At 39.1% G+C, this 72089-nt stretch overlaps 4 protein-coding genes and 1 long non-coding RNA gene across 6 annotated transcripts; 2 read left to right on the top strand and 3 right to left on the bottom strand.

The window, feature by feature from the left end:
- The first annotated feature begins 415 nt into the window (after positions 1-415).
- On the top strand, positions 416-17806 carry prkcha (protein kinase C, eta, a). The gene is made up of 14 exons (XM_059566031.1): positions 416-1281; positions 5255-5318; positions 5949-6102; positions 6670-6704; positions 6809-6891; positions 7142-7271; positions 7383-7516; positions 7800-7940; positions 8445-8618; positions 11803-11957; positions 12786-12924; positions 15212-15400; positions 16855-17001; positions 17107-17806. Exons 1-14 carry the CDS (start codon positions 931-933, stop codon positions 17350-17352), a joined length of 2142 nt encoding a protein of 713 aa, XP_059422014.1. The 5' UTR covers positions 416-930; the 3' UTR covers positions 17353-17806.
- Positions 17807-25483: 7677 nt separating this feature from the next.
- hif1aa (hypoxia inducible factor 1 subunit alpha a) lies at positions 25484-39591 on the top strand. The gene is made up of 15 exons (XM_059566030.1): positions 25484-25706; positions 32618-32808; positions 32892-33037; positions 33648-33732; positions 33816-33928; positions 34045-34244; positions 35233-35339; positions 35431-35578; positions 35692-35945; positions 36366-36562; positions 36662-36766; positions 36898-37130; positions 37293-37396; positions 38361-38468; positions 38556-39591. The coding sequence occupies exons 1-15, from the start codon at positions 25678-25680 to the stop codon at positions 38717-38719; spliced, it is 2184 nt and encodes a 727-aa protein (XP_059422013.1). The 5' UTR covers positions 25484-25677; the 3' UTR covers positions 38720-39591.
- A 3269-nt stretch (positions 39592-42860) lies between these two features.
- LOC132156536 (uncharacterized) lies at positions 42861-44416 on the bottom strand. Its single transcript, XR_009437459.1, has 3 exons — positions 44354-44416; positions 44159-44229; positions 42861-44087 (listed from the first exon to the last, which is right to left on the bottom strand). It is a non-coding gene; the product is annotated as an uncharacterized LOC132156536 (long non-coding RNA).
- A 2121-nt stretch (positions 44417-46537) lies between these two features.
- On the bottom strand, positions 46538-50875 carry LOC132156535 (uncharacterized). Its single transcript, XM_059565498.1, has 3 exons — positions 50728-50875; positions 50115-50185; positions 46538-47689 (listed from the first exon to the last, which is right to left on the bottom strand). The coding sequence occupies exons 2-3, from the start codon at positions 50135-50137 to the stop codon at positions 46912-46914; spliced, it is 801 nt and encodes a 266-aa protein (XP_059421481.1). The 5' UTR covers positions 50138-50185; positions 50728-50875; the 3' UTR covers positions 46538-46911.
- A 7297-nt stretch (positions 50876-58172) lies between these two features.
- On the bottom strand, positions 58173-71094 carry LOC132156945 (SERTA domain-containing protein 4-like). Of its 2 annotated transcripts, none has more exons than XM_059566028.1 (4): positions 70901-71094; positions 60467-60635; positions 60135-60262; positions 58173-59282 (listed from the first exon to the last, which is right to left on the bottom strand). In XM_059566028.1, exons 2-4 carry the CDS (start codon positions 60618-60620, stop codon positions 58578-58580), a joined length of 987 nt encoding a protein of 328 aa, XP_059422011.1. In that variant the 5' UTR covers positions 60621-60635; positions 70901-71094; the 3' UTR covers positions 58173-58577. The 2 variants fall into 2 exon arrangements, with proteins under 2 accessions (XP_059422011.1, XP_059422012.1); XM_059566029.1 differs by having other exon boundaries at positions 58173-59279; positions 70901-71070.
- Positions 71095-72089: the final 995 nt, after the last annotated feature.

The raw sequence follows: 72089 nt of genomic DNA, 5'->3' as shown, positions 1-72089 counted from the left end.
ATCTGTGTTGTATTCTGAATAAAATATTGAAATGTGAAACTTCCACATAATTGCATTCTGTTTTTATTCACAATTTGTACAGTGTCCCAACTTTTTTGGAATCGGGTTTGTAATATATTCTCTTTATATATGTATTTGTTTGTTTGCTGATTTATGTATATAGGCATTAAAAAAGCTGATTATGTTATTTATTTATTTAATGTACAGTGTATTGTAAATTTATCCAAAGTACATTTTATATTTAATTGTTTATTTATAATAACAACAAATTATAATTGCCCATTCTTTAATACTTAAAGAATTTAATAATTTTAACTAATGCATTCGTGAAACTCTTGCTTTCGAAAAAGTCTGCCGAAAGGTGGCGGTGTTTCTATGCTCTCAACCGAATTCCGTTGATGCAGACAGGTACTACAAATATTGTCCACTCTTGGCTTTGTTTAAAGAAAAATATCTGGACCGTTTCTCTGCAATTTCCTCGGCGCCCAGCCGCTCAGTTTCTCTGGTTGGAATAAAGCACTTAGAAGTTTTTACACCAAGGTTTGTCTGACACGGGTCCAAAGTTCAGCAAATATGGACGGACTGTGAAAGTGTCAATGAAAACTTTGCAAAGGCGAGATCGTAATAACGGATAAAACTGAAAGGTTTTAAGACATAACGAGAGAAAAAACTTATTATTGTGACTTGAGTCCCTTGAGGGAGACGCGTAATCAGGCGTGAACTCCTCCACTTCCCCATTCTGCCCACTCGGCTCAGTCCTTCCGCAAAGCAGGTGTTTCAAACAGCGCTTTTGTTTCAGATGCACAGGCTTTTAACTGATGTGCGTTTGTGCATTTACACTTGCCCATTTGAGTGATATAATGTCTAAAAGTCACTAAGTCAGTTAGGCTAATAGGCTTAGATTTGCTAGGCTCGAGTTTAGAGGAGACCATGAAGTTTAACGGGTATCTTAAGCTGCGCATCGGCGAAGCGGTGGACCTGAAGCCCACGACCACCTCTATGCGACACGCAGTGATGTTCAGCAAGGCCAACCAGACCATGGACCCGTACATCGTAGTGAAAGTGGACGAGTATAAGATCGGACAGACGCACACCAAGCAGAAAACAAACATGCCCACGTATAACGAGGAGTTCTCCGTTAACGTCAACAACGGCAAGCAAGTAGAGCTGGCCGTTTTTCATGACGCACCGATTGGGTACGATGACTTCGTGGCCAACTGCACCATCCAGTTTGATGATCTGATGAAGAGCACGAACAGAGAGGAGTCATTTGAAGGATGGGTGAGGAATGTTTACCATACAGCCGCTTTCCCCTCACCTAGTCACACACTGCGTCTTTCTTAAGTATTGTGAGAAATTGTTTTAGCTAATGGAGATTTGATTTGACACTTGACACTTTGAATCATATAGCCTAGGTTGAAAAGTTCTGAAATAACAAATTATGTTTGCTCTGATGGGGCAGACAGTGAGCATCTCTGGATAGAGTTGTTGTCCTATACAGAATAGAGGTGAGATGATGCTGATGTTATTATGCATCTGTATGGCATTGGAGACATTTGTGTTTGTAGAAAAGTGCATGTTGATAACAAGTCCAGAATGCAAAGCAGTATTTAGTACAGTACTTCGGTGCACACTAAAGATGAATCACATAATGAAAGACAGTGATGGACTATAAACTGTCAGCATAACTAGAATACAAAATAAAAGTTTTTGTGTTGTAATGTTATTTCAATGTCTGTAACTTTGATACAGTATTAGCATATTTGCAAATTATAAATTAAATAAGTTTCGAAATCTGATAGTTTTATTATTAGAATTAAGTAAATAAATTTACATCAGGTACAAAGAATGCCATTGTTACAATCAACCCCACTTCCAGGAAACTTGTAACGCTACTTGAAAACATGTTAAACTGTATGCATGATTTTATTATGGTTATTGAAGTTACTCATTTAAAGTAATTTTCATCCCCCAATTCCATACCGCACACTTATCAACCTACTTTTAATATGAAGCATTTTGATTGAAAACTTTTCAAACCATTGATATTGGCATTGTTAGTGCCATGCTCTACTGTTTGAGCCACATGACTGCTATGAAATTGTAAACATTTGAAAAACAATTGTATGTTAAACATAGGCCTATGCACACCGGTTTGGTTTTGAAGTTTATTAGCTTGTTCTATCACAGTTGTGGCAAATGTGGCCTGTTTGATTTTTTGCACTCTTTGTGTCTTCAGTAGAAAAGCAGATTAGAAAGTGTTACAATTCTCTTCATCTGCAGAGTAAAAAAAAAAATGTTTCTTTAAATGTATTTTATTAAAAACTAGCGTTATGAGTCATGAAAAGCTTGTGTTATTTATTCAGTTTAGTGAAAATCTGCCTATTTGGGTTGATGGTGTTCATGTACAATAGTGATTTCATCCCTGTTGTTCATTTCTAATTGGCTGAACTGGTATTACACCACTACCCTAATTTCCCCTAAACCTCACACTGTTGCTTTTGTTGTATTGTGTTGTATTCCTTTTGTCATGCTTTGTTGAATTGCATTGTGTTCTATTGTTTGTCTTGTTCTCTTGTGTTTTTTCTTTGTTTAGACTCTTTTATTTAGTGCTGTTGTGTTTTTTCCTTGTGTGTGAACGGCAGCCTGGTTATGAGGGTTGTCATCCCCACCATCATCAGTGTGGGTTCACACTTACACCCAACGGTGCAACAATGCTTACTGATCCAGAATCAGGAATTTGACTGTAGCTCTAGACACAGATCCTGATGCATGATCAGAGGTTAATGAAAGCAAGTCGGGGCTTAATGCACAGTCAATCAACAGTATGTGCACTCAGAGTTTGAGATCTCAGACTTTCCGTGGGATGGTTGCAGCTAAGACCAGCTGAAAATCTAGCTCTGCGGTTTTAGTAATCATCTGGGGTTTAAGCACCACAATTTCCATGTCTATACACAGCCTTCAGAGCTAGTTCATATCAGTGTGTTAACTTAACACTGCTAAAGGGTCACCAGGACACAGTAGTTCTTAAACAATTGATGTCAGCATTTCAGTAATCAGGCTGAACATGCACATGCCAATTGTCTTGCTTATCCTCAGCAGAAGTGGTGAAGGTCTTCTTGTAACCTTATTATTCAGCCCAAGTACTATTAGTTCTCCTTTCCCAGAATGGTTATGCACAGGGACATTATTTTTAGAGTGAACATCTTGTTTTTACCGTACGTGTCCTGAACCTTTGTTAATCTATTGAACAGTAATATGAAGATGCACTTTATTATTAGCCTTAGGGTTATTTTAGCTTCAACTTATACTGTATGTATAAGGGAAACTGCATACTTTAAATGACTATTTTTTTAACATGTAATCTCAGTTTTTTTGAGTTCAAAAACTGCAATGCACAAAATAGAATTGTTCGTAAAAAAAATAGAAAAAGGTAAGTAGTTTTAGATGGAAGTATGACATTGATTAAAATGTCATGTAAACTAAGCGTATGTAAGCATAAAATACAAATTTAATGTATGTTTGTTGCAAAAAAAAAAAAATATTTTTTTTTTAAAAATAAGTCAGGAAATGTTCAAATAAGGATTACTGTTTAAAATAAATGCTGTTCTTTTGAACTTTGGAAGAATCCTGAAAAAAATATCAGGGTTTCTATTAAAATATTAAGCAGCACAACTGATTTAAACACTAATAATAATAATATTAATGTAATAAAATAACAGTTATGTTTCTTGACTACCAAATCACGTGACACGTGACTTGAGTAGTGACTACTGGAAATTCTTTGCCATCACAGATAACATGTTGAAATAAATCAAAACATTGTATTTCCCGATATTACTGTTATTTTAATATTTCTGATTAAATAAATGCTGCATTGGTGAACGTAAGAGACTCATGAGAAACATTTTTATTTAACATTTAAAATTTTTAACATCTTCCCAGCTGAAAACTTTTAAAGGTTATTGTGCATATGATCAACTTCTGTTGGGTTCCAGATGAAATTCAGAAGACTTCTGAGATACATGGCCCCATTTTTATTCATTCTACAGCTGCAGGTCACATAACCGCTAATTAATAATACTCTGATTTCATTCACTGGGATGTGGGTGTTTTGTGCCAAATTTTCAGTTTAGGTATTTGTTTCTGTGTAGAGCCTCAGGCTTTTGGGACAGATGGTATGTGAAACCTGCAGTTCAAAACAGCACACACAAGTAAGAGTGGGTTTGTGTTTGTATGAGCTTCCCTGTATGGGAACTGCAGATGTTGTTAGTGCTGTTTTGCTAATTATCATCAGACTTGTATTTAGACCACCACCAAAATGAGTGACAGGTAGAGAGCTTTTCTGATTGGCTGATCTGGTTGGCCACTCTCTTGCTTCTACTGTTTGCATGCAATATCTCTTCCATATAGTTTAATTCTTTAACCCATGATTCTGTCGTAACACATAGAGAAGCTAACAGTGTTTAGCTTTGTATGACATGCAGGTCGACACACGCCCACAAAGTTGGTTTTCTACAGAGAGTTTACCACGGGCTCATAAACGCCCCCCTTTTACTTCTTTCTGTCTCGTTCCATTTCTGAGTTTGTCTTTCCGTTATCTCTCTTCTCTTTTTGCTCTACAGTGATCTATAGTCCAGCTCTAATATTTCACTTCTGCCTGACATCATTTACATTTTCCATGGTGTAAAAGTGTGACTGCCGAGGACGTACTAGTGGGTTTTGTGATTGCTTGTATTTGGCAGAGATGTCATTTTTAATGTGTGCATGTTTGCCTGAATATATGTATATCTTGACATACAAAAATTTCATACACAAAACTTTAAATACACAAACTGAAAATGCCATGGAACTTCAAAAGTGCTTCCTGAAAGGCCTGGTAAAATCATGTGAAATCGTGAAATCTTGAAAGGTCACAAAAGTTGTAATTTCTATTGTGAATATCATTCAATATTATCAATCTAATTATGTTCAATAGTTAAGTATTTCTTTCTCAAGAAATTACTCTTACTGTCACAAATAACTGCGAAAATTTGAATGTATTAGTATGAATTTATTCAACATTTTTATCCCATACATTTGTTGGTGTTGTTTGATCGTTTTGATCAATGTACTAATCTTCAAATGGAGAATATTATTAAAAAAATATATACAAAATGAGTATTTAAACTTTGAATTAACTTACATTGAAAATGTGAAAATAACTTTAATATTCAATGTCTAGAATAATATCTTTCTTTTGTGTGTGTTGCAGGTTGACCTTGAACCTGAGGGTAAGGTCTACATCCTGGTTAGTCTCACAGGTACATTTATAGACGGTGAGTCCCACCTCTCATTTTTATCTTTACTTTTTTGTTGTTGTTGTTCTATTTGTTTTAAATCTTTTCATGCAGAAGTTCAAATTTAATCATACATTTAAAAGCATCAAGCATCATTTGACAGTCTGTATGAAGAACACACGGCCTGTTTCATAGCCAATGATAGAGTAAAAAATTTAAATATAGAACTCTTCTTGATGAATCGCACTGTCTAAGCCACAATGGTGGAAACGCATACATGTACTAATGCACACACTCATTTCTTCCACTTGCTGTTGAGATATCTCTAACTAAATGTTAACATTCTACCAGACTTGTCGACACATGCTAAGACACAATAAGCCATCTTCAGTCACAGTTTTTTTTAGAAAGAGCTTCTGTCAGAGCATCTTATGCATGAAGTGTATGTGATGTGCGAATCGCACACCCGCTGTGCATGGGCTGTGAAGCTGGCTTCCTTTAAAGGCCTGTGGTTAGGCCTGCAGAGAATAGACTAGAAACAGGGGCTCCTAATCGGTCTCTCTTCCCCCTCACAGAGTCAGCAGAATGTTCCATGGCATTACAGGAAATACCTATGTATTGTAAGAAGATCATGAAATAATAAAACCTTTTCTGTTTTTCTGTGTTTAGATGATGCTGGCGGAAACACGCGTCCCTATAAAGAATTTAACCGAAAACGGCAGCAGGCAGTTAGAAGAAAAATCCACCAAGTAAATGGACACAAGTTCATGTCTACCTTCCTAAAGCAACCAACATTCTGCTTCCACTGCAAAGAATTTATATGGTAGTGAACGTTTGTCACATAAATGCTCACATTTTCTATAAAACTTTTTTGGTATCACTCCACTTGAAGCCTTTATGTATAATGCATTATAAAGGGCCATTAAAGGGCACATAAGTCATTGTAATACATTATATCTTGTTGTAAATACTTATAACTAAATTAAAAATGCATAGTGTAACAACAAATTGATAATTGTTATAATGATTTAACTGTAGTAACAATTATTAATTAGATTGCAAAATGCATTATAAGGTGCATTACGAGGCATAAATAATGCACCAAAACATCTATAATGCATTATATACATTTAAAGGCTTTAAGTAAAGTGTTGCCCCTTTTTTAATAACTCATTTTTGTGAGGGTTTGTGAGAAAGAACTGCATTTAGCATTGTATGAAAAACTACTTTTCTAAAAAAAAATAGTTTATTATTCTAATCAAAAATTGAGAACAATATAAATTACAGTGTAAAAGTGTTTTACATTTTGTATATAAATGCTTGAAGTGAGTGGCTGGACAACTTTGTTATATTTTAATTGTACATTAGGTTTTTTGTGTTTTTGTTCCAGGGGTGTTTTTGGAAAACAGGGCTACCAATGTCAAGGTAAGTGTACACTCTGTCTCTTTAATAATCGACATTATCCATGTTTAAATTGATTGTATTATAGGTTATAATCAGCTGTGTGTGTTTCTGCCTGTGCTTGTTAGTGTGCACCTGTGTAGTACACAAGCGATGCCATCAGTTTGTGGTTACAGTCTGTCCACGCATGAAGAAACCTGCCAAGGAACAGGTAATGAACGCAACCCTAACCCTAAAACGTTTTCGTAGTACATCTTTGTCTGTGTGTGTGTTTTCTGTGGACAATTTTAGAAATTAAGGTCATAGAATTACTGTAAACACATACAGAGACCAGTTGGTGAAGTGACTTCTGGCTGTCATAAAAACACAGATGTCATTTCTCCACCTGCTGGTCAGAAATAGAATTGCCTAAATTTTCTGCTGTGTTTTTTTATTCTATGTTCTGTTGCTTCTTTTTACAGACTACAAATCAGGGTTTCAGTATAAATGTTCCTCATAAGTTTAACATCCACAATTATAAGGTCCCTACCTTCTGTGACCACTGTGGCTCTTTGCTGTGGGGCATTGTACGGCAAGGATTGCACTGCAAAAGTACTTTTCTCTCTTTCTGTCACCCATCTTGGTCATAATTAATATATCCATCAGTTTTATTTAAACTGTTTTGTGAGGCTCATCTGGTGTGTTGTGTGTTTACATCTGTAGTTTGTAAAATGAACGTCCATATCCGCTGTAAGGGAAATGTTGCCCCAAACTGTGGAGTCAACAATGTAGAACTGGCCAATAAACTGGCAGAAATGGGCCTTCAGCCGGGAGGACTGACCAAACGCAACTCAATGGTAAATACACATGTGCAAATACACACTCAATCTTTTCAAATGTAAAATATGTGATCTGTCTGTGTGTGTAAATCTCTTTGTTTAAGTTTAATGTGCTTTATTGACATCACACATAAATTACATTTTTCTTGGTTGCATGCACTGAAAATGGGAAAAAAATCAATTTTAGTTAAGTAAACTGAGAAATTATGTGAAGAAGCACAAGACCATCAACAGAATAGTTAATACTGAAAGATAAAATGTACTGAATGAGTAAAAGTCAAAATATTGTCTCTCTTCTCAGGGTCTTTCAGGTATGGATGCTCAATCGCGTGCATTGAGTATGAGACGAGATCGAGGAAAATCTAAAAAAGAGCCAAGTCGAAAGCTGGGAATCTCAAACTTCACACTCCTGCAGGTTTTGGGAAAAGGCAGCTTCGGCAAGGTCTGTGTTTAAGAATATTCCTCTGTAAATCAGGTCCAGTATGACTGTGTAGCACAATGAATGCAGACTATTTGTTACACAAAATATTCACACAATTTCAATGTGAATGTGTTTAGGTATTACAAATGATTCCAATGTGAATTTTATATTCTTATCTAAAAGGAATTGCATTGTACAGTCACTGACCTGTTTAAAAACTATAATATGATATAATATGGCAATTATTATGTTACAGTGTTAATATTATATATAATATTATATAACTATCTGATACGTTTTTATTTGGTGTACATAAAAAATGATATGCTCTGAAAAAACAACAACAAAAGAACATTGGATTATTGCTGTGCAAGTGACTTCTAAATTGTGTGATATACCTCAAGTGCACTGTGTTGTCTCATATTAAAATATTATGCTGAAAATTTTGTGCTAGAAATTCATAGTGAATACAAATGAAATGAAAGATACTTCCCAAGTCATGCTGTTGGTGTTGTGTGTAAATAGGTGATGCTGGTCCGGTTGAATGGTTCAGATCAGGTGTTTGCAGTGAAGGTGCTGAAGAAAGACATCATACTGCAGGATGATGATGTTGAGTGCACTATGACAGAAAAACGAGTGTTATCCTTGGCTTCCACTCATCCGTACCTCACTCAGCTGTACTGTTGCTTCCAGACACCGGTGAGGAACACACACATCACAGATTAACCTAGTTTAATTTATGTATATAAAATAGGATCATTCTGTATATTCTGTTCTTTAAATGAGAGCATGTGGCCTTCACATCATCAGTAGGGGGCAGTAGAGAATTAAACACTTTATGCTTCATCAATATGTCTTCTCTGTTGCTTTCTACTTTGCATTACTTCCACGTTGAGAGAGCAGACCCAGATCAAATCAGAGGTCTGCTATAATCTGCTTGTGTCGTGTGTTTTGCTTGAAGCCTCTAGACTTGAGAGGTCAGCGCTGAATCCCTTAACGTAGCTTTTACAGTCTTATTCCTGTTTCACACTGGATGCGGAAGCAGAGCAGGAGCAGCGCATGCACATTCTGCTTTCATACTGGCAGCGTTTGTCGCACGCAGCTGATCCGCAGCTTGTGTACTGCAAATAAATACAAGTATCGTCACTTCTGTCATATTTTCCAGCGTTCTCCTCCGAACACCAATGCCATGTGTTCCATGTGCTTTGATATCCCACATGAAAAAATACTATAGTGTTTTTGAACCATACTATAGTAAAATGTATTATACTGTATATATTGTTGTATTTACAACACTTTGTTAATGAATGCTACAACATACTTGTAGTATTAACTATAGTGAACTGATAAACTGTAATAAATACTGTGGTATTCTTTAGTTTTTATTACAGTAAACTGTAGTGTATTGTAGTATAATATACCATATAGCTGTAGAAAATAGTAATTTTTTTATATTATTATTGTTGTTACATTACCACGGTGACTATAGAATTACCACAACAAATGAATTCAAGTAACTATAGTATGGTTCAAAAGTTAACAAATGCTTCTAGGTTTATTCAATTAACAGACCTTTGAAGTTTGGGCAAAAACTTGTGGAAGTGATGTTTTCTCGTGCATTTTATTTTTTCATATGGTTATTGTGAAAACGAAACACCTCACTTACGGTGCAGCAAAAATAGACTTGGCGCCAAACCGATCGGGGCACTACAGCTTCTGCTCTACTCCTGTCACGTGATGCCGTGCCACCTCTGCATGCGGTTTGAATGCTCTAATCTGTTAACATGGGCGCCATGACACCGGTTTCACACCACACACGTAAGCAGTGCATCTTTTTTTACAACACTCGATTTTCTGTTTATTTTGATAAATAATGTTAAATAAATTGCCTATACTGTCATTAAAATGTTAATATAAAAATATATTTTAAAAGACTGAAACCAAATAAAAAGTAAAGATTCTGAAAGCATTGAAGGAGATCCCATAATAAACATGGTGATTATCTCTAAGGTGGACACTCAACATAATATATGATATTTATCATCTGAATCTATCCATGTCATGTCAACAAATGGAAATGTCAGTCATTTATTAATAATCATGTTAATTACTGTGCCTTTAGCCCTAACAGTAGGTGCGCTTTTTACCCCAAATACCACACTTTTACATATTCTTCTCGTTATTTAAAAAAAAACTGTTGCTTTATCTTAAACCAAAAAAATCATTAAGAAGACCCTTTGCCTCAAAATATATTCAATAATTTTTGCGATTCACATTTGCTTCTTAAATCTACAACATTTAAAAAAAACAAAAAATATTAGAGTAAGCACAGAATCAACTACACGAAAACATATCACTGCTAGGAGTTATTGTCCAAACGTCAAAGGCTTGTTTAAAATGATTAAAACTAGAGGCATGTATTAATGTTAAGATAACTTTTTTTTTAATCATGAAAACTATATTTACAACATGTTATATACACGTGACAGAGGGAAACACGGCCGCAATATAAAGTATGCTGCCCATATCAAAGCACATGACAGACAGTCACCTGAAAAACGTCACTTGAATGAACGGTACTTGTCTGTATTTGCTGTAAACCAGCCACGGTTCAGCTCTGCATATGCACCATTTTTGCTCTGTTTGCATCTAGTGTGAATCCGGTGTGAAACCAGAGCCAACTGAAACACGCACACTGTAGCTACAGTGTTTAATTGAATTACCTTGAGTGTACGCAAGGTTTTTGAAAGAATGCACTCAAACACTGATTGCAAAATTATTTGAAGACTTAGGTTTCATGTTCTGTCCAGCAGAACAGATCTGACATGATGACCTCTCTGGATTTATTACTGCAGAGTCAATGTGATCATGGATGTGCAGGAACATCCTCAAGGTCTTGCCGATGTATGTAGTGTGTTTGTAATGAGGAAAGGAATTTATGAACCGGTTTGTCTCTGCTCCTCCGCAGCCCTGACGCACACAATCAATCTCTTAACCCCCCACACGTGAGCGACATACAAAGCACACTCATGACCCTCTGGGGCGAGGTTATGTTAGATAGCACTGCAATGTGGTGGCAAAAGTCCTGCGGTGTGTGGGACTGTTGCACAGTGAATGTGCATGTCTGTGTTTGTTAATGTGATGGATGTGGTCAGGGCTTTTTGATGATCCAAATCTTAGCTTATTCTGGTGAACAGCCACTCGCATAGACAGGAAGAAACTGTCTGAGTGATGAAAAGCAGCCATCCACAGTCAATTTAGTTTTTTTTTAATGTGACATTTAGTGGAAGATAAATTTTAAATGGAACGTACCACAGTAACAGATTGGTATGGAAAAAATTCCTCAGTCTCTGTAAATGTTTGTAAAAAACCCATAATAAATTAGTAGCAGTAAATGCACACTGTTCTTATTGTGGGCATCTTCCCCCATCTTACACAACTAAATATTTCATATTTCACAAACTGAAAATCATTGCATTTCACAAGCGCTTTCCTGTTATGTGTGCATCATGCATCATACGGTCAGTAAACCAACTGTGGGTGGTCCCTGGGTGTGCGGTCTGAGTTTAAAGCATTGCCTGTGCTGAACTCAAACAGGTACTTAGTGTTGTCAGTTCAAACTTATGATGCACTTCGTTTCAGATCACCTTCCAACCCTCACAATCCCATAATCCTGTGTTTCCTGCAGTCTTCTTCACTTGACTAAACAGTATTTATGTTTCTGCTTTGTCTGTCTCTCCCATAAATCTTCTATTGGCTGTAACATGCTTTGTCAAAAGCCTCCCTGTAAGGAGCTGTATTTCCTGATGTTGAAGGTGGTAAGCTGGTGTTTGTTGTTGTCTTTTAACGAAATCTTTATCTTAATTTCCTAATCCTTTCACAGGAGCGTCTGTTTTTTGTAATGGAGTTTGTGAATGGGGGAGATTTGATGTTTCACATTCAGAAATCCAGGAAGTTTGAGGAGAACAGAGCCAGATTCTACACAGCGGAGATCACATCTGCTCTCATATTCCTCCACAGCAAGGGAATAATATACAGGTTAGACAGACAAATGCACTCAAGCCAGAAAATAAAAGGAAATTTAATTTAAAATGAAATCTCTGGTATCATTTACTCCCCCTTGTTCTAAACACGTTTGACTTTCTTTAAATGGAACATGAAAGGTGCAGTTTAGCTGAATGTTCAAGCTGCCATTTTCCAAACTGCTGTCCTGGATCTACATCAATATTCATTCTCTTGTGATGTTGTATGAAGTAGAAAAGTCAAAGGAGTTTAGAACAGCATGAGGCTGAGCAAATGATGATAGAAATGTAGTTTCTCGGTTTAACTATTCCTGTAAGTGTGTTTTTTCTATGTTCTCTGAAGTGTTTTCCTTTCTCTTCTCTTTTTAATTGCCACTTCTCTGTCCTCTGAGCTTTATTAACACTATGAGACTGATTCTTACCTCAGCATTTCCATTATTACAAACGTTTAGCAGATAGACCTTGAAAGCTGCAGTGTAATACTGCTTTGAATTGAAAACAACACTGGCACAGAAGCAGAGAGCAAAATATGAGGTAGCTTACATCAATTCTCATAATAGAAAAATGGCAAAATATCAGCATTCATGCAGTTCATGCAATGGACTGAATATGAATGTATGACAAAGTAAAAGCATTATTTTGAATGTATTTGTGTCAGACGAAAACAATCATTTTGACATAAAGTGCCATTTGTAATTTTTCTTTTGGAAAGATTATAATGCAGGTTTTCATGCAGAAGTGTTTTACCAAGTAAATAAAAAAATTATTAACATAAATCTCTCTCTCTCTGCCATAAGGGACTGAATCTGGGCATATTATCATGTGTGTATATGTATTATTTCAGGGATTTGAAGTTGGATAATGTTCTGCTGGATAAGGATGGTCATTGTAAACTGGCAGATTTCGGCATGTGTAAGGAGGGGATGTTTGAAGGTGTTGTCACAGGAACCTTCTGTGGAACCCCAGACTACATTGCTCCAGAGGTGAATCAAACACTCCACCCATTTAGTGGTTGTCTAAAATTCACACAAAATTATGCATCACAAACTTTAAGAAGAGTCAGAAGTGTTGTGCTGTATTCACATTGTGTCAGTTGAATTTAAGCAACTTCCAGTCACATTCACTGCAATTATTAGTTTCAACACACATAACGGTCCCTGTATCTGTTGGTCATTTCATTTTCTACTTAAAAAGAAATAAAGAGCATTGAGAAACAGTTTGAAAAAATTTAGCTGGATTTTTAATATTTTTGTTCATGGGTAAAAAATGAGACTATGCTTTAATATTTGTTTTTGAATGTGTGGGCACTAATGAAATGCCCATTTTATCCCTTCTGTACTGCACCGATACGCGGCAACCACAAGCTCAGTTCATTTTTAACAGAAGAGAAGTGGCAGCAGAGCCGAATTTATTAATCCAGTGGATTCTTTGCAAGCAGAATTTACAAGATAAAAACTATTAATTTCTATTTTCATGGCTGCTGCATGTTATTGACAAAACAGAAATGAATTTATTCATAACCAATAAAATGGCATTTGAATTTTACTTTAGCCTATGTGATCTACAACTACATGGAATAAAATATGATACTACACATTTTTTGCCTACTCATTGTATAAAAAAAAAACTGTAACATGTTTTCATTACAAACAACAGCAGAATTTTTTTTTTTTTTTTTTACATAACATTTTCATGGGAAAAACCCAACCCCACATAAATTATAAATATTTAAAATAAAAATATTAAATATTCAAATATTTAAAACAAAATACTATAATAATTATTTATAATAAGTATTTACTTAAGTTTTCACCACAGTTAGTCTACTGCAATTCTTAAATCCAAATTATAGTATATACTTTGGAATTATGAACTGAATTCGCAAATTCCGTGGATGATGACTGTACAAATATAGTGTGGGTATAACAACATTTCAGATAATGAGTTCAGACGGGAAACACTGCACCTCTTGTTGGTTTCATATGAATTACATAAACATAAAATGATCTTTTTCTATTTAAATTGTTTCTTTTAAAAGTAGACATGTCGAGCTTTCTATAGACATGGTCTGTGATGCATGAGACTGGTTCATTTCTGACACATTTCAGAAAGAAGTTCAGGGAGAATGAGATGGCAGAAAGCACACCCTTATTTGACAACAGAGTTTTGTAACGTTTTGTTGTTATTGAGGGTGTCTTACAACCAAAACCGATGGAGCTGAAGCTTTTATCGGGATGGCGCATGCGGATTGTGATCTGCCGACCAGAGAAGTGCAGAAGTGCACTCTACAAGATAAGCTTCAGTAGCTGTTGTTTGTAATAGCAAATGAAAACATGTTACTTGTGAGGTTTTTCTTAAATAGGCATAGAATAAAATCAGTTGGGCAGGCTAAAAATCAGTAGGCTGTTATATTCCATGTCGTTGTGGATCACATACAGTATCATTCAAATGCATTTTGCATAAAGTCATTTCTGTTTTGTCAATAACATGCTGCAGCCATGAAAATATATTATGTATATTTTTTATCTTGTAAGCACCGCTAGCAAAGAATCCGCAGGACTAAAAAACTTGGCTCGACTGCCGCTTCCCTCCTGTTGCAAATGAAATAAGCTTGTGGTTGAAACATATCGGTGCAGTACAGAAGGGATGAAAGGGGCGTTTCAACGCTGCACCACACATTCAAAACAAATATTAAAGCATAGTCTCATTTTTTACCCATGAACAAAAATAGAAAAAATTCAGAAACATTTTCATTTACTGTTTCCTAAACAAAATGAAAAAATGAAAATCAAAACAATTTTATTTGATTAAGGTGAAGTTTTACAAAATTACATAAAATTACAAAAACTTAAAGCTTGTTTAAACAAAATTACATAAAATTATTAAAACTTAAAGCTGTAAATATATCCTAATTCCTAAATATGAATAAGTACTATAATAGCAATGAAGTGATACTAAAAAACTCCTCATTCACACCTGTGTTCTTTCATAATATAATATAATATAATATAATATAATATAATATAATATAATATAATATAATATAATATAATATAATATAATATAATATAATATAATATAATATAATATAATATAATATAATATAATATAATAAGCAATATTGTAGATATAAACTGCTTCTTTTGGTGTCTGTTAGTTTTTGGTGAATGGATAATCTATGGAAGTGCGTGATGAGTGTGGAAGTGTGTGTGTGTGTGAGAGAGAAATAAGGCAGGATGTCCTAAATGTAATTTTTATATGGTCCTGAAGATCCTTCAGGAGATGCTGTATGGCCCGTCAGTTGATTGGTGGGCTCTCGGTGTGCTGCTGTATGAGATGCTTTCTGGCCACGCCCCCTTTGAGGCAGAGAATGAGGATGACCTTTTTGAGTCCATCCTGACTGAAGAGATCATCTACGCATCCTGGCTCAGCACAAATGCTGTGGACATACTAAAAGGGGTGAGCTGTTTGCTTAAGAGCCCTGGAGTCATCCAGACATGAACTGACTTCAATAGATCTGTGATTGCTTATCTGTCCTGATTGGTGGGATGCATATGGTGTGAATTAAACTCTCAGTTCATGCAACAATGAACATCAGTAAACAGTAAATACCTCCCATCTGATCTCTCTCAGTTCCTCGTGCTCCTCTTGCATAACTATATTTAGCCTCGATCCACAATCCACTGCTATCACATGACTGTAGCTAAAAATAAAAACCCTTCACATCAAATGTACACATGCACGCAACCCCCTGCTCTTATTCTTTAGTGTTTGCGCTCACTGTGAGGAATAGTGAAGGAGATTCACTGCCGGTAATAATCCTGAAGAATTTTTTTTCTCCCTTTTATTTATTGAAGGACCAATAAATTCCCAGTTTAATCTGGAAATTCCACAACAGAATGTCACGATATTTGCCTGAGATAAAAAATCTTTGGGTCATCCAACATGACCTTGACCTACAGCAGTCAGAGAATAGATCGATAGAGTGGATTAAAAGCATTCTATTTCTGGAATAGCAGACCCCAGTCCTGTTGCACAGCTGTGGTGTAGACAGACTAGACACGAACAATTGTAAGAAACAATGGACAATATACCATACCATACTGTTTTTTATTTTTTATTAAAAAAAATTTTTTTATCAGCATCGCCCAATATTGGATATTTAATTATACATTTAACTAATCTACATTTTACCATACAAATTAAATTTGCTGTTATATAACACTCTCCTAAAGTTAATATTTAAAAACAGTAATTATGTGGTAGCAGTTCTTTCATGTATATTATAAAGTTGTGATGCCTAATTTCAATTCTAACATTTAAAAATGATTGATTTGACTATTTTATTGGTTTAATTTACAATTCTGATATTGGCTATAAAATGAACATGTCTATTGGCTTAACTGGCAGAATCTTAAAATTGTTACTATTGTTATTATCCTTTTAAAGTAATTAGTCGATGAGGTCTGGTAGCCAGCTGTGCTTCCTAATGGGTGTCAGATTTACCTAGAGAGAGTGTGTATTTGTGTGTACACATGTATGTTTGTTTTAGATGCCTATAGGAGGGCAGGATTTAATTTGATTTGATCTGATTTGGTTACATTTGATACCACACATTGATACTCTAGACACAACCTCCCACTAGCGAGTGTTGAGTGTTATGTCATACACATTCTCTGAGGAATTGAGTCTGATAACGGATGTGACATACTGTAGGTTTAATCTCACTGTGGAGATTTGATAGGATTCTCAACATTCAATAGATTTGGACTCCATCATATTTTTGGTTAGTGTATTTCTTTTTAGTAATGTAAACTGATATATCTTGTGTGTATTAGTTTTTTGCATTTAAAGTTAGAAGAATGTTTGATAGACATATGCATGACATCATTTTTTGGTTTTATTTTTCGCAGTTTCTGACAAAAAATCCATCCCGTCGTCTGGGTTGTGTGGCTGCCGAGGGTGGAGAGAGCGTTGTAACCAGTCACCCGTTTTTTACAAGCATTGACTGGAACAAACTTAACCAGCGAGAGCTTGAACCACCTTTCAAGCCCAGAATTGTGAGTTTTAGATGTAAATGTTGAACTAAATAATAATAATCAAATTAATTAGAGATGTAAATGCAGATTTATTTATATAAATATATTTTCAAATCGAAAATCCAGAAAACTGCAGAAGATGTGAATAACTTTGATCCTGACTTCACCCAAGAGGATCCTACTTTTACGCCCATCGATGAGTCCATCATCCCATCCATCAATCAGGACGAGTTCCGTGACTTCTCCTTTACTTCCCCTGAACTGCTGAAAGTGGTTTCAGATTTGCAAAGCAGTGCTGAAGAAATGTGTGATGTCATGAACGAACAGAACTCAGGAGAATTCTGTGATTTGATAGAACCAAATAAATTGTGACAATAGAAACTTTCAGGAGCAGTTTAAAGAAACATTTGAATACCATTGTATTAAAATTGGTTAAAGGCTTTTTGGTCTTTGCCTAAGCTATAAGATTCTTTTGGCCTATGCTTATGCTTTTGAACAACAGTGATTTGCAAAGATCTCCATGAGACACTCCATCCTGTAAGACAGCAGTTTACACAAATTTGAACAACAGGCGAACTTGTCTGTCCTGTTGCTACTGTAGCTGTTTTAACAGTGTTTATATCTGGATGCTTAAGAAACTTGATTTGATCCCTCTGCACTTGCTGACCTTGCTCTGAAAATGCATTTTTAATGGAAACTCTAGTTTTATAAGATATGTTCATGTTTATTTGTACATCTGTGCTGTTTGTTGTTTTGTTATAACATTTCAGGTCAGAATTTCACCCATGATTAAACTCTGGCATCTTTAGAGGTGTTTTATTTTTGAGGAAGGCTGCAGTATTGAGTTCTCTGCGTTCTCTGCGTTTTTCACCTTGTGACTTCATCAAAAGACATCTCCCCACTGTTGTTCTGAGGGTTTAAAGGTTAACACAGTCAGGTGAGATGTTGACCAGTTTATATTGAGGGCAGTGTCTCTTGATTTTTCTTCAATGTTATTCATTTGGATTTTCTCAGTCCGAGCAGAGTAAAATATCTGTTGGTGTTGGCTTTCGTGCCTGTACATATTTGGCAATGATTTCACATTATTACTTTTTGTGTCTGTAGGAGTGTGCAAAAAAGTTTGTAATTTCAGTCAAACACAGTTTATAGTATCCTTTGCTGGTTTGAGAGACCATCTAAGACCAAGTTTTTGACAAGTGTTTCCAAATTCTTATGTCAGTTTGTTACATTTTGCCAAATTGGTGTTTCTGTAAAAATCATAGTACAACTTTTGTCATTCTGTCAATGCGAGATGCAACACAAATTCCTGACAGTAAACTGATGTCCCATTCTATTTAATATACTCCACATGCACTTGTGCTACTTATTGCATGAAGGCTGGGTCCAGTGGTGACACAGTGTCACACAGGGCCAAGAACTCATTTTAGGCAGTTTTTTTTCACAATGAAAATGGAAGATGATGCAGCCAATCAAATGAGAAACACTATCCTCATCAACTTAAAAAAAAAAAAAAAGATTAAGATTGACTGCTGATGTATTTTTTTTCCAGGGAGTCAAGCTTTGAAGAAAACATTGTACTAATGACAATCCTGTTTTTAAATTTATTTTGTTTTTTAGATTATTTGTCTTTGCCTTCTCTCCCTGAACATTATTCACCTGCCTGAGTTAAAAAAAAGAAAAATGGGCTGTTAATTTTTGCTATATCATGCTTACATTTGAATGGTGGCAAACAAGATTAGCAACAGACCTTTGGTACTGAGTGAGAAAAACATTGGAGATGTCATGGGAGATCCCATTAAGCAACTTGCCCTTACTAGTCTGGCCCTGCCCCATGCCTTCCTGGAGAATCAACGTCAGCAGCCCACTTTCCTGTGGGAGACTACAACCCTGAAGACTAACAAACAGAGAGCTATCTTATGCTCTTAGAGCCATTTACACTCTTTGGCAATGCAGAGGTAGGCAGAAATCCTTGAATGGTCAAGGACACTCTTTTGTGGAGCTTGGATTACTCCTCTTATTACAGTCTATTACACAGTGGAGTTTCCTGATCCTTCAATGCCAGTTAGCACAATTATTATCTGTATCCTGCTTAATATCATTCTGTTATTCATCTTGTAATATATTTCCATCTTTTGCCAAACACATCTCTTGTGCTGTAGTCCTTTGTAAGCACCTGTTCACTGTGGACACTGGTGATGGTTTTCTTCCCAGAAAAGGTGCAGGCCTAAGATGGCTGATCTCTTCATATCAGACCATTCATGCTGTGAGATTATTTTGTTCCCTGCATTACTTGTTTTTTTTCCCTCACTGCAGTATGCAATACAATTTGTGTTATATGTCTCCAGTTTTGAATGGTTCTTGCAGTTCAACCAAGATGGCGGCGCGTCCATACGCAGCGGCTTCTCTCTGTCCCGACAGAACGGTGTTTTCGTGTTTTTTGTCTTGTGAGTCGCAGTGTTTTTGTACGTCGTCGTCGCATCTACCTGTCTGTAAGCGCAAATACAGTCGCGAGTTTCTGCTCGATTTCGGCAGAACCGCATTTTTACAGTTAAACTCCGCGCACGCAGAACAGCTGCGGGATCTCGGTCTGCTAAGGAGGCCTTCACCATCACCGACCCCCACTACTGCATCTCGCCCACAGCTGAGGTGCCACAAGCGGTGTGAGAGGAAGCAGAAGAGGGGTAAACGCGGAGGTATCCGGGCTAGGCTAACGGCTAATCCACACAAGCCATCTATCCCCACCATCGTACTCGCTAGCGCACGCTCGTTGGACAATAAACTACATTCGATTACTACGCTCAACTCAGAGGACTGTAAGAGACTGTTGTGTTTTTGTGTTCACGGAAACATGGCTCAGCAACAGCGTTCCAGACTGCGCTATTCAGCTCGACCAGCTGACGTGCTATCGAGCAGACAGAGCTCTCGTCGTGGGAGGAAAAACCCGCGGCGGCAGGCTTTGTATTTACATCAATGACGCGTGGTGCCGCGATACTGTTGTGATCAGCAAACACTGCTCACCCCTGGTGGAGTTTATGATTATTAAGTGCCGGCCGTTCTATCTGCCGAGGGAATATACTGCTATATTGCTAATTTCGGTGTATATTCCCCCGTTCAACATCATCAGCAACAGGAACGACGCACTAAATGAACTGTACCAGCACATCAGTGAGCAGAAGACAGCACACCCAGATGCTTTTCTCATCATAGCTGGAGATTTCAACCATGCTGACCTAAAGAGTGTGTTTCCAAAAATACACCAACACATTAACTTTCCAACACTAGGTAATAACATTTTGGACTTTGTTTACACCACACAGAGAGGAGCTTACAAAGCCCTCCCCCACCTCGGAGCCTCAGACCACATCACTGTCATGTTAATGCCTGCATACAGACCACTCATTAAAGTCGCCAAACCAGTTTACAAACAGATTAAAGTGTGGCCAGAAGGATCATCAGAGGTTCTTCAAGACTGCTTCAACACAACTGACTGGGACATGTTTAAGCAGGCTGCCACATGCAATAACACCACTGACCTCCAGGAGTACTCAGAGACTGTCACTGCCTACATCAACAAGTGTATTGATGATGTAACGGTCACAAAAACCATCACTGTCCGGGCCAACCAGAAGCCATGGATGACAAGGGAGGTCTACAGACTCCTGAAGACACGAAACGCTGCCTTCAGAGCTGGAGATGAGGTGGGCCTGAGATCAGCTAGGGCCAACCTGTCCCGTGGCATCAGAGAGGCTAAGAGACAGCACTCCAGGAGGATAGCTCATCAATTCAGCGACAGCAGAGACACTAGGAACCTGTGGCAGGGGATACAGACCATTACGGACTACAAGCCCCCACCACGGACCTGTGACAGCAACATCTCTCTACTGAACGAGCTGAACACCTTCTTTGCTCGCTTTGAGCAACAAAACAGCACCACTGCACAGAAGACTCCACCTCCTCCCGGTGACCAGGTGATAACGCTGACCTCAGACAGCGTGAGGAGATCCTTCAGCAGGATCAATGCACGCAAAGCTCCGGGTCCTGACAACATCCCTGGGCGTGTACTGAAAGACTGTGCAGCAGAACTCACTGATGTCTTCACAGACATTTTCAACATCTCACTGAGTCAGGCTGTTGTTCCCACATGCTTCAAAACTACAACCATCATTCCAGTTCCGAAGAAGCCATCTCCATCCTGCTTCAATGACTACCGTCCTGTTGCACTTACCCCCATCCTCATGAAGTGCTTTGAACGGCTAGTCATGCACCACATCAATTCTGCCCCCCCCCCCCTCCCTGTACCCCTTCCAGTTTGCATATCGGTCCAACCGGTCGACCGATGATGCCATCGCCACTACCCTCCACTCAGCACTCATACATCTGGACAAAAAGGACTCATATGTCAGAATGCTGTTCATAGACTTCAGTTCAGCATTCAACACAATCATCCCTCAACCGCTCATTTACAAACTGATTCAGCTGGGGCTCAACACTTCGCTGTGCAACTGGCTGTTGGACTTTCTGACTGGAAGACCTCAGGCAGTACGGGTCAGCAGCAACACATCCAGCACCATTACACTGAACACTGGGGCCCCCCAAGGATGTGTGCTGAGCCCCCTCCTCTTCACTCTGCTGACCCATGACTGCACACCTTCACACAACTCCAACCTCTTTATTAAGTTTGCAGATGACACGACTGTGGTGGGTCTCATTAGCAACAAAGATGAGACAAACTACAGGAGTGAGGTGAGCCGCCTGGCCAAGTGGTGCAGTGACAACAATCTCTCTCTGAACGTGGAGAAGACAAATGAGATTGTTGTAGACTTCAGTAGAGCACACACTCAGCACGTTCCTCTGACCATCAAGGGTGTGACTGTGGAGAGAGTGAGCAGCATCAAGTTCCTGGGTGTGCACATCACAGAGGACCTCTCCTGGACTGAAAACACCGCAGCAATGGCCAAGAAATCACAACAGCGTCTCTACTTCCTCTGCAAACTGAGGAGAGCCAGAGCCCCGGCCCCCATCATGTACACCTTCTACAGATGCACCATCGAGAGCATCCTGACAAGCTGCATCACTGCGTGGTATGGCACCTGCAAAGCGTCCTGCCGAAAGACTCTGCAACGCATAGTGAGAGCAGCTGAGAAGATCATTGGTGTCTCTCGCCCCTCCCTCCAGGACATTTACGGAACCTGCCTCACCCGTAAAGCCCTCTGCATCACAGGTGATCCCACACACCCATCAAGTGAAAAAAAGTGACATGACATTCAGCCAAGTATGGTGACCCATACTCAGAATTCGTGCTCTGCATTTAACCCATCCGAAGTGCACACACACAGAGCAGTGAACACACACACACTGTGAACACACACCCGGAGCAGTGGGCAGCCATTTATGTTGCGGCGCCCGGGGAGCAGTTGGGGGTTCGGTGCCTTGCTCAAGGGCACCTAAATCGTGGTATTGAGGGTGGAGAGAGCACTGTACATGCACTCCCCCCACCCACAATTCCTGCCGGCCCGAGACTCGAACACACAGCTTCTTCAGTCTGCTGCCATCAAGGAGGAGACTGCGGAGTCTCCAGGCCAGGACCAGCAGACTGAAGGACAGCTTCATCCACCAGGCTGTCAGGAAGCTGAACGCCCTCCCGAACTTGCTCCCCCTCCCCTCTTCTGCCCCAGGCACCACTGAACTATGACCCCTCCCCCCCACACACTAATTATATGATGGCATGCACTTGTCACTTTGTGCAGCATTGGTCTGCTCACTACCTCATTCAGCATGGAACTGACGTCATTCCACTACCTCATCAGTCAGTTAAATAAAATAACTGCTCTTGAGCCCTTTGTCACTTGTCACTTTAATCAGACTTAATAAGGTATTTTTAATTATCTGCACTTTTGTTCACTTCATTGATTTGCACTATATCTGTCATTTGCCTTGCGCTGCTTTATTTAACTTTATTTTTAATTTTATTATATGTCCTTTATTTTTTTATAATTTTTTTTACATTCCCTTATTGTATAGTTGTATCTACATTTTATATTTGATCTAGATTTTTAGGCTTTAATTTTAATTTTATCTGTATGCACCGGGGTCTGAGAGTAACACAATTTCGATTCTCTGTATGTATGTACTGTACATGTGGAAATTGACAATAAAGCAGACTTGACTTGACTTGACTTGCTTGACTGCTCATGCTGACAGCCCTATTTAAGTGACCAAATATGGTACATTTTAGGGTTTCTTTTTTAAGATGTATTGCTTAATAATGAAGCCAGACTTATATATATATATATATATATATATGTATATAAAATTTTAAATGTATATATAAATATATATTTATATGTATATATACTATTCAGATATATACCATAATATACCAAATCAGCATATTAGAAGGATCAAATGCAATAACAGAAATAACTAACAGTAGTGTGTCTGTACATTCATTTCAATTTTTAAGTCTCGGTCTCTAGTTTTATTACTGCAGAAAGAAAGGATTCTCCTTAAGAAACAGGCTATAAACATGCATTCAATATCTTGGTTTAGAGTTCATTTCAATGCAGACTAAGAACAATATGACATACTGTATGGCCCAGATTTATTTGTCAGTTTGTGTACTGGCGACAGACTGCTGTCCTCCCTGCTTTCATCTAAACTGTTATAAAATTAGCCCTCTGTAATGCGTCCCTTAAAGGCCTTGGTGACAGATCAGTTTCCAGCCATGCCCAGGTCCAGTGGGCCATAATTAAATTTTATTGATTTCTCTTCTGCCCGTACGGATACCCTTTAGGATGCAGTAAATCCATTTCAGTCTTAGCACCACTTCAGCTCCAAAACCGTGTCTTGGACTGATTGTGTTTATTCTATTGATTTCTTTCTTGATAAATGAAGCGTTGTAACAATTAGATCAGGATTCCCTTGGGTAGAAAAAGACATCAAGACTTCTTCAAATGTGTCATGTCATATATTCAAGTGTGTTTGAAATGTGTGCAAACAGTGCTTCAGCTTTAGGCCAGACCTTTAATGTCTCTCTTTATTGCGTAATGAGGCTTGACTGAGCAATAATGTATGTGAGAGTGTTTTTGAATTTTTATACTGTAGATATTTGCATGTTTCTCTGATCCTTCTCTTCAAAGTCCCTTTGTGTCCATTCAGCCTCTGCCTCTGCTGAGGGATGAAGAGATCATCTCTGAACAGGAGGATGAAGGAGATTATTGCAGATTAGAGTTGGCACGTGTACATCTGCTTCCCTCATTCATATACAGCAACATCACAGTTCTTTACCGCAATCCAGCAGTGGCAATGCTAATAAATTGGCAATTTAATTTTGCCGAGACCCTTTGATCCAAACACAACGTATAATAGACCTTGCAGGAACTGAACTGCAAACTACACAGGAGCAAATGTTTCCCTCAAGGACACAGTGGAGATGGAGCATGGCCTTGAACTCAGTTAGCCCTGTTGTTTGCTCTCCTCTCAATATCCACTGGATTCTAATAAGAAACTCACTCCAAATCTGAAGTTCAGTTTATAGGATCTGTAATTTTGATTTTCAAAACATTACAGTGGGAAATTAAAGTCAACCCAATCTCATGGCAATACAGAACTATTTTACAACTTGGTGAATTGGTGGTTATTTCGAATGACGGTTTAGTGGTTTGGTTTAGTTTAGTTCAAACTGTCACCATAAAATATGTTTTGAGATCAAGTTGGAAAGGTTTTAATACTTCATTTCTTCTGAAAAGACACTGCTTGCAAAAGGACAGTGGTTTTTAAGAATCCAGATGTTAAGGCATCACATGCACTCAATGATTGTACAGAGGAAAGCAAGTGTTGTGGCCAGTTTCAGGGAAAGGTTCTCGGGTTTTTCCATTGGGTTGTGTGGAAAAGGAGTGACACGGGTTTATGTTAGTGTGCATGTCTCGTTTTGGTCACAAGAATTTTGGAAAAAGAACATCCTTCAAAAATTTTCTGGGCTGGAAAATGTTTGTTGACATGCCTCTTTCAATATGGGAACAAAGAGGCCTTTTATAGTTCTTGCATGTCATTAATAAAATTAGAATAATCAGTTAAAACACTGAAAATTGTGTTATATCACACACACACACACAAATTACCATGGTAAGCCTAGTGTTTACAAAAGGGTTCTATAATTTGCCTACTATGGTGCCAACTTCTTATTAGCCAATTCTGCCATTAAAAAGAATTGAATACAGTCTTAAATGTGAAAGTGACTCTTTGAATCAGATCCAGCTATGATGTTCTCACTTAATCTGATAAAGTGCTTCTGTGTATAGTGCGTTGGCACTTAATGTAGGCTATTTGTTGAACATGTGACCTCGTGAATGCTCAATATCCAATTATTATTCTTTAATGTTTTAAGCACATCCAGCAACAGCGAGCGCAGGACAGCGTCTATGAGAGCGTATGACGGAGCCTCGCTTGCCAAAAATATCCTCACTGGAGCAGCGCCGCGCGTTCCCGACCACCCAGTGGCATGTGACTGCGCGCCCACGCGATCCGCCTGGCAGATGCGGAGAAAGCGAGAGAGGAAAGGCGAAGCATCACTTTAACTTAATTGAACTTTATCTCACGAACAAAGGGACTCTTGCCGGGCGTATTTTATTACACACCCAGGACTGAGAATCATTTGAACGAACGAGGGTTTTTTTTGTATTGGAGTCCCGTTTGACCATGGATTCAGTCGCACCTGGGAAAAAAAGGTAACGTCAGCCTGAACCAGGACCACTTTCTGTGTTTTGGTATGCGCGTGTTTTGGTGATATTGTTTCATTAACTGAATTTTGCCATTTCTTTGCAGTTGTTGTCAATATTATCTCAATTTCCGCCTTATAACCTGTTGTCACATTTATAATTCATACCTCCGTATGAATGAAACCGCGACAAGAGTATTTATTTCACATATTTGCATGCTATTCAAGTTTTTTTAGCTTTAAAACGAAGTGTAGAAACGGATCAGTTATAGAAAAACAATGTTGTTACAGAAAGTCGACTGGCTGTATCATAGCCTAACAGTTGTGCGCTGATTCGCGAGGTTCCTTGAACAAACAGATTTTTTTTCAATGAATCAATTGAACCGGTTCCCAAAACCGGACTGAATGATTCGTTCACGAATCAGACTGAATCGAACTGTTGTCGAGGCATGAAATCTGCCTAACTGCAGTGAGAACTGTCTTTTTCGGCGTTTAATCTGATTCAGTAAGTGAGCAAAGTAGAAGCATATGTCGAGCTAATCAACCAATTTACTTTAATAGCCGAAAAACATAAATAAAACGTATGACACTGTATGACAGTTTTTCAACACACATACAAGTAGGCCTAATTTTTTTTTATAGAAATCACACTAAATGTAAATGCTAATTATTTTTAGGTTCTGAGTGACTGTTTTTTTTTTAATCAGATGAATCATGGTATCCACAAACTGGAGACAACCTATATTAACAATTCATGGCGTTACTGGAACATGTTTTGCAGATGTCGAGGGACCAAGCGGTGACATAACCACGTCATTACGTAAAGGAATTGCAGGATGAATCCGTTTTCAAAACGAACTGACTTCACATTACTGACAAAACTATAGAACTGAACTCTTTTTTTACACGATTCCCAATTGTTCTAAAAGAGACCTGATTCTGGATTTGTCTGTCAATTCCAAGAGGTTTATTGCACAAGCACAGTGTTGAAGGATTTCCGATGAAGCCGTTGAACCTCCATGTCACATATAGTGGGTTTGATTGATTGCTTCCTTTAAAAATCACTCAGGAGCCTTGCTGGAAGATAAGGCCTAGTCAGTGCCATTTAATTAAAAAGCGGAGCTAAGTGCTTACACCTATTCACGATGCAGCATTTCAAATATTGAAAGAACAGATTTTTTTTGCACCCTATTTTTAAATGGGTTGTTTGGGCTCTTTTAGTGACATTCAATGTTCTTTACAGTAGGCTACTACATTGTTTAATTATGTTCACTGTTGATTTGCTGGTAACTCCTAATTAATTGCACTGCTAAAATATATTTAAATAATGAACTTTATAAATATGTAGTTAACTAGTACAACTCTGTATTTACATTTAAAATGACTGAGTAATGTACAACCCGAATTCCGGAAAAGTTGGGATGTTTTTTAAATTTTAATAAAATGTAAACTAAAGGAATTTCAAATCACATGAGCCAATATTTTTATTCACAACAGAACATAGATAACGTAGCAAATGTTTAAACTGAGAAATTTTACACTTTTATCCACTTAATTAGCTCATTTAAAATTTAATGCCTGCTATAGGTCTCAAAAAAGTTGGCACGGGGGCAACAAATGGCTAAAAAAGCAAGCAGTTTTGAAAAGATTCAGCTGGGAGAACATCTAGTGATTAATTAAGTTAATTGATATCAGGTCTGTAACATGATTAGCTATAAAAGCTTTGTCTTAGAGAAGCAGAGTCTCTCAGAAGTAAAGATGGGCAGAGGCTCTCCAATCTGTGAAAGACTGCGTAAAAAATTGTGGAAAACTTTAAAAACAATGTTCCTCAACGTCAAATTGCAAAGGCTTTGCAAATCTCATCATCTACAGTGCATAACATCATCAAAAGATTCAGAGAAACTGGAGAAATCTCTGTGCGTACGGGACAAGGCCGGAGACCTTTATTGGATGCCCGTGGTCTTCGGGCTCTCAGACGACACTGCATCACTCATCGGCATGATTGTGTCAATGACATTACTAAATGGGCCCAGGAATACTTTCAGAAACCACTGTTGGTAAACACAATCCGCCGTGCCATCAGCAGATGCCAACTGAAGCTCTATAATGCAAAAAGGAAGCCATATGTGAACATGGTCCAGAAGCGCCGTCGTGTCCTGTGGGCCAAGGCTCATTTAAAATGGACTATTTCAAAGTGGAATAGTGTTTTATGGTCAGACGAGTCCAAATTTGACATTCTTGTTGGAAATCACGGACGCCGTGTCCTCCGGGCTAAAGAGGAGGGAGACCTTCCAGCATGTTATCAGCGTTCAGTTCAAAAGCCAGCATAAGTGCATACGGTATGGGCAGCTTGCATGTTTTGGAAGGCTCTGTGAATGCTGAAAGGTATATAAAGGTTTTAGAGCAACATATGCTTCCCTCCAAACAACGTCTATTTCAGGGAAGGCCTTGTTTATTTCAGCAGGACAATGCAAAACCACATACTGCAGCTATAACAACAGCATGGCTTCATCGTAGAAGAGTCCGGGTGCTAACCTGGCCTGCCTGCAGTCCAGATCTTTCACCTATAGAGAACATTTGGCGCATCATTAAACGAAAAATACGTCAAAGACGACCACGAACTCTTCAGCAGCTGGAAATCTATATAAGGCAAGAATGGGACCAAATTCCAACAGCAAAACTCCAGCAACTCATAGCCTCAATGCCCAGACGTCTTCAAACTGTTTTGAAAAGAAAAGGAGATGCTACACCATGGTAAACATGCCCCATCCCAACTATTTTGAGACCTGTAGCAGAAATCAAAATTGAAATGAGCTCATTTTGTGCATAAAATTGTAAACTTTCTCAGTTTAAACATTTGCTATGTTATCTATGTTCTATTGTGAATAAAATATTGGCTCATGTGATTTGAAAGTCTTTTATTTTTCATTTTATTAAAATTTAAAAAACGTCCCAACTTTTCCGGAATTCGGGTTGTATGTAAAGTGTACAGTGTCACCCGTTTCAAAAGTGCAGACACATGAAGGTTAGATCTTTGGTGTTGCTCTGCTCTCCTCTGAAAGCCGACTGTAGTGTTTTGCTCTGGATCAGCTGACACCTCTCCTCTTGGCTCTATGGTAAAGGTCCCCTGTGTGCTATCAGGTTGTGGGCTGTCGCCGCTGTCATTCGCAGGGGTGTAAAACGAAGCCGAGAAAGGTTAGGCTGCTTCTGCACTTATCAAACCAGCCATTCATTCTTTTAGAAACAGAATTCGTAAATAGAAGAGACTTTATTATCAGCCAGTTGATGAAGAATGTTGACCTTTGCTTGAATAATGTCTTGCCTTGGCCTCTAATGGAAGAGTTTTTATTATTATTTTTTATGGATTTCATTAACAAGTCTCTGGTGATTGGACACTCCTCAAATGTGTTATAATGTCTAATAAAGGATCCACGGGATGCCAAGAAGCTCTAAATGTTGCATGAGCGCTTTAAAGGATAGGATAAAGGCATTAACCTAGATTCTATTGAAAATCCGGCATGATCCTATATCGTGCCCTGTTAAACACTTAACTCGTACACACAGAGAGCGTTTCTGTTCACGCTGTAAAGAAGTTCAGAAGGAAGGTCTCTTAAAAGTGGTTATAAATACACCAACATTGTTGATACTGATGGTCGATGTGGCAAATGTAGTGGAGATACATTAAACAGAGATGTATTCCTGCAAGAGTGTGTATGCACTGTCCTTGCTAAAATATTTAGACCATAGTAAGGGTGCCTTATGCTTGTGTGTTATAAATAATAAATCATGTAGTCCCTTGCAGGAAGCAGTTTGTACTGGTCAGAAGGAGAGAAAACAGAGAGCAGGTTGACTGACAGAAAGATTATTGGATCATTATTATTAAAACATATTGAGGTGCACAGCTCATCTCGCAGAGGGGGCTGTGATCATGCTATAGGCTCCATCTGTCTGTTCTTCACAGCCTGACTCAACACGTCTGAGATGACTTCTTGAATATTATATCAGAGTTCAGAGTGTAACTGCTATATTAGATACCTTTATCATTTTAGTTTAAAACAGTCTTGCTCAAAGCTTACCCGTGTGCTCATATGGTGTGTCAAGTGCCAGTTTAGTAACATTAGTTAATGCATACGGTATCATGACCTAACAATGGTATGTAATGTTAATTTCTACATACAGTATACCACTAAATACTACATATTAAACATTTCAGTGTAATGCTATTTTTCAGCTATTAAAGTTTCAGTATTTTAGTTAATGCATTAACAAGTGTTAACAAATTGAACCTTATAGCAAAGTGTTCAGCAACTTCCCTTGGGGCTCTTTGTTGTCTATTATACTACATGATGCTCCGTTTGATGTTTTAATGTTCACTCAGCAGGGGTTTGTGGTTAGCTTATTTTTTCCATTGTGCTACTGTTGTGTTTTTGTGAGACTGTTATCTTAAAATAGCATCCGTAGCTTCCTACAGAACAGATGTATTGTACCTTACAGTCATCTACAGAAGTACTCAATATGTCCTTCAGTATATTGAGAAAAAAACGTAGACCTGTATGCAGAAGCTTTCAGGGTTTAGGTAAAAGATTTTGACAGATGAAGAACACTATAGGGACACATTGCTTTTAAATATACAATAAATAAATGTATGGCAACATTAGAATGTACAGTATGAAAATTGTATATTCATTTTGAGATTTACTAAAGATTACATTGAACATTATTATTAAAATACTCACTTTGTAGCGAGTGTTAAATGGTGATGTTAAAATGTGTTAAATGTTAAAATATGGGACATAAGCATGCACAATTAAATATCTACACCAGGAGCCTGCGTAATGCTGCTATAAAGCATGGCTACCTTGTAGTCAAGGTCATTGCAGTGTGAAGGTTACTCAGATATGCTAATCATGGAAACAGATTTGTAATAAGGTTTCAGAATTGTATACTGTTTTGTGCTAAACATGTTTGCTACATCTCAAGTCCATAGACATAAAAGGACCTTAATGAATTCACATTTGTTTCATTATATATTTCTAATTAGTGTATTGAATGGGATATGGTCAGCAGGGTGACTGAAAGCTCTTGTGTGTTTGTTGTTGCATGACTAATGCCTTTTTTGTCTTCACTGTTCTGTTGCATCAAGAAATAGCATTTACAGATAATGCTCAAACAGGTGGAGTGATTCAGAGAAACAGACAGGAACAGGGGTGAGACAACTAAGTGGTTTCTTTAGCATTCGCCTTTCAGGGTGATAGGCTGGCCAGCAGCCAGATGCTCTAACTGTACTCTATCAGTGTACAGACCTCAAAGTGAGCTCTCAAAGAGAGTTTAAAAGTGTGTTTGTGTGTAAGCTTTACATCCTCTAATGTACAACTGAGTCTTGTCTCATGAGGGGCCTTAGAGAAAGACAGAAAATACACACACACACACACACACACACACACACACACACACACACACACACACACACACACACACACACACACACACACACACACATACACAAACATTGCAAAACAGTCTCACTTTTTTAGTCCACTTGCTGAAAGACAACACTAATGGAAATAATGATATTGTATAATGTATGCTAACAAATAAAAATAGAAGAAAGTATCTATAACAAGGGGCCATTAAAATGTCTTAAAAAACAGAGGTCCAAGGAGTAAGTGTACAAGTTGAATTTTTTTAGGAATTGTTAACAATTTACATTTTAAATAAATTATAATATTAAATGCATTACAGTTAATAATGTATTGTCCATAAAGCTGAGAAATTATTTAAGATTTAATCTTATTTTAATGGAGTTAAATAAAATTTTTGATTGTAATAATATTTTATATTTCCACCGTTATTATATTAGCCAGTCACTTTTGTTCCTGAATAAATCAGCATTTTGAACAAACCAGCTGAGTTACTGATTTAAGGTCTCACTCATAAAGACAGCTGTGTCCTTCATGAGTAAATCAGCATTTTGAACAAATCAGTTGAACAAATGAGTTACTACTGGTGTAATGTGTAACCCGCAGAAAGAATCATTGATAAATCCCCACCACTAATTAGATCGACAATACATTTATTTTACCTGCCAGGGTTTTTAGAATAAAAATGTGCTTGTCAGTTTTCTCATGTGCATCTGTCAATCACAAGCAGCAGTATATGATGCATCCATTTCAACATATATAAGTACATGGCAAAATTGTGCCCACTGAAACATCTTATTCCAGGACCCAGATGCTCAGACATTACCTTTACACCCATAAGTATGTTAAATGAGCACCAAACTAAATTTGACCTTCACAATTGCCGATTTGACACTGTAAATAGTGGTTTCTCATGATTCAAATCTTGAGGAAGAGACAGAGTGGAAATGTAAAGAATTAGCAGAATTAATTAAACAGTGTTGACATCTTTGACTAGTCTTGTCCACGGATGTTTTATGAGCTCTTGGCTTTCCGAATTGGCCTTGAGGACAGCTCACAGAAAACATTACGATGTCAGGAACTGTACAGTAGGACCTTTGTGTGTTTTACCAGTCGTGTCTCCACTGAGTCTCTGTTATTAAGGTGACTGTCTTCAGCCTGCCTGACCCCAAATAACACAAAATTACACAGCACCCCACAATACAGATCCACACATTATAATATAGATTATTGATTGTTTATTATTTATTTCAAAACAGAAGCCCTAGAGTGTAACGTCATATCATGTTTTTATATTTTATCAGCTTCCTCAATAATTTGTCTTGCTCGACTGCACCTTTGCTTAATGTTTGGAGCTGGTTAATACACTGTAAAAACTTCCATTTTAAAGCTCTATGATGTATGTTTTTGACTGTTTCATATCACACAGGTGTGTATTGCTGACGACATTAACAGCACGGACCCTTGTTATGGATTATTTATGTGCATGTGTTCATTATAGAGTGAGTTCAGAGCGAAGGAAGGAGAAATCCAGAGATGCGGCACGTTGTCGGAGAGGAAAAGAGTCAGAGGTGTTTTATGACCTGGCCAGAGAACTGCCCCTCCCCCACAGTGTGACCTCTAACCTGGATAAAGCATCAGTCATGAGACTCGCACTCAGTTACCTGCGCCTGCGTAAACTACTGAACACAGGTGAGAGAGACCGATGTTCAGTGACATTGATTTAGTAGGTTTGCTGTGTTTGTTACTGACAGAATGTGTTTATCTCTCTTTAGATGTACTGAACGTGGAGTCTGAATTAGATTCTCAGTGGAACAGTTCATATATGAAAGCTCTGGACGGGTTTCTCATGGTTCTTTCTGCTGATGGCGACATCGTCTACCTGTCAGAAAATGTCAGCAAGTGTCTGGGCCTTCCTCAGGTGATTTCCAACTCACATCCAAAGTCTTTTTAATATATAATTTTTTTTTACAATAATTAGATTTGATTATTATTCTTGTTATGAATGTTAAAATGCATCAACAACATTTAGAAAATCTGAAATTTGGTTACAGTTTGGCCCAATTCAGTTTGACATGTATATCATTTAGAAATCGTTCGAATATGCTGAAATGGTGCTTAAAAAACATTTGTGATGTTTAATATTTATATAAATTTTTTCACGATTCACTGATGAATAGAAACTACAAAAGAGCATTTGTTTGAAATAAACATCTTTTAGAGCATTATATATATCTTTATTGTCACTTTTGAACAATTTAATATGTTCTTGCTTAATAAAAGCATTAATTTTTCTATAAAAAAATCTTACTGACTCCAAACGTTTGCACAGTAGAACAAATAAAAACAACTACAACAAAACTATATGCCAGGGTTTACAATTGCATGCTTAATTTGGGTATTATTACTTTGGGGATTACGGCAGTAATTGTAATAAATTCCATAATTCACATTATGAATCTGTATCCAGGTCTTAGAAATTCAAATAATAACCTGATTTATGCATTTTAAACCATTTCTTTCCCTTGTAGATTGACCTCACTGGACACAGTGTGTTTGAGTTTACCCATCCATGTGACCATGAGGAGCTGAGAGAAATGCTGGCACACAGGACTGGTAATATTCTCTATTTTCCTCTCTCTGTCTCAGTCACAATCATGATCACTCATGCTCATCTCCCTCCCGGTTCCCACATTTAGGTCTGTTTAAGAAAGTGAAAGAGCAGCACACAAACAGAAGTTTTCTATTGAGGATGAAATGTACACTGACCAGTAGAGGGCGCACTGTCAATGTCAAATCTGCCTCCTGGAAGGTACCACCCTTTACTTGTGCTTCACTTTTGACCATGTGACTGTATATCACTCTGAAAGCATCTATGCAGTGAAACTGGATACAATTTTTATCCCTATTAGCCTCTCTTTCTGACAGGTGTTGCGCTGTTCGGGCCATATCCACACAACAGATGGCATCAAGAAGGGTGTGTGTGAGGAAAAAAATGTGTGTTCAACGTACCTGGTGCTCATCTGTGAGTCTATTCCCCACCCGACGAACATTGAGGCTCCTCTGGATTCTAGAACATTTCTCAGCCGCCACACTTTAGATATGCGCTTCACCTACTGCGATGAGAGGTAAAGTCCCAGCACATCTGAGTGCTGTACAATAACACCTGCACCGCTCGGCACAAAATATGCTGACATATGCAACATCTGACTCTAACATCTGAGCAACATTTCTCATAGGGTGGACTCTTTTAAGTCCCTTAAAATATTCATTGCTGGGATTTTTTATTTACTTTTTGATGCCATGATCCCCCAAATATAACGATTTCCTTGCTTCTTCCTCTTCATAAAATATAAAAGCAGCTTTATATTTTTATAAAAATACTAAAGAGTTTAATATGAGAACTTTTTGTTTCCAAAATGAAATATTATTTTATGAACTCTATTTCAACAGATTTTTAAAAAGAAATGAAATTACTTAAGAACCAAACACTTCTAAATTATATTCTTTTAAACTTTCTATTCATTAAAAATGTTAGGGTTTCCATTAAATCAGCATATTAGAATAATATATGAAGGATCAAAGGTAATGTATATATTTTTATATTATATTATTACATTATATTTATTTTTAAAGCTTTACTCGTCATAGTATTAAACCCAGAGCTATTGCTAAATATTATTTTTTAAATGCTAAAATATATATATTTTTCAATATTTACATTCTATTAAGGTTACAGCTATCATTCTGATACAGTATTATCAGATATATACACCTAAAAAAAACTGTCTATAGAATAAAATAATAATGTCATTATTTATAACTACAAAGAATACTAATAACAAAACCAAAATTAACAATTACATACTTTCAGTTTGTACTATATATTCAGTAAAAAAAAACTTGCTTCAAAACCTTCAGAATATTGTGAAGTAGGTCGTCTGCTATTTTTGCCTACCATTTCAGGACTAATGGATATTTAAGGAAGTTTGCATAGATGCTGAGAAAGTTTGGACTGAAGATCCAAACTTATGGCTTGGATTTCTTCGCCATCTAGTGGTGACTTGTGAAAGCTGCAGTGTCACAGAGCAACATGCAACTTGTGTGTGTTTGCAGGATCACAGAGCTGTTGGGTTTTGAGCCAGTGGATCTGTTGCAGCATTCTGTGTATGAATACTATCACGCGCTGGATTCTGACCACATGACCAAAACACACCACAACCGTAAGAACATACACTGTAAATGCAGTTCACTTACAGAAGTCTAAATGGAGATACATCGTAATGCTTTATATATATATGTCTCTTTTTGCAGTGTTTATAAAGGGACAAGTGTGTACTGGACAGTACCGGCTCCTGGCTAAAGCAGGAGGGTTTGCTTGGGCAGAGACTCAAGCCACTGTGATCTATAACAGTAAAAACTCCCAGCCGCAGTGTGTGGTCTGCATTAACTACATCCTCAGGTGAGACTTTACAAGGATGTCTAAGTGTGCACTGAAACGCGTGTGTCGACCTGAATACCAATATGTGTTTGTTTGTGTAAGTGGCATTATTGTAATCCTTTCTTACTCTGCAGTGGCATTGAACAGCCCAAACAAATCCTGTCCCTTCAGCAAACCAACAGCACAAAAATAAAACAGGAACAGGAGGAACACTATGAGGAGTCACTCGGAACTGAAGTGAGTATGGAAGAGTTGAAAGAAGCGACAAAGGCAAAGAATGAGAAGAAAGAGGAGTGTGTGAGAGAGGAGCTACATGACAGCCTGAAGGGGGAGCCAGAAGCACTGACTGTAGCAGACCCTGTCCTCGCTCTGGATATCACCAGCACAGGTTTGAACACCACAATCTACATCAGATTTATTAGTTGTTCTGAGACATGAAAGTTTCACGGTCATTCACACTATTTCATCCTGCAGTAAATTCGGTGTCTTTTCATATTTTAGCTTTACAAAAATGATTGATATTCCAAAATGGTATTTGTTATAATAATATTTCAATTTATTATTGTGATTATGAGCTCATTGGTTTGTAGCGCAGGTAGTTTTACAGTTTAGAGCACTTTGTTATTTTTTCGAAGTTTTTTGAACGTTTTTCACATTCTTAGAAAATTGCTTCATTCACTGTTGCAAAATAAATGGATACAATATGCAGAAATATTTATACTGTATGAAAATTGTTTACATATTTCAACAATTTAGAATAAAATATAGAGGAGTTTAAACATCCTTGCTGTATGTTATTTCCTTGCAGAGTCTGCACTTTCTGTGTTGACAGAAATACCTCTCTACAATGACGTTATGTTGCCCTCTTCAAGTGTCCTGCTACCTCTCTCACCCCTCTCTCCTACCTGCTCCTCCCTAAATGATGATGATGCCTCCACAGCCCATCTACAACCTGACGACTTCCAAATCCCACAATCTTCGCCTCCTGATCCTTCCAGATCCCAGGTGGAGTCTAGTGTCAATTTGAAAAGTGCATTTCCTTACACTTTACAAGTGTTTTGATATAATTTCTCTATTTTGGATTGGTTGTTTGTTCATGTTCAGGTCGATCTCCCTTTGGATTCAGAAATAAGTGACCAGCTAAAACCGGATCACGTGGAGAGACTATTTTCCATGGATATAGATTCCAAGACTCCCTTTAATACACAGGTAGATGACTGTTCAAACTTACTGCTTCCACACAGATGTTAGTATAGGTCCAAGATGACCATATCAATCAACCAACATGTACTGCACCCTTATGTGCTCATTTAATGCTGTTGCTTATGATGATTTTTTAGGGAGTGGGTTTGGATCTGGAGATGTTAGCTCCATACATTCACATGGAAGATGATTACCAGCTGCGGACTGTTTCTCCAGCTGAGTCAATGTGTTCCAGCCCGGGTTCAGCGCTTGAACTGACCCCCTCCAGCAGCACACAAACTGCCCCTCCTCTCCCAGCAGCCCCTCTAGACTTAGTGTCCAGTGACACTGTTCCACAGAACACTAGAACCACAAAGCAGGACAACAGCAGGTGAGACTTCATCTACAGAGAGACATGCTTTGTTGATCAGATTTATGCTGCTGAAAACAAACACTTAACAGATGAACAAATAAATAGTTATTCAAGAAAAATCTGTTTTCTGTTGCCTCCATCTTTCTCCCTCACTTTCTGTTTCTTTCTGTAACTCTGTAGGGAAATTATTCAAGACAGTGATATTTCTTCCAAATGTCAGACCAACCCAAAGCTACTCAAGAGAAAACTGGAGACCATACCTCTGTCTGAAGCAATAAGGCTTGTATGTTTGTGCATTAGTGTGTATTATTGCATACCTCTCTGAAATACTTGATTCTGCGTGGTCATTCACTTCAATGAACTGTCAGATATCTTTGTTTATAAAACAGAACCACGTTCAGAGCTGCTGTAAAATACACTTTAAACATTCACATTGTGACCTCATTACATGAGTAATAGTGCATCACTATTTGTGTGTGTTGCTTGGGAAGTTAAAGGAATAGTTCAGCCAAAAATGAAAATCTGCTGAAAACGTACTCACCCTCAGGTCATCCAAGATCTAGATGAGTTTGTTTCTTCATCAGAACAGATTTAGAGAAATTTTGCATCACACCACTTGCTCACCAGAGCAGGGAATGGGTGCCGTCAGAATGAGAGTCCATAGAGCTGATAAAAACATCCACAATTAATCCACATGAATCCAGTCCATCAATTAATATCTTGTGAAGTGAATAGCTGCTTGTTTGTAAGAAACAAATCCATCAAGACTTCAAAATAACTTCAAATCTGATTCAGGAGAGAAATATGCATGTATCAAGCACTGTTTGCAAGTGAAAACAATAGGGCATGGCCTTTTTTTACTGGAGGAATCATTATTAAATTGAAAAGGGCTTAATGGTGGATTTGCATTTTACAAACACGCAGATTATTGCTTTACAAGGTGTTGATGAACTGGAGTCATGTGAGTTACTTGTTTAGAATTGCGATGCTTTTAACACCTCTCTTTCTCTATTTTTCATATTTCTATTTTTTTATTTCTCCAAATATTTATTTGTTTGCTAAGAATCTGTTAAATAAGCAGCATAATGTGCAGTCAGCTGGGCATTATAGCAGAATAATCCCCTTTAGGGTGTTTCAATCAGACAAACAATAGCACTTATCTACAACAACTGATAGTGGGACATTTTGATATTTTAAATGTGTGTAAGGAGAGTTTATGACTGACTGTTGATGGTGTTTTTTCCCATGGTTCTGTGCTGCAGGTGGTGACTGATTTTCCAGAGAAAAAGGTCAGAAAATCAGACACTTCATCATCAGAAGGGATTCGTCATGCCACGATACTGTTGCTGCCATCTGGTACGTCACCATGGAGACTGGTGTGAAACCCTTGTGAATATTTCATGATTGTACAGTGACTAATTGCTCTCTCTGTTTTTCCCACAGATGTTGCGAGTAGGTTATTGAGCAGATCATCAGAGGGTGGAGCTGTAACGATGCCTCTCCCCCAGCTTACCCGTTATGACTGTGAGGTTAATGTGCCTGTGACTGGGCGGCAGCACCTGCTACAGGGAGAGGAGCTACTGTGTGCCTTGGACCTACTTATTTAATTAAGCCATACTTATGTTTTCCCATGATTAGGGAGAGATCAGTGGCATTATGGATTAACTTCCATTACAAAGAAACATTGGTGAGCAATCAAAACAGCTGGGATGCTTCTGCTTCTAAAGAGTGGAGGGTAAATACAAGCTGGGCATCAAAATTTCCAAAAAACAAAACAAAATATATACAAAACTAATAAATAATAATCAATGAGGGTAAAACAGAATTCGTAGAGCAGTTATGAGCTGTGCTCTTCCAGGTTAGATATACGCACAGAGAAGAGAATATATATATTCTATTCTATATAAGATTGTGTTGTGTAACAACTGCAAATATTATTCTTGCACAAATGACATGAATTACCTGCAGCTTTCAGAAAATGTTATTTTATTAGCACTGCTGTTTTTATAATTACTTTCAAGGTATGTCTAAATGTTTTCTTTGTTCAGGTCTCTGTGTCTCACATGAAAACATGGATGTAAATGAGTGTAAATGTTGTGAAATTTCTAAAGTGGCTGTTATTTTAATCCGTTTGATATAGTATACAGCATTTTAGAGTAGTAAGCATTTGGTAGAGTGATCCACACTACTACATTAAACTACCTTAATGTTGAAATTATTACTCACAGTTGTTATTATTATTGCTAGAGATTTCTACTTAGTTAAATCTCTGAATATATCTAGGGCATTAACAAGTTAAATGTTCTCTTGTGTTCTCTATACGATTCCTGTGTTATGTTAACAGTGGCATATAGGATGCATAAGATATGGTACAATGCTTAGTGTGTGAGCTGTGTGTTTCTCATGTTCTTCATCATCGTGTCACATTGTCTTCAGGACAACTGTAATGTCTGTGACAAATAAAAAAGTTTTTCAGCAACATTCAGCTTTAAATATCAATGTATGGTTTTAATTTAAAGACTTCAAAAACGATTTTATACTCAATAAGTATTGGATTTCAACAAATATATCTTAATTTGTGCTCCGAAGATAAATGAAAGGGTAGGTAATTAATGAGAGAATTTTCATTTTTGGGTGAACTATCCCTTTAAGTCTTTACATTTTTACTACAATATACATGGAACAGTTCCTACACATGTAAACTCTTAAGTACCTTAGTCTAGAAACAAATCATAATTTAAACAAATATAATTTCAGCTATTATTGTTTTAGGCCTTTTTCCATTCTCTACACCACTAAACCTAACCCTTCTGTGTATAAGCACATTCACAAATGAGCCAAGAGCGTCTGCAACAGTATTTGTGTGTATGTGTGTTCATCAAATACAGCTCAGAACAAGAACTGTATTCAATTACTGGTGGCCTTGCCAAAGGACTTACTTCATCTCTCAAGACGCTGCATGGGCTCTTTATTTGCCGTGCGAGACACACATACATACAAAACCTCAGAAGCTCCCTTCCACATTTCTGTGGGAAAATACTTACTCATGGAGAATGGCTTTATTCCTTGGTAACATTATACACAGCATTTTGTATCTGTGTCTTTCATCCAGGTTGAGTGAATGGCCCTCATTGAATTAGAAGGAAAATCCCATGATTCTTGCTTTTGTTGCTATGGAGAGGTCTGTTCTCAGTTCCTATGGACTGTTGCACTTTAATCAAACACCGACCAGTTTTCTGAAGGCAGGAAAAGGACTATCTATTTTTTTGTTTTTCTATTTAATGGTTTGTTCTTATTAAACATTTTTCATTGTTCACAGTGCAGGAGCAGTAGGTTTGTTAATGTACACAGAATAAAAAGAAAGAAAGAAAAATTGGTGTAGAAATAATTTTCAGTCCTAAATTGCTAGTAAATTTCTCGAACAATTACAAAGAAGCAAAGTAATACTTCATATTAAACGTTACATGTTTTAGTAGAAAAACTAATTATTTTCTTGTAAAACTACACTGAAAAGTTCTGCATTGGCTGATATTATAAAACAACTCTTTACTTTTGGTATCACTTTGCTCATCAGTTTTCGCATGTTACCTGTCAATTGTGTTTTTTTTTTACAACGACTCTTGCAGGGCACTTATTACTCCAGCAGGTGGCAAAGAGGGACTGCCTTTGTGAATGAGTCACTGAATCAGTCACACAAACGATTCTTCAAAAACACTATTCACTCACGAATGCAACAAGCGACGGGCTTTGTTTGTGAGTCACTGAATCGATTTGTTCAAATCAAAAACGAACCAACAGTAGCTAGTGTGTGGTGATTGGAGTTGCTGCTGATTTTGGTGTGTCTTGGTTTGGAACTATTATTTTTTTACTGGCGGAGCAAAAGTAGACAACGTAAGTGGCAATATATTGTGAATTTCTTGATATTAGATTCTTATTTATTGAACTGTTATCACAGACTTATGCTGGTGCTGCCTTCGCCTGTGGTTGAATCAAAGCCAAACAACAGTACGTTACTTCGTTGTCTAAAAACTCAGCGCTGAAAAATGGTATTCGATGCACTGGTGTAGACATGGAGGAGCACATCTTGTCATAGCGAATTTACAACTAGTCATTCTCGGGAGGTTTGAATAGTCCTCGGGAGGTTTGAATAAACCATCCAACATGGTTTATGGTTACATGGTTTGAAAGGTGGATTTTTTTTTGCACTCTCTCATTAATCAGTATTAATTATACAGTGTAACTTTCAACAGCTTGATGACCCGTGGACAGTATAAAAGTTTCAGTTTGAAGTATTCAGAATGCAGTTTGTTTAAGGGTAACTGATCCCACATCAGGGCTACTTTACAAAATCTGCTGAGAGACTGGAAAAAGAACATCAAACACACACAGTCTCACAAATGGGTTTCCTGTAGTTGATGACTGCACATGGTATATTGATCAAATGCTAAGCGAAAGCATGTGTAATGGACTGAAGATGTCTATCTCTTCCATAGCTTTTACTGAGCTCCAGCGGACAGCCAGGAGGCCCGTTTTCACTTTCGTCTGTTAAACACACTTACCCACACATCACTTTTCTTACTCATATACAGTATATATATATATATATATATATATATATATATATACATACACACACACACACACACACACACACACTCACACATACATATATACACGCGCACACACACACACACAAAACTATTTGTCCTCAGAGGACCTGTTATAAAACCTTTTTACATCTGAAAGCTTAACTGTTTTCTATGGACACACACCAACAGAAAGACCTCATATATCCGCCCGGCCACACACAAACACAGCAAATTTTTTTAATAAATCAGATCTCTTTCTCTCTCCATAGCTACATCCTTTTAATCTATTCCTCCTTGGAGGAAAATTTTATTCCTCAGAGGTTGCTCTTTCATAGCTCTGGAGACATGATTGAATTATCTCAAAACTTTTTATAAAGTATAAAGTTGTTTGACTCAAACGGTTCTCTTAATACCCAAGGATAAATAAAATTGTCACAAATGAGACGACTGTGGACATTCAGAATTATATGTTATGCAATGTATTGAAATGTCTGACCTCTGGTTCTTCTGAAATGTGAGATTATCAGTTCAGAAAATGTTTTATTGCAGTATCTCTCCGGGACAGCAGGAGGTGTCAAAGTGAAAATGAGAGAGAAAAAAGAGTTTTAACTGAAATAACTGGACTAAACTGGACATTTTAAAAATAAGTGCAGATCACCTTCGGCACAAGGCCTCGTGTAACTGTACAATGTACTGTTGTAGTTATGAGTGTGAGGAAAAAATCTGGAAACAATTATATTGCATTCAAAACCCTTCAAAACAGAATGATGTCATTGCTAATGGAGTGAGTCTAAATGTAGTTAAGGAGAGGTAGTGTGTTTACATGCTCTGAAGGGCAGTCTTGTGTTAGCAGATGTTGCATTAAGATCCCCCAGGACCAGTGTGGCGTGATTCATCAGATGCAGCCGACTTAAACTCATCAAAGCTCTTTGTCACTTAATAATTAATTTAATATAATGTTTCACTCTTTGATTTAACAGCAGCTGACCTTGAATTGATGAACTAGAGATGGTAAAAGCAGCTGACGGAGGTAAGGTAAATATGTAAAAACTGGTATTTTTAACTGAGAATTGAGAGTGTTTGTGCTGCTGAAGAAGAAGAGAGAACATTTATTCAACCATACAGAAAGTCATCAAACACACATTAAATGGTTTTATTATGCTTAATTTTTTTTTTACATTGACACCATAATATCACTTTAACTAATAAAATCCTAGGCAAAATACATGCAGGGTAAAGAACTACAAATAAAAAAGTTGTTTATTTACATATAGTCTATTTTTATGATAGTTAAGAATGTCAACAATAATCTGAGTAGTGAATGACAGAATCTGCTAAATTTTTGTCAGTGAACACAGAAGTAGGAAAACGTGCAAATGTGAATCTATAAAAACATTTGCTTGCCACAAAAACAAACAAACAAAGAACTACATACTGTGTGTTGTATTGTACTCCAAAGGTAATGCCGTTGTATGATTTAATTTTTTTGAAAGCAAATATTTTCAACTAATTTATAATTAGTAACGAATACATGTGATTAAGTATAAGATGATGTAATGATTTAATTTAATCAGGTCTTTAAAATACATGTGAAGATATTTCAGCAGAATATGTTGCAGTGGAGTGCTGTCATTACTTTTATAGCAATGTTGAAGGAAACATGGAGACCCCTTCATGATCATGCATCAAAACACATTCTGTTTCTTTTTCTTCACCTGAAGTGATTGTGATTATTTCTTTGTCTGCATGTATGATAAACCTATAGGAGTAAATTAAAGAACTGCTTTTGGTCAGGTATTGCTTTATGAGATGGTCTAGACATGCTATCAAACCATGACATGTGGGCTTCTCTTTCTGCAGCCAGACTTTTTTGTTCAGTAAACCCTCAGCAGTGAGGTTCTCCAGCTTTAACTGACATTTAGTTTCCACAGTTGTGCATGGCCCTCTGTATTGAGTGGTGTATGTTACTGAGAACCTGCTGCATGTGATGTGTAATCTTGTCAGATTCTCTTTAGCAACAGCTTCTTGAGCCTGTGTAAAACAGGATTTAATCTCATCCTGGCAGGAGTGGTTGAAAAAGTGCCTGGCCTTAATGAAAGAACTTGTAATTTTTTTCTCAAATTGATCATGGATACAGATATTGACATAGGTTTGATTGTTTTCTGAAGTTACAGTAACAACTATGTTGTTATTCCGACCCATTTGTACACAAGAGTAATTTCCTTTGACTAATAATTTTGAGTACAGTTTTAGAGGATGGTTTCTAAAGAATCTCTCAGCAAAGTCCAAGTTGGACAGAAGGTTCATGTCTGCAATGTTCTTTGTCTTCAGTTCATGCATCACAGACATTATGCTTTCTGTGACAGGTTGAAAGCTGGGGTAAGAGCTAGGAAAGAAAAAGAAATAAATTAAATGAAAGTTAAAGTTCTTCCTGTAAAACAACATTAAAGTACTTACAATGAATAGTCCATGGTGGTGATGCAGAGGGAGGAGATCATTTTTTCAAAAATTCACCAGAATTATCCACACTGTCATCGGATACAGCAGTCATTTGTGTAAAAAAATAATGTACAGTCATACAGGGTGATCAGAAGTGATAAAATTAACCAATCACATGCATTATACTGTAGGGTATATTGCAGAATTTTTTACCTAAATTTCCTCTGTCAGTTACTCGGTTTAGTTCTTTTGTTTCAGTGAGGGTGTGCAAACAAAATGTATAGAGATCCAGAGCAGTGGTGTAGTCCTAAAGAAAAAAGTGGTTTACAATTACACAGTCGCCACCCAAACCCCCTGTCCCATCACCACCACCACCACCACAAAAAAAAAAAAAACTCTTTGTTTGTTGTTGTTGGTTTATTAGTAATTAAGTAATATCAGTACAATGCACTCTAAATGTGATCAATTGATTATTTTTCAAGTAGTTTACAGCATGACTTCCAGGTTGTTCCAGCCCATCTGTCAACACATTATTACAGTTCTTATTACATACAGTTCAGATATTGACCTTAGAAGTCATGATTCCCTGATGAAGGCTTGTATGCCGAAACGTGTTGGAGTTTTTAAAGGTTTATGATGACCAAGACATAAAATAAAGGCTTTTTAATTTTTCTTAAAGAGAGTGCCTTGGAGTTTCCTAATTTGTTCTATATTATGATTATCCCATCCAAAGAGCACCTCAAGCTAACATTTTGAGTCATGGAAGCGCTCCTCTACAGACATTTGCAAAAATATATATATATATTTTTTTTATAACTTTAAGATCTCTATGCTTTGAATAGCCTAATAAGTTGTTTTGTGTGGTTAGTTCTTCTAGTTTAACTGAGATAGGCCTAACGTTATATGAAACATTTTCATTTAAACAGTGTTATCAAATATCTCAAATTACTTCGCTTGTAAGAAACGTTAGTTTGTGTGGCTATGGCTAATTTGAACAATCAGAAAAAGACAGCAGGACTGTCGACTTACCTAAATCTTTGTCCAGTGGTCAAATGGAAGGTAGAATTTTGTTTGGTGGGAATAACAACAATTTCAATGTGAGTTTCGAGTTTCAGTTTCACAAAGCTCTGCTGGATATGTTAGTTTCATTTTCCATGAAACAAGCGAGTCCTTGTGTAGGTTGGGAGAGGTGAAACGCGCCTCGTTGAGAAGAGATGCGTCACAATTAAAAACAATCTTAAATCGGCTCACAATATGTTCGATATCTTCCTTCTGAATGGAAATCTTGCATATTGACACTAAAAATTCGGAGTTTGTGCCCGTCATATACCACGTAATTTTCTGTGAAATCGGTAAAAAACGGCTGGCAAAATACTGCAAACTGGCTATGACAATTAAGGCTGACTCGTCCAGACTACAAATTAGTGAGGTGACTGGATGTAGCGGGGAATACAGGGTGCTCATTAGTAGGCCACTGTACTCTGTATGTGAGGTACAGCTCTCCATAGAAGATTTTGAGCTCCATGTGATCCAGAACTGATGGGCTTTTGTCTGCTTCCATGCTCAGGACGTCTCTGGCCTGATTGAAGAAGATTTACAGCTCATCATCATGACAGCAGTGTCCAGCAAAGTGACTTTCTGCTGGACTGGAAGTTGTGAGCTGGGATATTGGTCCTTTGGATGAGAATATATATATATATCCTATTTCCAAACTGAACAAGCACCCTAAAAAATATAGGCTATTAATGAACATTTTCTTTGCACACCTCTCACTAAAACTAACTTGGGTAAGACATTCTGTTCTATGTATTAAATATTAGATAACTGTAACTATTATATGGGTCTGTGAAATACTTGATTCTGACTGAATGTGATCAATTCAGGGTAATGAAAGACCCATTTACTGCTGTCCACTATATTTATTTGAGATAATGACTTTTTCATAAATGACTGCTGTATGTGATGACAGTGTGGATTATTTGAGTGAAATTCGGCCTGTTAGAGAAACTTTTTCTTTATCTCAATGAACACCTCACTGTAAGTATATGATGATAATGATCTGCAGAAGGAAGTTAAACTTTCATTATATATAATGAAAGAGCAAGTCAATAATAAGTTTGATTGACATATGAGACTTATAATGAACATTTAGTGTTATCAGATGTAAACTCTTACAACACTTTAAAATACTATTGGGTGGTCCATTTTGTCCATGTATTTTGTGTATAAAACATCTGGAAAAAGACAAATGAAAGAGAATGTTTTTAATTTGATATTCTCATGAAATGTTGTTTTCCAGTTTAGGCTCTTCACAGTCTATTTAACTTAAAAGTAGTAAGTTAAACACCATTAAGTTTCAATTTCGGTTAAACCTTAGCGCCACTTTCCAGGAAACAAATGTTTAATTTTGTAGGCAGGGAGAAATAGAAGAAACAGAACAGGAATGACGACAAAATAATTTTAAGAAACATATACACATAGAGCTGTATTGCACTTTATTTAATGTTTAAAATACTGTATCTGTCAAACAATAAATGAAAACACACACACCAATTTACAATTGAGATTAGGATTATACTGTCTCTCTATTGAAGAAAATCTGCCATCTAGCATGGGAAGTAATAACCACAGTCCCAAATGCATACAATTATTAATGTTAGTATAACTTATGCAATTTTAGTTCCACATCCTTCATAACCTGATTAATAACCTAATATGCCTGGTGTTCTCCTGTATAACTGAGATGAAAGCAGCTGTTCCATGATTCCTAATCATATTCCCATAACTAGCACCCGCTGGCTGTGAGCTTTGTTCTGGGCATCGGTGAAGATGAAGTGCTTGGTTGTATGGTTATCTTTTCTTCCAGTGACAAACTCCAGCATCTCCCCATTACCATGGAGAATTATCTGTGTATTCTCCTCTTTATACTGGTTAGAATGCTGCAGCAAGAACTGAAAACACGTGAGCAGGTCTTTCTTCATCTCACCGCTTTTCTCCAGGTGCATCTTTGTCTCTAGGATCTTCTCTAGTGACAGCGTTTTGCCCAAGAAAACTCTACGGCGTGGCTGGATGTGGAGGGTGTGCAGGGGCTGATGGGTACTGTATGTGAGGTGCAGCTCTCCACAGGTGATCTTGAGCTCCATGTGATCCAGATCTGATGGGTTATTGTGAGCCAGGGCTTTTTTAGCTTGCTCGAAGCAGCTTTCCAACTCATCACAACAGTGATGTCCAGCAAAATGGCTCTCTGCCAGGCTGGAGGTCGTGAGTCGAGATTCTGGATGGGTCCTTTGAAGGAGCTGTGGACCGTTTGTGCCCAGATGTGCCATGCAGAACAGGACAGGTGTTCCGGCAGTGATACACACCAGGTGGCACTCTCCTTCCAGTGTTAGAGAGACATTATGCCGCTTGGATGCAGGAAAGGCCTCCAGGGCTTGCATAGAGAAGTCAAGATTGGTTTTCAGTAGTGAGTCCAGCAATCCTTCCTGACGGATTTTCACCTTTAATGACAGGAGTGACTCCAGATCAAGAGAAGGTACAGTGAAATTTCTCCTTTTGGGAAGAAATAAACAAATGGCCATTAACTGTAAGGGAAAATTATGGTAACAAGGGATAAAAAAAAGTTTGGACAACCATTTTTGTCCTACATTTGAATTTAATAATTTTAAATAATTAACTTTCATATATTCCTTGCAGTCAGTGAATAATGCTCTATTGTACATGCATGTCGTCCGGCTCGCCCTTCAAGGGTTTTATTTTTTGAGGACTGATTAACTGTACATTATCCCTATATATAACATATATAAACAAATCCTTTAAATACACTATCTGAAAGTTTTAGTCAAAACATGATGCATCTTTATATGAGGTCATAATGTATTAAAGGTCCATCAGAGGGAATTTAGCAGTCCCTGCTAATCAAATTATTTCTTATTTGGTAACAGTACATCTCAAAGAGAGGGCATAGTCTCCACATACACTCTATATTTTGGTTTAAACCTCTAAACCTAACCCTATCCATAATTTATTACCAAAATGAGTGGGAAATGATAGCTGATTGACAAGTGTGTAGAAGCACCTAACTCTGGTTATAAGCCTAAAACAGATCTTTTCCTAAAAGATATATATCTTAATTCTGATTGGTTGATTGGAATGTTGTTGACAGGAACATGTTGTACTTGGTGAAATCACGCTCGCCTTACAAAAAACCTGTTTAGCAACTTAGCTTACCCACTTAGCAACCATAAATACAGGTGATCTGGGTTAAAATGAAAAAACAAAAACTCCCATGAGACAACTTAGTTATATAAATAACAAATTTCAAGGTATGCTTTATGACAGTAATGCAAACAATAAAATGCATCTACTAATATAATAAAGCATAGCAAAATAAATGGGCTTTTATCAGCTTATTCATCTGCTGCTTGCTAATATGTCTAATACTTTACAATAGGCTATGTATCCCAGATTGTTCCATTTATTGGTACAGTACATTAGCTTATTGTTAGACCTATACAGTACTGTGACTAGAGGGGGTCCTCATCAGTACTGCGCCACTCACAGGTCTCGAATCCCACAGAGTAGCTCCGTAAAGGATAAAAGGAGGAGTGACGTCAGTGTAAGAGTAGAGAGTACCAGGCCAGAGATTATAAACCATGCATACAAACTCTTTTTCATTGAGTGAGAAAAGTAATCACCGATTTTAAACTCTGTTTTCATGTCGATATACTCGTTTACATTAAATATTCCACTCGAATTAAAAGAGATAAACACTGAAATTACATAATTTTACAAACAACATAATTACATAATTTCAAACATAATTTTACTGTGACATGTACTGTACTGTACATGTTTAATAACCGACATGTACATTTACTGTAATGACACAGAGGAGTGCTATAGGTGCACCGTGCACAATAATTAATCTTTAAACTAAACTACAGATCACGTTATGAGAAATATTTTAGCGAGAACAATGATCGATGATGCACACTTACAGAGATATTATGGTGGACACTGCTGGATTACTGTACAGCTACAGCTGTACGGAGGTGTTAGTGTTGTGTAAAGTCATCTCTACAAATTTTGAAAAATACCAATATATTTGAAGGATATAACTAGGAGAAAACGGTAAGATTCGCATGTTTCCTTTTTAAAATACTTTGTCAGTGAAGTACCGAATCAGACAATATAATAAATGTAATTCAATTTGAGTTGACTTGTTTAAAACAATTGAAATACTATTTGGCCAGTGTAAAAGAATGAGATCAACTAAAATATATATATGAGAACTACTTTAAACCATTTTGTTTTTATGGATATTGACATATATTTATTATAAAACATAACAAGGATACTGACACAAATGGCATCATAGTCCGTATCTCATATTTCCTTAATGTCTCTGTGTTAAACATGGTTCACGTGCATGGGAATTCATATGGAAATGATATATCAGATGAGGTTATGCATAACTAGGCATTGTAAGCTCCATACATGGTGATTTTCGGGGAGGAGTCGCGTTGGAGATTGATGTATGCACAATCTTCTCCTTACTGGACTTATAAAGAGATTTTTTTCACAGGTTCTGGCATACGCAAACTTTTGGGCATACGCAAAATCTAGCTTTCGTAAAATTTTATGATGAAATCTAAGTTTTATAAATAAGCCCCCTGTTTTGGTTCTGTTTGTGTGCTACATTCATCCGCCAGGGGTTCTTTTGTGTTTATTTTAATATTAAAATCCTGTTTAAATGTTTGCCGGTACCCGCCTCCTTTTCCTGTTACAACTAACAGGTGTTACGAGTACATTTCACTGTAATATTAACACAGTGTAAAGATTTACTGTAGGGGCATTTTTCTTATACTTTTGTTTACCAAACAGGTTTGATACTGTGTTGGATCACCACTTTTTTGTAAACTTTCTGATCTTCCTGAATATTAAAATGAAATCTACATTGGTAGAGGCAACTTACGTCTCACTCATAGCAGAGGACATCAAAGGTCAAAAAGCAATTCTTATGGTCCAGTCCAGTGAGTATGGACTCTGTTGAACACAAGATACAGTGAGTATTTTCAACTACTAATCAGTAAAAGGAAACAAGTAGACATTTTTTTTGTGGTAATTTTGTGACATAAGTATTATATTAAAGCCATATATCCCATTTATCATCTTCATTGTTGAGTTTTTGCTTTAAGAAACAGCAAATGACATACTGATCAAATTCCATCAGAATCAGTATTCCACATATCCATATAACAGTTAAAGTTATCTAATATGTATTACATTGAACATAATGTTTTATCTAAGTTAGTTTTAGTGATAGGTGTACAAATAAAATCAGCATAAATAGCCTATATCTTTTAGGGTGCTTGTTCAATTTGGAAATAAACCTTCTTTTAGAATTTAAGATTCTTTAAATTTGAAAGATTAAGTCAATAATAGGTTTTAGTTTGTTTGACATATGAGACTTAATGTTCATTTAGACGTAAAACACCTACAACCCTTTAAAATACTAAAGAGGTTGTACAGTTTGTCCATGTATTTATGCATAAAACATACAGAAAAAGACATTTGAACAGAATTACCTATTGTAGATCTTTGTTCAGTGGTCAAATGAAAGAGAATGTTTTTAAAGTGATGTTTTTAGCAAATGTTGTCTTCTAGCAGTTTAGGCTCGTCACAGTCTATTTAACTTAAAAGACCCCAGTAAGTTTCAATTTCAGTTAAATGTTAGCACCACTTTCCAGGAAGCAAATGTTTCATTTTGTAGGCGGGGAGAAACAGAAGAAACAGAACAAGTATAACGACTATCTATTTCGACTATGTATTTCAAAGAAACATACACATAGAGCTGTATTGTACTATATTTAATATTTACAATAATGTATCTTTCAAACAATAAATGAGCATACATTAAAATTCAAATAAAATGAGTCCAATGAGACTTCCAAAACAATATTAGTAACTGTTAAAATGGCATAATAGGGGCACATTGTTGGATGAAGTGCTCTTGAAGGCTTAGTTCACCCCAAAATTTACACAAATTAATATATTGTAGCCGATCTGACCCGAATCAGACAAATTAAAGAGTCGATTAGGACTGTGGTTGAAACACGAGCCGAATTCCTCAGTAAGGCAACAGGAAGTCATAAAACATTCTGTGCCACAAGTCCCAAGCAAGATAACCAACCAACCAACTCTTTCACAGAACAGCTTTTAACATTAACACCACTAGAACAATTATTGACAATTTCAATTCGGAGAAGAGATTGTCAAATTATGGGCAAGTGAGATGCAATGTCGGACATCACATGTAAACCCATGAGAGTTATACACAATATCCTTAAACACTTCCCCCACCTAGCAGAACCAGACAGAAATTCCTAAGGGGGGTGGGGGGCTTTGAACCTCTGGTCTCCACAGAAATCTTTGTCAAAAGATAATGATACAGAAACTGTCTTTTCTACATATATATATGGACCAAGATGAACTAAAAAAGACTTATAAATGAATATCAGTCCATCGCTTCACTCCATATTCATTTATGTGTAACCCACACATTTGACTATCATGTTTATAATCCCTTATTGTGTATGTATTTTAATAACTATTGGATAGCTTAAGGATACATATTCGTGTTTCATATGTATGTGCTTGAATCTGCTTGCTTGAAACAGTCATGACCATCAGTTATTTGTCAAATGTATCATATTCTTGTAATAGGAATCATGTCCAAAATTAGACCCTGCAAGAGCGGGAAAATTCGGACCATGTCCTTGATAAGATAACATATGATTTATGTTACCCTCGAGCCAAGACAATATCTGATTGGTCAAGACAACATTTGAGGTGTGGCCAACAGGTCAGTTTAAATACTCAGGACACCATAAAATTCGGCTTTTAGTTTTAGCTTTGCTTTTGCTATCAGTCATGCCAGCTTTTAGCTTTGCATTTTAGCTTTAGCTTTTAGCCATGCTGTTAGTCATCACTGTTCTTTGAGCGCGGTTCCAGCGTGCTTCGGCCTGCACGCCTGCTGCTACTTAGCCATGATGAGAAGAAACACCACCTAGTCTCGTCAAACTTTACTTCTTTTCTTTTCCGTTTGAGAGTTTCGTGTTCTGAGTTAAGTTTTGTAACGCCGTGTCGGACCTCGACTGCCCGTTGAACTTCAACCAGCCCACACAACTCTGCATCTTCAGCCAACGCCCAACCACGGGCTTCCCAAAGATGTCACTTCAGCGACTACTGAACTTCCAAGCCAATCAGCGGCATCGGAAAAAACCCCTTTCAACAAACAACAACGGGAACACAGGCAATGTACCTTCTAGACATTTGTACTGGTGTATCTAATTTAATTTTAACCTCAATTGAGGAACTCAATGCGAGAGTTAATTAAGTGATTGATGGTTGTTCATGTCTATGCAATTTAAAGTATTGCTGTAAACTTGGGATTCCACATTTTCCATTCTCTTATACTCATCTTTTCCTAACTTTCGATCTTCCTACAACTTGTGTGAATGTGTGAATGTGTGACTGCGTGCGCTCGTGTGTTAGATTAGTTTATATGTCTTAGATTTATCTAATAAAGCCTTATTCATATTGAAAAGAGAAGTAACTTGTGTTTTGTGCTTACAAGTTAATGTCTTAAACTGCCGATCTTGTTACTGTGCTAATTGATAGTGTTTTCACTATAGTTTGGATATTAATATCCAGCGCAGATTTGATGTTAAACGGCTCGTTCAGTGAATCGCAGGGCGTATCATTGATCAGCCTTACATATTTTTGATTCATACCCAAGAGTTCTCTGACCCCAAGAGTACTACAACGAGTACAGAGGTCAGAAGCGTAACAAGGACATCGGTCCATGTAACATCAGGGTTACAACCATAATTTTTACGAAGCTACGAGAATACATTTTGTATGCAAAGAAAACAAAAAATAATTCAATTATTATAAATAAATAATAACAATTTGTCTCCTCTGCATCACCCTAGCGACATTTTGGAGAGTATCTACTGAATGCAAACAGCGTATGCTGTTCTGTGTCAATTGTGGCACGTGGATACGCTGTTTTCGCTCAGATCAAAGCGCAAACTATAGAAAAATTTATAAAAAATGTATCTGCATGGGGCAGCTGACAGAACAGCCTACACTGTTTGTGTTCAGTGGATACTCTCCAAAATGGTGCTAGGGTGACGCGGAGGAGACAAATTGTTGAATAAAGTTATAAAGAATCATGCACACTGCACCACTATTGTTGATTTTATCACTTTGTTTGTAGAATTGTACTTGGTCGCCCCAGGCACAGTAAAATCTCATTGGTCTAAAATCCTGCTCCATAGAATTCTTTGTATGTTCTGATTGTCTGTTATTGTGCCACGTCATACAGCATTTACAATTGCAATTTCAGACAGATTACTTCCAACACAATCACAATGGCAATTCCTTTTTTTTTTTTATCTTCAATATAACAAAACAATTTAACAATGACCAAAGATCACAAGTACCTGTATATTCCAACAAACAAACAAGCAAAAAAAAAACATAGCTGCTAACATAGCTATGTGTAATTTAGGTTTATGAGTAAGTAATTTATTCCACTGTCGCTGGTTTATCAACTACTTTATGTTTTGGCAAATGGTGGCCAATTTCTCTTAGGTTTAGGTTGAGGTTATGCTTTTTTTTTCTAAAGATCATAAATTTTTTCTATGAATCTCATTGTACAAATCCATATGAAATTGCTACCTTGAAAAATAGTTCTATTTTCTCATGAAATCAAGTTTTTATTTCTCATCAGTTTCGCGATATTATGCCTGTAATACAGAAAACTATTATGGTTCTTTTCCTCCAGTGTTTCTGATGAGATGCTTTAAAGTAACAAACAGTAAAGAAAAAAGATATTTATTAAAAGAGAGAAATGTTTATAAGGCGTAGGAATAATAGATGGATAACATGAGATGGTGAAAGAAGGAGATGGAAAAGGGCAGGCAAGGGATGAAAACAATCAGTCAGAAAAAAAGAAAAGAAAAGAGGAAGTCAGCCAGGGATGAGGGTGAAAAAGAGGCAGGGAAAAATCTGGCAATGAATGCCTTTTGATCGAAAACCTCTGCTCGGCAAGGGGCAGTTGCCATGGAAACACAGAGCTGCCAAAGATATGTGTTGATGGATGACAGTTTGAGCCAGTAGCATTAGACATATTCTACGCCTGGAAGAACAGAAAGAGAGAGCGAGAGAGTAGAGGCATCATGCTACTCTGCTCCTCTATTAGTGTTGACAATGACATGATGCTTGTCACACTGTGCATCACAACACACCCACACACAGTTCCTCTCTCAAACTGCCATGGTGCCCCAGGGGAGGGGAGGTGAACGCTGAGGCCGGCTGTCGGGGTTGAAATTAGGCTCATGTGGCATTTAAGTGCATTCAGAGTGTGTGAAGATTTTTTTTTTGTTTACATCTTGTTTGTTTAACTGTGTGTAAATGCTGCAAATAACATTCTTCCCAAAGAAAAATGTCTCTCCCTGTTTGATAGCTCCTGAATCCTGTATCATTAGTCAGACTGGGAACACTTTTCTCAAATAATTCAAAAGCGCAGCCAGACTTGTCATTACACAGATATGAAAATAGGAGATTGGTGGTGGGGGAAGTGTGCGAGAGAATGATTGAACTACAACAATATGTTAGTCAAGAATGGTTCAGGAAAGACGAAGAAAGACAAAACGTAGTAATGAGACGGAAAAAAAAGCAAGAGCGACATAAGAATCAACACTCCTTCTGCAATCTTTCTTTATAAGGCTCCATAACTTTGTTAAATCCACTTTTACTTCAACATATCACCTCTCTAATTCTGAAAGAGGGTGGCTCTAGGGCTAATCTGTCCCAAAAGTGATTGATTCTGTGATTGGGAGGCTTAATCAGGGGGGTAATTTATAACGAGTGTCTTCGGTGACCTTGAATACCAACTACTCACCACAAGAGTCAGCTGTGAATGGCGATTTTGATTAATCCCAGTGAATCAAATCTTTTGATTCTGTCCTGCAAAAATTGTTCAGATTATACCATATTAAAACACATTATTTTCATCTATGTCCTGCCTTTCTGAAACACAGATTTTGCAAAGCTCATCGTTCTCAAAAGTGAGGTGTATGCTGATTGGCCAGCTATTGAGTGCGTTGTGATTGGCTGAATACCTCAAGCATGAGACAGAAATGTTACGCCCCTTAGCACTGTGATGCCATCTCCCCGGCAGGACCAGACAAAACCAATAAAACCCATTCCAAACAAGGCATTTGTTGCATCCAGTGGGGACATAATGATTTAACACATTGCATATCGAGCTGCATAAACATAAAACCATGTCTGTATTTGTAATTGGAGAAATGACAAACCACAAGCGCTACTCTACCCTGCTCAAAAGCGTTTGAATCATCAGTGGCAAATTCTTTGAATATAAAACATGTACTCACAGGCTGTACTCACAGTGTCAGTCTGTCCTTGGAAACTTGGAACTGTCTCACTTTATAGAACAGCCTTTGAGCACAGACCCATTGTAGGCTAGTCTGCAGATTCAGGAAACAGCTCTCCATAAAATGCATCACACAGTGTCACACACTGTGAGCTTGAGTGAGGAACAGTCGGTGGACTTGAGAACGGCACGGCTGGTCGGATTCGACGAAGGACACATATGAGGACCCTGGGCTGAACTCAGCTTTGTCCACGGTGAAAGCTGGCGATCCACAGCGTGAAGTTGATGTATTTCCTCAGCGACCAGCACGGATCAGCCCTGGCATGGTGAAGCGAACAATATAGTTTTGCTTTCACAACGAAACACAGCGTCTCCACAGCATGGTGGCAACAACAAAACTACAGCGAGAATAAAAGTTACACCTTCTTTCTTTGCGTAAACATTTGGGCGATTATGCAAATCTTCCCACATAGTGACATAGACATGTGGGGGCGTGTTTAAACGAGGGATTTTAGGAGAGCGTGGACAAGTCTTAACTTTTATAAAGAATATCACTGTGGATTTGAGACTTTAGTCTTTGCAACTTTACAGATCTTCTTTATGCACCAAGAGCTTGTAACACTCCAAAGAGAAAGGAAAGATTTAAATTGCATCATATGACCCATTTGAAAGTGAAAGTGAAAGTGACGTGACATTCAGCCAAGTATGGTGACCTATACTCAGAATTTGTGCTCTGCATTTAACCCATCCGAAGTGCACACACACAGAGCAGTGAATACACACACACACTGTGAGCACACACCCGGAGCAGTGGGCAGCCATTTATGCTGCGGCGCCCGGGGAAAGTTAATTCCTGAACACTCTAAAATAAGATACTTGTAGCCTAGGCTCTGTAAACTGCACCATATATAAAAATTTGACTATGCATTTTTTCACACTGGGTTTAGAACAAGGAAGTCAACAAATCATAAACTGCCCAAGTCCTGACCTTATTAAAGTGCACCTATTATGAATTTTTGAAAAAAATTACCTTTCATGCAGTGTATCACATCTCTAAGTGAATGAAAACATCCTGCAAAGTTTTAAATCTAAAAGTGCACCATGTATAAAGTTATTATCTTTCAAAAGAAAGAGTCAACTCTGATTCATGAAAACAAGTAAATTTTTAAACAAAAGTTGTTGTTGACACATTAACATATTTATGCCTGTCCACTTGTTGTGCAGACCCGGGAAAACCTTAACCTCCCCTCCCTCTGAGGGGTCCAAGATCTTTGTGAAAAAGTGACTAACTTCAGTGGTGAAGATAGACAGATTATATTTGGACTATACTTCCTATGATTAAGATGAAGCAACATTTCCAATGATAGATGAACAGTTATTGAAACACTTAGAGTACTCCTCGTGTGCTGCACTTCTCCAAGCAGTGTTATTAATCTGATAAATATGCAAACAAGGACGTTGACAAATGTACATTGTGTACTGTGTATGGGTGTGTTCATAATAACCATTGATTGTATGTTTGACTGTGGGGTGTGTGTGTTTGCCATTAACCTTTTTTTTTTTTTTTGCCTCAGGGGATCCCAGACTGCTCTTCCAGTAAACATTGTTTCCATAGTGATAATGGAGAAGAGAGGAAGGATGCAAAAAGGTGACAGCAAGAGTAATAAGAGTGAATGAGCGAGAGAGAAAGTGTGTGTGTGTGAGAGAGAGAATCCAAAGAAATAAGCTGCATGCCAGATATAATAACATCACAAGGAGATAAAGGGAACATTGTGAGCTTGAGATCATTTTATTCTTAACACATTTCACAAAAATACAAACACAATCAAACCAGAACAATGTTTAAGATTTTATTTCATTTCCTACCAGCATTGTTGCCTGTATACGTTGTGATCGTGTCTGAGGTTCTCCCATTATGTGTTTTACAAATAAAATAAATGCAGAGAAAACACAAACAATAAAAAAGTGCATGAAAATAACAGCTTTCATAGTAAATGAAGATTCCCTCTTTCTTACAAATCACTTGGATCAGTGGACCTCAAAATAACAGATTAATATGGACACTGAGGTAACTGTATCTGTGATCTCTGTCAGCTGGTGTCAATTAAGATGTTTTGTCTCCTGAATATGTAAATATATTAAATATTAAGGGTGCTAAATGGAATAGAATTGTATTGAACATTATGGCCAGCTTCAGGGCCTCATGCATTCTGGCTAAAATACACTGCATGTAAATGTGATGATCATCATGGCCATCAACCCAGGTCATGCATTTCGACAGGTGCCTATGATATTAACAAGATTAAATTTCGAACATTTTTTTTTATCATTATTATTTTTTTCTTTACAAATTCTGAATGAGTGTGAATCTTTTTTCACATGGACCCCATCACTATGAAAGGGCATTTCTGCTACGGAATAAAAAAAATTGCAGAATTGCAAGATATAAACACAGAATTGTGAGATATAAACTTATAATTCTTCGAAAAAAGTCAGAACTGATTTCTCACAATTCGGAGTTTAGATCCTTTTGAATTCCGAATTTATATCTCACAATTCTTTTTTTCTGCCAAGAAATAAAAAAAAAGATTATTGTGACTTTTTATTTTACAATTCTGTTTTTCTAATCACAATTATGATGCAATACCTTGCAGTTCACTTTTTTGTCTCAGAATTGTAAGTGTATGGAAACAAGCTTCCATACTCCTTTGTGGATTGGTTCAGTCACAAATATCCACAAACACATCAAACACATTAAACAAGAACATTTAAGGCACAGTATGGTAGTTTCCGCAAGAGACGAGTGATATGTGAATTCACCGTCCCTTTCGATTTGTGGTGATGCGTAATCCAGAAGTACAAAAAGTACCTAAAAATTAAGAAAACTTTGATATTCTGGTTTGTATAACGGATCTATAAGGCTGCTGGAAACCAGTTTCTTCCTTTGTTTCCACAGCAAGTGTTCTGTTGTTATTTTCCCCTCAAGTGAGCCCTGGCGAGAGCCCCATGGTGTCCAGAACCTATAGCGTCTGAAAGCCATCGCTGTGAAACCTCCCCTCCTCTAACCTTTTCCTTCCCCTTTTCTCTCTTTTTCTCCAGGGTCTTGTTTTCCTTGTGGCTCTGCAGACCATCCCATGCCCTGTTCTGCTCTCTGGTTTCAGCATGACATAGAGCCAACATAGGACACACAGAGTCCTCTTCTTCATCACTGTCCTCCTCCTCATCCTCCTCCTCCAGCAGCTGTGGAAATCTTACTGAAGTTGATGATGAAGAAGAAGGGTGAGAGTTGGAGTATACGTCCCGTTCATACACAGACAGGGGGAGCTGGAGGTAACGGCCGGATGCATATAGACAGCAGCAGGCAGGGACACACTCTGGACCTTCACGCCTCAGCAGACGCAGGCGTTTGCGGTACGGCCCGGGCGGTGTAATGCAGGGCTGCAGGGCAGGAGGGGGAAGAGGGGTATTTGTGGCAGGGGTTTGGAGGGAATAAGGTGTTGCTGTGGAACCTGATGGGAAGTCACTCTGGAGGAGAATTTCGTTTCTGAGACGACGGAGAAGGTTGTTGATGAGCACGGAGCGCCGTAAGAAGGACTCGGGGTCATCCATGAAACGTAGCTTCTCGAGAGAAAGACGGAGAATGTGTGCACGCTCCTCCAAGACCGGTGATACCTGCTGGCCCAGAAGACAAAATGAACATTCATAAATGAGGTAAGGTCAGTTATCAAGTTAACCTGTATGATTCATGTGTTGTGAGGAACAAATCAAGGTGCAAGATGTTGGTGAATGCTTTGTTTTGTTTGCAGAGGTACGTAGTGTAATAAATTGATAAACAGTAAAGTATAGGGAAACAAAAACTGTTAAACGATAAAAACTAGCAGTGCAGAAATATTTCAGTTTAATAAAATAGTAATAGAAATAAAAACTGAATTGAAAGCAAAAAAAAAAAAAAATCTAAATGTGCACTATAACAGAACAGAAACTAAATTAAAATGAATAATAAACTTACTAAAAAATATATATTTTTTATTAAATATTTTCATATGAATTTCTAACGGCTAAAATTTGAGTTTAATTTAAGTCCAAACTAAATTTTCAAGTAAAAAAATGTGTAATGAACATATTTAATAAAAAAAAAAAGACAAATGAGGTATGCTCAGCGAATTTTAATCTGAAATTAAATTCAGTAATTTTAATAGGAATGCTTTATTATCCAATCATGAATTTCATGTGAAGCTGAAAGATTTCGGCATACATTCACTGCGTGCATACAATTCATCACATTAATCTACATTTTTTAAAGTGACTTCTGCATGAAATATCAATGTCCTCACCTTTACAATCATAAAAAAATAGTCAAAATGTCCACATTTTAAAAACCCTGGTGTTTACAGGTTCTTCAGTGGTAATGCCAGTTTATGCAAAAATTATTACAAAGTCATACAGTTACATGAATTACTGAAATTATTATGAGTAATATAAAGTGTTGTTTAGAAATATGTACAATTATGTAAGGCTAGCACTTACAGTGTGACAGTAACTCCTGAGGCTCAGTGCAGGTTCTATATCCTCCACAAACTTCCTCTTGAAATATGTGATCCGTGACAGGGCCACACGATCCATCACATGATCAGGAGCTCGTCTGTAATGGGGCTCTGGAGACAAAATGGGAAGGTTCAGACAGAGTTTCATTAATAGGCTATGACTTCTAGATCAAAGACTGGTATGGAGAGAATTTCTGGCCTGTTTTAGTTCCAAAACTGGATAACAGATTTTGAAACGTCTACTTTGGAATGGAACATCATCAGCACCATCTGTTCATGGTAGTCTGTTTTTCAGAGATGAGATTAGTTTCAGACCTTCAATGAGCCCTTGGGTGATACCCCCTGGCGGTGAGGAGGTGGAGATACAGCTTTTACTGCAATGCTCCGAATCCCAGATTGGTTGGTAGATTGATGGCGTGGCTTCGGATTCAGGCTCACAAAAAGGGTTCATTGATAGGACCAAAGCCATAGTTTCACCTCAGTCCTAAACAACAAACACACAAACATAATTATTTAAAAAATGCATAATGAAATTCTGTCATACATGAGTAAGTGATGAGAGATTTTTCATTTTATTTCAACCCTGTATGACTTTATGTCTTCTATGGAATACAGAAGACATTTGTTCTGTACAGTAAAAGTCACTGGGATCCAGGGTTGTTTTGTACCCCATTTTGTATACTTTGTATACACAAAAACAATTGAGATATTCTTTAAATCCACATATTTATATAACATATAGTATACATACAGTATATACTACAAATGACAGACATATATGTTCCAAAAATCATACAGGTTTGGAACCACATATAGATGAATAAATGTGAAAGAATTAACTTTTTTGACGAAATAACCCTTTAAACACAGGTTTTCAATTGACATTGACTGAATAATATTTTCTGCAGCACTGTATTCACTGTGTGTGTGTTTATAAAATCATATCTTACATTTTTTTTCGATGTTGATTTATTTTATTATTATTTTTTTATTTCTAGTAAAGTTTAATTTTAGTAAAGTTTTTGGAAACAACTCATAATTACAATCCTTCAGTAGCAGTGTCTTTGCAAAGCTTGTATTACATTTCTGACAGCTTTACAAAACAATCTGTACTGAAATATGTGCTCATACTGTTAAGATCTAATTGAAATGATCAAAGACTTAAAAATAAACAGCCACTAGTTTCTAACGTTAAGATGCTTACATTGTAGTAATCAATACAAATTTTTTCTCGCTGGGGAGCAAATTTTGCATTCTAAAAGCCACAGTATGTTTTAATATTACAATGAACTCTTATCTTAAGAGATCAAGGAAAATCTGAATCCTCATTACAACCCCTTTTAAAAAAAGCAACCTCTCAACAACACTGCTACTCTACAATAACTTGTAAAGTTATTTCCTCTATCTTTGAAGATTACACTAACAAGGCATATGAAAATGCCTTCGAGACTCTTTAAAACAGCTAATAGCCAAAAACACACACTATGAAACTCAGATAACGAGATAGAGAGAGAACGACATTCAGTAGAAGCTGAAAGGGAAGGTATCTGTTTGTGTGATCTCGCTTTAATCATTTTGTTCTCTGTTCTATCACACGCGCAGTGACAGGAGAGAGAGAGGAAAAGTTCTGGATGACTGCCTCTACAAAGGGCATTAATCTTCACTGACAATTTCACACAGACACTATTAGTCTCATGTAGTGGCTTCAGTTGGCACACACTGAACTGCCGTTACGCCAGGCTCTTCTGAGTCACCAGACAATTCTCACATGTTTTTGAAAAATGTGTGGAAACTCTTTATTATCAAATTTATATAGAGGTTAATGGACATGAATAATTGTGTTGATGTTATTGGAATTAATTTTTTAATAATTAATTGCACTAAATTAACAAATAAAATGAATCGTACAAGTAAACGAGAAGTAAAAATAAAATGGTTAAAATACGAATCACAAATATATTTTTTTTGCATGCACACAGACACAAAAATTGTTCCTCTTGCAGTAAACTTAACTCAGCTGTAATAACCCGTCCTGTTTTTAGTCTGTGTCCGCAGGGTTTGGATCACACTGAGCTCATGTGAGCGAGACGTGTTTAATCAGAGCAGATCCCACTCTCCTCCTCTCCCTCGTACTGTCGTTACCTGTTTCTCATTCCGCCCACAACTCTGCTTTGATATTACGCTTTAGAAGACCGAGAGCTGACACAGAAGCAGAGCTCTCTCTCTCTCTCTCTCTCTCACACACACACACACACACACACACACATAAGCTTCCTGTCTGTCTTTGTCTCTTTGCTCGTTTTGCGCTTTTATGCACTCTCTCTCTCCATCTTTTCCACTTTCCTTTTCATGTGAAGAAAACATAAAAAGGTGCAGGATCCATTGGATTTGCACCTCATCAGTCGCACATGCAGACATACACAAATATCACAGGGTACAGAAGGGAATGTGTACTAGAACTGTGAAGCTCAGTAGATGCTAAAACTACACATTATAAAACAGTTGATGCTAAAACCAGACAGAGAGAGTGAAAGAATGAAAGCATGAGCGATCCAAACTAAGGAATCATGTAAGGGATAAGCTTTCAGTTGTGGTTTTTCCTATGCGAAAACCACAATTACAGGTTTCCATTGAGGTCATGTAGTTTTTGGCTTAACTCACTAAAACCAAAACATCCAAAGCTCATGATGCTCTTTACTGGGTCATAAAAGCTGTTAAAGCTCACTCACACATTTACTTGCTATCTTAATAGGGACTTTGTTGAATTTTAGCTGTATTCTATTTTTGAAATAGAATAACGTCTCGGTTACGTATGGTAACCCTCGTTCCCTGAAGGAGGGAACGGAGACGCCACGTCGGTGACCGACGAATATGGGATATCGCTTCGATAGACCAATCTACTTCGAGTGTAAACTAAACGAGCCAATGCACATTGGCATGCAATTATTGCATCCAGCTGCCGCTGATCACTGCGTGAGTATAAGAGGGCAGCAGGTGCAATGCATACCAGTTTTTCGCTGAGGAGCCGAGCACCCGGCAGCTCAGCGGCGGTACAGCAACCATGGCGACGGGACGTGGCGTCTCCGTTCCCTCCTTCAGGGAACGAGGGTTACCATACGTAACCGAGACGTTCCCTTTCAGTCGGTCACTCTCGACGCCACGTCGGTGACCGACGAATATGGGATCCCTATCAAAGCGCCATGGGTGCTGCCCCTTCCAGTGCCCTGTGCGAGCCGCCTGCGCCCCTATTAGGTGTAGGCCGGGGCTCAGAACAAGTAGCTCCACTCACCATTGTCAAAGCACTACCTCACTGGGTGAGATTGGATAACACTGGGAAAACGTACCCGGTCCGCTTGGAGCTGGGACGCTGCGGAAGCCCCATCCTTCCTGAAGGAGGTCTCGGAGGCAAATACACATATAGCATCCGTTTAGGAGTATACGGAGAAATTTGAGGTGATTAGAACCCTCTTGGGAAGGCAGAAGTCTGCCGGGGAAACACGGGCTCTAAGGCTATACCGTGGACTATACACATATGAGTACCGCTTAGGTCTCAATATGGAACCCACCCTTCCATGGTTCTCACAGATTCATCATGAAGGTCTGGCGCCGGACGTTCCGCTGCGTCCAGCTGCTTAGGGTGATGGAGGATCTCAACAGGGTCTACAATACGGACACTCTGGAGCGGTTTAAGCAAGCCGACACTAACCGGGGCCTCTCAGTGCCACTACCCGTTTGAGGTGAGAACACAGGAAGATACCGGCTCTACACGAAGGCTATAGAACCTAGCGAACGTGTTAGGGGTTGCCCAGCCCGCAGCTCTACAAATATCTGTCAGCGAGGCGCCACGAGCCAGCGCCCAGGAGGATGCAACACTTCTAGTTGAGTGAGCTCGCAACCTGAACGGGCAGGGCACATCCTGAGCCTGATAAGCCAGGGTTATGGCATCCACAATCCAGTCGGCCATCCTCTGCTTAGAGACGGCACTCCCCTTCTGCCGGCCTCCGTAACAGACAAAGAGCTGGTCTGAGGTCCTGAAGCTTTGTGTCCGGTCTACGTAGCACCTTAATGCTCGGACGGGACAAAGCAAAGCCAGGGCTGGGTCTGCCTCCTCCAGGGGCAGCGCTTGCAGGTTCACCACTTGGTCTTTGAAGGGTGTTGTGGGAACCTTGGGCACGTAGCCAGGCCGGGGCCTCAGGATTACCTGGGAGTCAGCCGGCCCAAACTGTAGGCACGAATCGTCGACCGAAAATGCATGCAGGTCCCCTACCCTCTTGATGGAGGCCAGTGCAAGCAGGAGCAGAGTTTTCAATGAAAGAAACTTTAGCTCAACTGAATGCAAAGGCTCGAAAGGGCCCTGCTGTAGTGATTTAAGCACTAGAGACAGGTCCCAAGAGGGTATACAGGGGGGGCGGGAAGGATTTAACCTCCTGGCCCCTCTAAGGAACCTGACGATGAGGTCATGCTTACCCAGAGACTTCCCATTCACGGGGTCATGGTACGCAGCAATAGCGGCAACCTGGACTTTGAGGGTGGAGGGAGACAGCCTTCGCTCCAACCCTTGCTGCAGAAAGGATAGCACGACCGCAATCGGGCATCTTCGGGGGTCTTCTCGACGAGAAGAACACCACTCAACGAACAGGTTCCACTTCAAGGCGTAAGCGTGTCTCGTAGACGGTGCTCTTGCCGAAGTGATGGTGTTCACTACCTCTTGGGGTAGGTCACCTAGAACCTCCGCGTCCCGTCCAGGGACCAGACATGGAGTTTCCAGAGGTCTGGACGCGGGTGCCAGATGGTGCCCCGTCTCTGAGTCAGTAGATCCTTCGTCAGAGGAATTGGCCAAGGAGGGGCTGTCGCAAGGAGCACTAGTTTCGGGGAACCAGGTTCACATGGGCCAATACGGCGCTACTAGCAAGACTTGCTCCTTGTCCTCCCTGACTCTGCACAGTGTCTGTGCGAGAAGGCTCACTGGGGGAAACGCCTACTTGCGCAGGTCCCGAGGCCAGCTGTGTGCCAGAGCGTCCGTGCCGGGAGTTCCCTCGGTCAGGGAGTAGAACAACTGGCAGTGAGAGGTCTCTGGAGAAGCAAACAGGTCTACCTGAGCGGCTTCGAACCATCTCCAAATCAGCTGGACCGTCAGGGGATGGAGTCGCCATTCTCCCGGGAGCATTGCTCGAGACAGCTCGTCGGCTGTACGACTGAGCAGGCCTGGAATGTGAACGGCACGAAGTGACCTCAGAACCTTCTGACTCCAAAGGACGAGGTGGCGAGCGAGTTGCGACATGCGACGGAAGCGCAGACCACCTTGTCGGTTGATGTACGCAACGGTCGCAGTGTTGTCCGTTCGGACCAGCACATGCTTGCCTCACAAGAGACCTTTGAGACGGTTCAAGGCAAGGTGTACTGCTAGCAACTCTAGGCAATTGATGTGCCACTGCAGCTGCGGGCCTGTCCAAACCCCTGAGACTGCATGCCCGTTGTACGTGGCCCCCCAGTCGGTGGTGGAGGCATCCGTGTAAACCACAGCATGCCTGGAGATCTGCTCTAGGGGCACCCCTGCCCGGAGAAATGCAAGATCTGACCACGGAGTGAGGGTTTGGCGACAGGCCGGTGTAACTTGGACCCGGTGAGTGCCGCGCTTCCACGCCCACCTCAGGACTCGGCCATAAAGCCAGTGCTGGAGCGGTCTCATATGTAATAGGCTGAGCGGTGTAAGTGCCGCCACGGCCGCCATATGCCCCAGGAGCCTCTGAAAGAGTTTCAGTGGGACCGCTGTCCTGCTCTTGAACGTATTCAAGCAGGCTAGCACCGACCGCGCACGTTCCTCTGTGAGGCGTGCTGTCTGTTCGACCGAATCCAACTCCATATCGAGAAAAGAGATCCTCCACGGGAGTTTGCTCTTTTCCGAGCTGACCTGAAGGCCCAACAGGCTCAGGTGCCGGAGCACCACATCCCTGTGCTCGCACAACTGATCTCGATACTGTGCTAGTATCAGCCAATTGTCTAAGTAGTCGAGAATGCGAACACCCTGCTCTCTGAGAGGAACGAGAACTGCCTCCGTGACTTTCGTAAAGACACGGGGAGACCGGGACAGCCTGCAGGGCAGGACCTTGTACTGATATGCCAGTCCTTCGAACGCAAACCGCAGAAAAGGTCTGTGGCGTGGAAGGACGGACAAATGAAAGTACACGTCCTTCAGGTCGATCGCTGCAAACCAATCTTGGGGACGGACGCACCCGAAAATGCGTTTCTGTGTCAACATTTTGAATGGTAGCCGATCGAGGGCCCGATTCAAAACTCGCAGATCCAAGATCGGTCGTAACCCACCGCCTTTCTTGGGTACAATGAAGAACGGGCTGTGGGATCGGACGCTTTCACTGTAGTGGAGCGGACACCGCAGAGCTTGGGGGGGAGCCGGGCGATCTGAATCGCATAGCCGAGGCTGATGGTTCGCAGAAGCCAGCGAGACAGGCTGGGTAGCGCTGACCAGGCGCCTAAAAACCGTACAAGCGGGACCAGCGGAACCACAGCCGTACCCACAGTGGGGCAGCGAGGTGGAACACAGGGACCCAAGCAGGCCGGAGTGTGGTGCGAGTGTGGGGTGCAGGGCTCACCTGGTTCCACGGGTTGGCAGAGGGTGCGTGAGTAGGGCCTTTGTTGATGCTCTCGAACCGCCCGCTGCTGCCATCTGGCGAAGGAGGAGGATGAGTGAGGTCCGGAGCTTGGCCGTCCGCAACTCTCCGTGCCCTCCTGGGACCCAGAGAGGAAGAAAACTGCTCTCCTGTTGAGATTTCCAGATTCTCCGCCTGGCCCTCCTCCAGGGGAGGGAGAGGTGCCTTCACCATCCCCCAGAAAGCAGCTACCTCTCTCCGGGTCACCCGTCCCGGGGCCTCTTGCTCTTCTGCTCACCGCCAAGTTTGACGGGGGCCGGGATGGGAGGGGCAGCCTGCCTGTGCCCAGCTCCACGGCACCACTTGGAGGCTGCTGCAGATGCGGCGCGTGAGCGGGGGCGGATGCAGGGGGCTGCCCTTGGCGACGAGCAGGCTGGGGCACTGCGGCCGGCGGGCGGGTAGAGGCAGCAGCTGCCCGCCAGGGCAGGATGTGTCGGATCCCCTCAGTCTGCTTCTGGGCAGCAGAGACTTGCTGGGCCAAGTTCTCGACTGCGTCGCCAAAGAGGCCGGTCTGGGACACAGGGACATTGAGAAACCGGACCTTGTCGGTGTCCCTCATGTCTGCCAGACCCAGCCAGAGATGGCGCTCCTGGACCACTAATGTGGACATCGCACGACCCAGGGAACTCGCGGTGACCTTCGTCCCTCGGAGCGCGAGGTCAGTGGCAGTTCGGAGCTCCTTTAGAACTTCCGGATCATGACCACCCTCGTGCAGGTCCTTCAGTGCCTTAGCCTGGTGCACCTGCAGTAACGCCATGGCGTGTAAGGCGGAAGCAGCTTCCCCGCAAGCCGTATAGGCACTGCTGGTCAGACCAGACGAGTGCCTACAGGCCCGGGAAGGAAGCACCGGGTCTCCACGCCAGGAGGAGGCGGACTTAGGACACAATTGCATCGCTACCGCCCGCTCCACCGACGGGATTCCCGAATACCCCTTCGCTGCACCGCCATCGAGGGTGGTGAGGGAGGAGGAGCCCACCGGCCGGTTTCTGGCAGTAAAAGGTGCCATCCACGACCTGGTGAGCTCGTCATGCACTTCCGGAAAGAAAGGCACTGGGGTGGGGCACTGAGAACCAGCGCACGCCACCCCGAGAAACCAATCATCCAGCCGCGAGGGCTCGGGACGCGGTGGCGGATTCCACTCGAGCCCTACCCTCTCGGCGGCCCGGGAAAGCATAGCTGACATTTCGGGGTCCGACTCAGGCCTTGCCACCATCCCAGAGGGTGGCAGCGCAGCAGAATTTTCGTCCGACAGCTCTCCCTCCGATGCTGAGATCGACATCTGGTCGGGGGGAGGCCCACTGGAACGCTCGCTGTAGAGGGCCCAGTGCGTTCCGTGGGTTGCTCCACTGGATCGGAGGTGCAAGAGGAGTGGTGGGCCCCAGAGGGTTGGTTCCCTGCGGGGTTTGCCACCACTGTGACCCTCAAACCATCCGCGCTACTGCCGGAAGTGGTTCTCGTCTGTCGGCCGCCAGAACGAGCCCCAGATCGCGGCCGCGGGACTCCGCCCCCCTGAAGGTAGCGGAGCCTGGTTCGCAGCTCCGAGATGGTCATATTCCCGCAGTGAGAACATGACTCATCCACGAAAGCCACCTCAGCGTGCTCGACGCCCAGACACGTGAGGCAGCGATCGTGACCATCACCCGTTGCCAGGTAACGACCGCACCCAGAAACGCACGGGTGAAACGGCATCCTTACAAGGACGATCCGTCGTCTTTACAAAGACGCACCCGTGAAGCTCTTTTAGAGAAATTTGCTCTTTAGGAAATGCTCTTTTAGTGCTGAGGCGCACAGGGGAATTGGCCGTTTGCAACACGACAGGGGTAATGCAGCCTGAAGTGTGCAATCCACTCGACACAGGAACGACCGCCGCTGAAGCGCCGTCTCGCCAACACACGAAGCTTCCGAGAGCGTGCTGAACTCGTAGTTCACAGCAGACACAGTTGAGCAGAGCGATACTAACGCTCGGCTCCGAAGCGAAAAGCTGGTATGCATTGCACCTGCTGCCCTCTTATACTCACGCAGTGATCAGCGGCAGCTGGATGCAATAATTGCATGCCAATGTGCATTGGCTCGTTTAGTTTACACTCGAAGTAGATTGGTCTATCGAAGCGATATCCCATATTCGTCGGTCACCGACGTGGCGTCGAGAGTGACCGACTGAAAGGGAACTACATTTATATAAAATGTTACTCATGTTATTAATTTACTCTTTCATGTTACTCAATTATTTTACCACATCTCCTTATGCCCTCAAAGGCATGTTTTGTCAGTTTAGCTAACTTTTTAAGAACATGCACTTCTTATGTATAGCTTATTAAAGACAATAGTTTTATTGAGTGGTTATTCTGCCAGGAAGCGTAATGCTTTGAAATTATTTAAACAATTGACAAAATGCTTTGTCAGTATCCATTAAGCCAGAAAGAAAACAAAACACTGCACAATTAGTCAGGTTATGATAATGGATTTAGGCATCAGCTCATGTCCTGCTCATCCCTTTAGAACACCAGGCTGAAAGATCATTCTAAAACCCCAGTGAATGCCGACCACAAACTTGTTCTTGGTCTGTGTGGCAGAGGCACAATGACACATGCACAGAGCTAGAGAGTCATCAGTAACACCACAGTCTGCCCACACGGCCTGACCCAGAAACACTTCCATGATTTATGAGAAACATGAGTAACTGATATAAGCACACATTCAAAGATGTCAATTAGGAAAAAATATGGATGAGAAACAATATCTCATTTGATATCTCAGTTATTACTTTCTATAGTGTATTAAACATTAAAAAATAATGTAAATATTATTACTAATTATTATAAAAAATGATATACAAATTATTATTATTATTATTATTATTTTAATTTACACATTTCCATGACTTTTCTTCTGTGGAATACAAAAGGTGAGATTTTTTAATATTGAATAGGCATGACAAAGAATCAGCATGAAAGTATCATAAAAGTGGTCCATGCACTACAAGTCTTCTGAAGCCATATGTTGACTTCTGATGCCATGTTGTCTTGTAAACAAACAAACCAAGTTGTTGTTCACTAAAAAAATCCTGGCTTCCACTTGTAGGTCTCAAATCTTATATGCGTCTGCATTCAGTTGTGCCTTTAGACAAATTGCATCACGTCATTGGTTGTCTCATGATTACTTATAACTTCAAAGCTGACATGATTGTGTCTAAAAGTGACATTTGATATTGGATTCGATAGCTACAGCAAAGGGAGATTAAGGAATAATTGCTTAAATTTTCATTTCTTCACACAAAAGCATGTATGGCTTCAGAAGACTTAGAATGCATTATTTTATTGTGCTTTATTTGTAATTTGTTTTACACAACAACTAGAATATTTGTCCATAGAAGAAAAAAGGTCATACAGATTCGTAACGACTTTAATTCATGTACGCACATGCAGAACCCACACCTGAGTCACACAGTAACGTGTGAAACACACCCTACTGAAGTGACGCCCCAATGTCCAATAAGGTGAAAGGACCACAGTAGACTTTACCAACCATAAGGCTATAGACACACACTTACACACTTCTCCAGGAGCTTTCATCCATCTGCTCAGAAACTGCTTTCTGTCTGAGTGCTGGAAGCATTTAAACCATATGTGTCCTCCTGAGGGTGCAGGACTTCCATTCAACAGTTTGGGTTAAAGCTTGACCTGAATCTATCAGCGAGACAGAGGAGGTTTATTTAAAAATCGAAATGTTGCATTGGTGATCTGAACACATCCTGCAGACTGTAATCTCGGTCATTACGTAGTCTCCTTCATTCTCACACACTCAGACAGAAAATGTAGGCAACACCCAGTCGAGGAGATAAAACATCCATCCAAACATGTCTCACACACATATACAAAGCCTGGGGAAATGAGGGAAATAAATGAAAGAGGGGAAAAAGAGAAGTAGGAACACCCTTGCCGCCTGCCAAGAGCTCTGTGGCTGCTCAGCTTGTCTAGGTTATATCCAAGAGAGAGAGAGAAAAAGAGTTTCACCATGTCTGTACTGCAAGCGGAGAGTGTTACGGTGTTAGACAGATAAAATAACAGAAAGTTATACTGACTTCAGCCAACAGCCTTGCATCCCGGCCTCGGTGTGTGAGGTTGTTGCAGTAACATGATCGTGTTGACACAACGCCACATCAGTGCTGAAGGAATGTTCTGGCTACCCATGCATCCCTGCTATTAAGAATCAGTGCCTGAAGCTGTGTGTGTGTGTGTGTGTGTTTGAGCAGAGGGAGGGCAGCACATGCTCTCTGTATTCTCAAAGGGGCAGGGTAATCACATCATCCCTGCTATCGTTAAATCAGTGTGATGTTTACATCACGGTGGCTCTGATTTATGATGTGATGACTGTGATTTATTTGCATTCAGACAGCAAGACTCACATTTTTTGTCTATGAACTCAAAACAAATAATCTATTAATAAACATTATTATTAATATTATTAAAGTTACTTTAGTATATACATATATTAAATTATCTATTCTTTTTTTCAGTTATCTATTATTTTGTGTTTAATAAAGCTAATCAAAAATATTTTCAAGTACTAAAAAATGGGAATTATGAACTGTGTTTACATGCATTTAAAAAGTTCTATTTCAGTCAGGCTATAGTAATTTATCTTGTTAAAATGTCATGTAAATGCTCTTTTAAGTTTTAAAAGATTTTCTCATGCTCACCAAGGTGTATTTATTTGATCCAAAAATAAAGTAAAAACTGTAATATTGTGAAAACTATTATTACATTTAAAAACGTTTACTGTTTTATTGTTTATTAAATTGTTTACTATTGGAATGTTGAAAACAGGTGTACTTAATGGTATTCATGGACATCATGACACACCTGCTCATATAATGTACTAGCTCTCAGACTGTGGATCATGTGTTTGTACCAAATGTGATGACAGTACGGTTTTTACCACATACAGTATCCATTGTTTATCTACAATTTATTTTGTGGGTGTTTGAATGAGATGAGCCTTTTGATGAGTCATTCTGAATGTGAAGGTTTGACAGGAAGATGATCTGCATAGGAGGTGCTGTGTCCCTCCCAAACCACAGCTTTCTGAAACTGCCTGGGTAGAAGTTTTAGATGATTACGAGCAGCCCACAGACTCCTCAGAAGTCTCTTGAAGTAAATCCTCACCGTGCCCAGACACAAATGACTGGAACGGACTGATGAGAACCACAGGCGGTAAACGATTGCGTGGGTTTTCCTTTGTGCCTGCTGTAGATCGAGGGATCAATGCAT

Source organism: Carassius carassius, chromosome 14, assembly GCF_963082965.1.
Source record: "Carassius carassius chromosome 14, fCarCar2.1, whole genome shotgun sequence".
NCBI classification, from domain to species: Eukaryota; Metazoa; Chordata; class Actinopteri; order Cypriniformes; family Cyprinidae; genus Carassius; species Carassius carassius.
The sequence above is the reverse complement of the archived record's forward strand: the minus strand, read 5'-3'. Positions and strand labels throughout refer to the sequence as shown.

Coding starts and splice junctions, on each gene's coding strand:
- prkcha (XM_059566031.1), top strand. CDS start 931: ATGAAGTTTAACGGGTATCTTAAGCTGCGCATCGGCGAAGCGGTGGAC. Junction 6,705..6,808: donor ACAGGGCTACCAATGTCAAG/GTAAGTGTACAC, acceptor TGTGCTTGTTAG/TGTGCACCTGTGTAGTACAC. Junction 6,892..7,141: donor AGAAACCTGCCAAGGAACAG/GTAATGAACGCA, acceptor TTCTTTTTACAG/ACTACAAATCAGGGTTTCAG.
- hif1aa (XM_059566030.1), top strand. CDS start 25,678: ATGGATTCAGTCGCACCTGGGAAAAAAAG. Junction 37,131..37,292: donor ACAAAGCAGGACAACAGCAG/GTGAGACTTCAT, acceptor GTAACTCTGTAG/GGAAATTATTCAAGACAGTG. Junction 38,469..38,555: donor GATACTGTTGCTGCCATCTG/GTACGTCACCAT, acceptor TTTTTCCCACAG/ATGTTGCGAGTAGGTTATTG.
- LOC132156535 (XM_059565498.1), bottom strand. CDS start 50,137: ATGTCCTCTGCTATGAGTGAGAC. Junction 47,690..50,114: donor TCCTCTGCTATGAGTGAGAC/GTAAGTTGCCTC, acceptor TCTTCCCAAAAG/GAGAAATTTCACTGTACCTT.
- LOC132156945 (XM_059566028.1), bottom strand. CDS start 60,620: ATGGCTTTGGTCCTATCAATGAACCCTTTTTGTGAGCCTGAATCCGAA. Junction 60,263..60,466: donor CACCCAAGGGCTCATTGAAG/GTCTGAAACTAA, acceptor TTTTGTCTCCAG/AGCCCCATTACAGACGAGCT. Junction 59,283..60,134: donor TCAGGAGTTACTGTCACACT/GTAAGTGCTAGC, acceptor CTTCTGGGCCAG/CAGGTATCACCGGTCTTGGA.